This window comes from Anguilla rostrata, chromosome 12, assembly GCF_018555375.3.
Source record: "Anguilla rostrata isolate EN2019 chromosome 12, ASM1855537v3, whole genome shotgun sequence".
Lineage (NCBI taxonomy): Eukaryota > Metazoa > Chordata > Actinopteri > Anguilliformes > Anguillidae > Anguilla > Anguilla rostrata.
The window spans coordinates 38347529-38419617 of record NC_057944.1 but is presented as its reverse complement, the minus strand read 5'-3'; the positions used below and the strand labels follow the sequence as shown (position 1 = coordinate 38419617).

Here is a 72089-nt window from a genome sequence, read left to right as displayed (position 1 = left end):
ATGATATTTTTGTTATGTTTTGCTCATTCAGTTGAAATGTACCGTGCGCTTTGCCTGTCCAACTGAACATATGGGGATGCAATTAAGCAACAATTAATTCGATAAAAGGCCAGTCAGTCGTAACGAGTTCAGGTGTCATCAAATAGAGTCTTACCTGAGCCACATAGACTGAACTACAGAGTTCAGATAACTTAATAATGTACAAGCCCTTGTGTTCTACCTGGTTCATTCACCTCACATGCCGTATTTCTAAACCGTCTGTTCTCTGATGTGTTCACAGTCAAACTCAAAATCTGGCACGCGCCCCACGTTCTGCTGAGTGGGTGAGAGCCGCGCCCAGCCGTGCGCCTGCTCGTGAGGGGTCAGCCGTTCGAAAAACAGACGCCGGCGATTTACTGTTCACCCCCCCGCAGCACGCCCCACCGCACCGCTGGAGGACGACCAAAACACCACCCCTGCTAGCGGCCTGATTGATTTTGGCTAATGTGAAATCTGAGCTCATGTCCTGCTCTGTGGTTCGGTGATGTGGACGTATGTTTGCCAAGGTAAAAACGCTCATGCGTTGGCTTTATGCAAGGCGTTTTCAATCTGACCTTCCGCTGATTTCAATGTCTTTTGTGAGGTAGAGTACACATATACAATTATGCATTTTATGTGCATTATACATGGTGTTCAGTCAAACATTCAAATGACTAAACTCAACTCTGTCTCTAATATATGCATAGTCAGAACGTGCAATAATGAGTTAATCTATGGGAGCAGGGGGTTTGGGAATACTGCCCCCTTCTGTTTGCCATTCTTAGAGGTCTTTATTCTGCTGTGTGACCAGCGGTATGACGCTGGCTTTTTGTGTGCTTATAGCCCATGCATCTACTGCCACATTATTGATGGCATATTGCCAAGCTGCAGTTAATCTTTGTCCCCTGTAGTGGGCGCTCATACTCATTATTATTATTATTATTATTATTATTATTATTCATGTTTTCCTGTTTGGGCCTCTATACTGCCTCCTCGATGCTTTATTTTTCAGCTGTTGAACCACACTGCACTTTTCAGAAACTGCGTCCCGGTGCCATTTTTTTAGAAGCAGACAGTTCAGCAATTAGACAAGAAAGAGAGACATATCAGTCAGACATGGACGCCCGGAGTCAGAGTGGACTATCTTTGATAGCTGTGTTGTGTCTTCGATAGCTGTGTTGTGGATCTTTGTATCATTCAAAAATTCACTCCTTTTACGACCATATATAAGGAAGGCAGCGACAGAAGGTCATGTTCTGATAGATGACATCATTTTTATTTATTTTATTATTTCACAGTTAGAAGTCCAATACGTCGGGGGCCCATGTATAAATGATGGTTATGCTGCAGTATACGATATTGAATTTCGGGGGACCAGAAGAGATAGAAGACTAGTTTCCTTATCGGTTTTTGGGCTGTGGAAAGTCTTTTCTAACATTGACCATCTATTCAGATGACAGATAACTGGAGATTCAGGAGTGTAAACCCCAGGAAATATTACAAAAACAGTTGGATTCATTCTAAAATCAATAGATAGGAAAAGGGTAACTAAACAGTTCCTGTTATTTAACACGTCCGATCATTGTAATGAGTCACTGGCAAAACATCAATGATTTCCCAGGGAACATGTAAATGTAAATTTGAATTTAATTTGAAACTTGAATGGAGTCTCACAAAGTGCACTGGGACAAGCAGTAATATTAAACACAGTGACTCACAGTGCATTATGAAAATCTTTAAACCTCAGTTTCACTTATGAGGTATGTGTTGCATCATGCAAAATGACTGTTAAGAAGAAAGAAGAAGTAAAAAATAATGAAACTGAAGTTCAGCATTTGCAGTGTCCTACATTAACAAACATTGTTAAAGAGTAATTTCACTCATATTAAAAAAAAAAAGATATACTCACAATGAAAACATATTTATTTTAGACATTTTGTTGACTTAATGTTGCAGAGGTCATCCCTAAAAGCATTCTTAGAGGTTCTCCAAGTGATCGAAGGGGACATCCTACACACAGCATGTTCCCAAAGGCCATTATCTGACGGAAGCAGGTGAACATACTCTAGGACGGAGTGTAGCACAGTGGGTAAGGAACTGGGCTTGTAACCGAAAGGTAGCAGGTTCGATTCCCGGGTAAGGACACTGTTGTACCCTTGAGCAAGGTACTTAATCGAAATTGCTTCAGTATATATCCAGCTGTATAAATGGATACAATGTAAAATGCTATGTAAAAAAAGTTGTGTAAATCGCTCTGGATAAGAGCGTCTGCTAAATGCCTGTAATGTAATGTAGTTATTCTGTCTCCAAAGCATGAGAAGGCATCTAGACCGCACACAGGAAGTGTTAAGATGCAGTGGCTGGCCTATGGCTCAGGAACGTTCATGATTCATCTGCTCTCGAAAGTCCGATCGTAAACAGTACAGATGTCATTAGTTTTGTCGCCCTGACGACTGTCACTCACAATGTCATTTCCACACTTTTCTGGTATTGTTAATACTGGTATTGTTGACTCACAATTAAACATAGGTCTTTTACTTATTTATTTATTTATTGTGGTAAAATAGTATTGTGACTTGGTTATAAAGTACAGACAGAAAAACCTGTCTGTCGGAAGGGCATTTACCATGATAATCCAATTTCTTGCTAACAAGAGAGCAATTAGAAGTACAGTACAATCTAACACACCAAAATCATTTGATTTGGTTTGTTACCATGGAGACCCTGTAGCCATTTTTAACCGATTACAAACCAACATTTTTGCCCACTTGCACTCGCGCACGCACACGCTAACGGTCTGCTCCTCCCTTTAGATTTAAACGCCATTAGTTTATGAATCCCCCGTGAAAATCGGAATCATATAATCCCTCTGATCTACGTTCTGCCGCCATCGTGCTCGGCTGTCTGTCGTTCGTTTTCTCTGACGGATCCACAGATCGGTTCCCCCGGTTACCACGTTCTCTCGCTGCCCTCCAGCGAGCTCCAGGGCCCTTCCCAGAATTCCCTTTCCTCATCAAAGCTTCTCCTGTTCCTTTCACTTCAGCAAGCAAGCCCACAGATCAGACGCCGTAACACAGACCAAGGCTTTTTTCCCCTCCTCCCCTAACGCAATTATTTCCCAGCATTAGGAATAGCTGCCAGTACCGTAACACGGTGTAATGCTAGCTAAATGCTAGCTAAATGCAATGTCACCATTGTTACGTGGACATCGATGTCCTGCATTAGCAGCAGCTTATCTCCACTCTAATAACATGGATGAGCGTCAGCATCAGTTCATGGGCGCCGTGTCTTTACAGTTATAGGGTCCTATCTGCACATTCATTTTGAATGCAAGTCCCGTATGACATTTCTTTGTATTACCACTATAGTTTTATTGCTTTAAAAAGTCATTGGAGGTGTTGCTCCTATTGCAGACAAAAAAATAACATACTGTAACTTATGAGAGATCATTGTGTAAATGACAGACATAATCATCCAAGTTTTAGGTGTTAATCTACATGTATTCCCCTTTGAGCTGAAATAATGTGACTACTTCATTTGGAACAGAAAGGCGGAATTTTTCTAACGCAATGAGCCTCGACAGCCAGATGTGAGTTCAAGACCTGAGCGAAAAGAAAAATGTTCACAAATGATTCTGTCAATGGACTTCAAGCATAGTTCCCTGCAACACAACTAAGGAATACAATAGCCTCTCCTGTCATATCAGTCACACAGTGTGGTTACCAGGCCAGCGAAAGCCTGTCAAAAGGAAGAATAAACTCTCCATTTTCTATTTATTTATTTATTTTTATACATAAATGTCACGCAGCTAAATGGACGGCAGGATCAGTACACTGTGTTACAGAAGTCCCTTCTCCTCATCTCCCATTTCAGCACCACGGCTCTTACTCTTTTAATAGGGTGACTGTGAGAACACAGCTCTTCTGCACTGGCACTGATGCTGTTAGCTGGGCTCCAGGCGAAAGCTAATTACAATCCAGTTTTCTCTCCGACGGGACCTCTCGAGTGTGTGTGTTACTACACGGTATAAAATGTCCAGTTTTAATTCAACTCTAACAGAGTACATGTGAGTCCACTATGGACCACATGTACTCTGGAAGAGTTGAATTAGCACCGAACATTTAACTGTGTATATTACTCTACCATTTATACACCTGGGTACTTTACCTTTGTGTATAACTGTACTGCTATATCTGGCATTTAAAGCTGTAGCCTTCGTAATTTGCCTTATAAGTGTATTTATTTTGGCCTCTACACAGTACAATGTAAACAATATAATATACAGTATATTGTACTCTGTTAGAGTTGAATTAACACATTTTGCTGTGTATACATACTAGTCTTTCTATCCGTTCTGTGTTACTGGCCACATGCATGTGTGTCTGTCCTGTTTCAGCTGTGTGTGCGTGTGTGTGTCCACTGCATGTCTGCATGTGTGTGTTGCATTCGCCAGTATATTCTGTTTATAAAATCTGTCCCTTTTAGTCGTTTGTCTGCCCGTCCTCTTTGCTCATCTCTCTGCTGTATGTCTGCCACATCTGTCTGTCAGTCCAGTATGTACGTTTGTCCATCTTATTTGACTGCCTGTCCGTCTGTCCTTGACCTTTCAGATGTGTCTGTACTGACTGCATTCTGGATTGCGTTGTGAATAGATAAATGTGTTTGAGCAGTCTGCGTTTTGGTCTACGCCGTGGCGGCTTTCTAGCAGTCTGCGTTTTGGTCTCTGCCATGGCTGATTTTTAGCAGTCTGCGTTTTGGTCTCTGCCATGGCTGCTTTCTAGCAGTCTGCGTTTTGGTCTCCGCCCTGGCTGATTTTTAGCAGTCTGCGTTTTGGTCTCTGCCATGGCTGCTTTTTAGCAGTCTGCGTTTTGGTCTATGCCATGGCTGCTTTCTAGCAGTCTGCGTTTTGGTCTATGCCATGGCTGCTTTTTAGCAGTCTGCGTTTTGGTCTCTGCCATGGCTGCTTTTTAGCAGTCTGCGTTTTGGTCTCTGCCATGGCTGCTTTTTAGCAGTCTGCGTTTTGGTCTATGCCATGGCTGCTTTTTAGAAGTCTGCGTTTTGGTCTACGCTGTGGCTGCTTTTTAGCAGGCTGCGTTTTGGTCTACGCTGTGGCTGTTTTTTAGCAGTCTGCGTTTTGGTCTATGCCATGGCTGCTTTTTAGCAGTCTGCGTTTTGGTCTATGCCGTGGCTGCTTTTTAGCAGGCTGCGTTTCGGTCTACGCCTCGGCGAGAATTAGCGCTGTCAGTGTGGGCTGCAGTAGTGTCTCATATAAAGAGGATTATTCATTTCTGGGGCCCTCGGGGGTCCCTGGAGGTGGGATGCTGCACATCGTTCCTCAGTTATGATGTGGTTTTATCAGCCCCAGCTTGTGTGTATCAGCGGATTTCCTTCACACGTCTGCACTCTTACGGTTATCACAGAGCCAATGTGACCTTTCGCCTTTGCAGAGGGCACTGCAAACAGAACAATGTACAGTTATTGCACACTTTTTATATGTCATGCAATTCGCTGGGCAAATAAGACAGACACAGAAAATAACATAAGACCCGCCACATACATTACAGAATGTTCTGGGAGAGTACACACCGTGTATTCTACTGGCTTCATATAAACTGAGTTGAATTAACACCGAACCTGTTAGTGGGTAAAAATACATCATATAGCCAATGACTTGTTTGTCTTCTACCCGGTCCCTAAAACTGCACTTAGCTGGCATCCCGCATTGATCTGCTGTTGCCATGCCGATGCGACCATGTCCAGCACGCTGGACCTCGGGATGAGGTCAGGGGAGGTCATTATGACTGTACTGCTCGCATCAGGGATCACAAACTCAAATCCTGGAAGGGCAGTTGCGTCTGTTGGCTTTTGATGCGTTCCTGCACGCCACCGCTTAGTCACTGATTGGCTAAAGAGTCGGCACACCTTGTGCCCGATTGGCTGCAGACTGAAAGGAAATCAGAAAGACCAGCAGAGACTGCGGCCCTTACAGGACTGGAGGTACGGATCCCTGGTTTCCACGCTGATCTGTGTACTTCACAAATGGTTCCATGCTAACCATGTTCAGGTTACACGGTCTCCTCAGTCAGCTGGTGCAGTTTGTACGGTTTCGTTATGATAGGGTGAAATTCCTCCATGGTCAAAAATAAGCGGTTCACTGTTACAACGTATGCTGCGTTCATGTCCATGAATCGGTTTGGTAACAACAAATCTGGTTAATTAACAGTTTATACCTGCTTTATGACAATGTTATTACATATAGTATAGTTATAAGCTGTAAAACACCGTAATGGCTGGATACGACAGGTCGTATGTCAGGCTTATGGTTGCATTGCGTTAGCTTAATGACATTTGGTTGCAAAGTATTTTTGCAAACTTAAAAAGACCCAAAAGCATTTCTTGTTCCTGGAAACATTCTTATTCTGTGGCATGTGGGTTCTTTGATTTGTTTCTCCTTCCCCCGTGAGAACCATGAGAACTTCCACTTCGTTCCTCTTTGACCCGTTTTAATTAAACCTGGAGACCGTGAAAAGCTGATTCTGTACTTTTGAAAATCAAGGGCAGACACAAAATCTTTTTGGTTTCTCTTCTGAAATGTGTGCTTGGCCATTTGAGCCTTGGGGTTTTTTTATTTATTTATTTTTTTTGCTCTAGAGGAAAAATATAGTTCATTGCCTTGGTAAATGCTTCCTTTTTGGGATATTTTTTAAAGCTTTTTAAGATTTTTGGGAATTAGTGTAATCAAGCAGACTTGGTATTCTGTGGTTCGGTCTTCTGTGGAAAAATAATTGTGCGTGGGCCACCACTATTCTACCCTTCACTGAAGCTGGTGTTCAGCCCTTGATCCACATCGCCGGTCATGTCACACAAACTCAGGAGCACGGAAACGTAAGGGACTGAGAATGATTTAGTGGACACAGAAAGTCAATAAATAATAAAACTAACAAAAAAGAAAGGAAGACAGAAAGAAACCAGGCCCCAGTAGAATGGTGCCTTTACAGTGCCCAATAGTTATATATAACACTGTATGACCAAAAGTATCTGGAAACCCCCGGGTCTCGGGCTGTTTTTCATGGTTTGGGCTAGGCCCATTAGTTCCAGTTAAGGCTAATCTTAATGCTACAGCATACAATCACATTTTAGACGATTCTGTGCTTCCCCAACAGTTTTGGGAAGGCCACCTCCTGTTTCAGCATGACAATGCCCCCAGGCACACAGTGAGGTCTATATAGAAATGGTTTTGTTGAGAATGATGTGGAAGAACTTGACTGGCCTGCACAGAGCCCTGACCTCAACCCCATCCATCACCTTTGGGATCAATTGGAAAGCCAACTGCAAGCCTGGCCTAATCACCCAATCAGTGCCTGGGTTTAGTGGAACTCTTGTGATAGAGTCAGCACTGTGGGAAAACACCATTTTCACTTTGTGATTTATACTCAGCACAGTGAGCCTGCGGTCTGCGTGGAGATCATCGATGCGGACGCATTTTTCAAAGCCAGGAGACGCGGCTTGTGATCAACTCAAAGTGCGTCCGAGAGATCCTCCCACACACACACACATTTACAAACTTGCACGGCTACACTAGAGACACACTGGACAGACAAAACCGCACCATGCAAACACTATGCAACAGTGACTTTCAAATCTCACTTGTTCAAAATAACAGTCAACGTATAATTTCCCAGCTACGTTTGCTACTTACAGTATGTTTTTAGTTGCTTAGTTCTATTGTCCTTATGCTGTTAAAAATTTTTTCTCTGTTTTCATACTCACTTGATTTTTATGATGTGCTCTATTGTTTTCTTTGCTTTGCTATGTGTCTTTATTTTCTTTCAGCACTTGAAAAAGCACATAAATAAAATGTATTATTATTTTTTAATTTTTTTTGCATTACTGTCACACGCAGAACGCCCGGACCTCTCATTCAGACCCGTTTCAGTCTTTGTTTGGAACTCGCCCACAAGCATCTTTGGCCAGATTTACTTTTCATAATTCTTTGATATCATTTTCCTTTCAGTGTCCATCTAACAAATGTTCTGTAAGGACAAAAAAAAAAAAAAAAAAAAAAAAAGTAACATGCCTCCCTCCCAGCTTGCCTCCGTTCATTAGATGAAGGATGTTCAAAATGTTTATTTTGGTTTATTGATTTCTTTTTTGGCCAAGGGCACCGATCCCACACGATGCATTAGCACGAACCTCATCTGCAACCGAAGCGGACAGTCCAATCTCAGGCTGATGGTGTAATGGACTAAACAGGTTCATTTCCCCGCGCCAGAATTCTAATTCGGACAAAGGCAGGGCAGCTCTCCAAAATATTTATCAGTCGCACTTTCACCTTTCAAAAGTGAAACCCGGATTTTATTTTTCGGTGGAAGTGATATATTAATATGTCGCTCTCTCCATGGGCTGGAATGTGCGCCAGACAAATTACTTTTAAAGATGTGCAATTCAAATGCAGCTTTGGAGTCCTTCTCTGGTCTCGGGAGTGTGTAACTGATTACATAACTGTCAATAACGGGTAGACACACCTGCAGGTTCTCCAGGATAAAAAAATAAAAAAATCATCTCAAGGCTCCGCAGTCATCATTATGCAACTCGGTGCAATTTGAAGTGTTTTCTTCCATCGGCTCAGAATTTGTTGCTTGTTTGCCGGCACTTCAAAGAAGTACCGTAAGCAAACAGAACAGGAGTAGCACGACACAATTTTACCAAATTTTTACACACTGCAGGCCCACAGTACTACAGAAGAACTAGCGTCGGTTAGAAGAGAGATGCTTCTCTTTCAGCCAACTGATAGCAGCCAGTTGATACGGAAGACAGACGATGAACAAGTGGTGTCAGTCCGACACTCATTTTAAATACTTATTTTTTTCAATTTAAGTGCTTTTCATCAGGATATTTATCATTATTTTTATTAAGAGGTTAATTATATCCTATAGTACCATATCTTTGTATTTTATTAGCAGCCAAAATTACAGAGTGGGACTGTATCCCATTTAGGTGTAAGATCAGAAATAAGTGATTTGAATGAAAAAAATTATTTTTTTACGTCAGTCAGTTAACGGGGGACATTACTCATTTGGATGGCTTGAACGCTGCCATGACCGGACATGAATAAAGAGCATCTCTCTCCACAATCAGACTTTTTAATGGGTTAAAATGGAGGCTGCTTCCTCTAAGCCAGTATCACTTACAGCATTGGCACGTTTCCCCCATTAATTCCCCCCCATTTGCACAAATAATATGTTGGTTAAAACCTCTCTTAGAATGTGGACCCATATTTTGGTCTTAAAACATACTTAGCCTTAGCCCCATTAGCTTCTAATCATGTTTCTCCTCCATCTCGACTGACTGTGTGCACTTAACACATGGTCCGACATCAGTATTAAAACTTTTAAGGACCTGCGTATTGATAATACTTTTTGTATCCTTCCAGCAATTAGCTGGGAAAAAAATCACCCTGCCTCAACATCAGTTCTTCAGGAATCTTCAGATTTGCAGCTGTGTTAATTACAGGTTCTCCCCGTTCCCTAGTCCACCCATTGGCTCACCACTGCACACATTCCTCACACCAGTACCTGTCCTGGAGGGAATACTATCATACATCCAAGAGCAAATCCCATCCTTTCTGTCTCACATCCCTAGAGCCCACGGAAGCTCTCTGGGAGGCGAAGCAGGGAGAGAAGATCCCCAGGGAATTCTGGGAAGGGAGCGCTGGATGGAGTACACGCATCGTCCATCGGCGCGAAACACGGACCGATCGAGGGCAGAATCACACACCGCACCCGTCTCACACGCGTCAGGCTCGCTGAATTCTGGGAAGGCCTGGAGGTCAGGTGTCACTGAGCACCTGTGGCTGTGGGCCATGCACCACGTACATGGCTATAATCAGTGAATATGGCTTGACGAATCGTAGCATAAGTTGCGCTGCGTCGAATATTCAGTCACTCCACTGACATGAATAAGGGGCAACTACACAACATGGCCTCTAACTCTTGGCTGACATAATTTCGTTCAGCTAACTTGGACAGCAGGCTAGCTAGCAAACTGTCAAAACAAGATCTTAGTAAGTGTAATCTGGCAATGTCAAAGACATTACTTAGCTAACTATCGCACGTTTTGATCACTAGCTAGCTTCCAAGTGATGTTCCTGAAAAAACGTGAATCCTCGCATTGAACTGTGAGAGGTATCCAGGGGCTTATCCCTCTTTTATGTAACATTAAGATGTCCCAAACATTATGGTGCCTTCATATGCGATGGAGGGGGCCATGTATAAAAAGCACTGGAATTTATACATGGTGAAACCAAAGTGTATAAAAATACCCTTGAAAAAAAAAAAAAAAAAGCTGAGAACGTGCACTTTAAACACACATGAATTGTGAAGTAGGCTACTGAGCGAAATCAAGAAATAATATGTCTTTGTCCCAAACATTATGGAGCTCACTGTAGATCTTAATAAAAAAAATACATACATACATAAATACATGCATACATATACATACTGTGCATACATACATAAATACACACTGTACATACATACATGCATACATACATACTGTGCATACATACATACAAACTGTGCATACATACATGCATACGTACATACTGTGCATACGTACATGCATACTGTGCATACATACATGCATACGTACATAAATACATGCTGTACATGCTCACAAAGGCTGTGATGTGCTGCTTTGAAACTCACCCCCTTTCGCTGGTTAGGTAGTATGTAATCACAGCGGACCAAGATTAGCAGGTGGTGTTTCACATTCTCTGAATACAAATGCAGAGGGTAGCAGTCAACTTCTGTGCCTCAGGAGCAGTGCAGTGTGTGAAGCACATTACAAAAGCCAGGCTGTGACCCAGATTTAATTGGCTGTCTTAATCATGATTGGAATCTCTCCAGAGTCGATACTGCAGGACCTCGCAGCTGAGCAGCTCATGCGCGGATATGGACAGAACGTGTGAAATGAATCGGCCAATTTTCCTGACCAATACAGATGACAGAGGCAATGCCAGCATAGATCAGATGAGAACAAGACGGCAAATAAGCCACAACCATGTCTGTCAATCAAACTGCAGAGAAATGCATAAGTGTAGATTCTGCAAGAAGTAAAAGAAAATTCATTTCTTTTTTTGTGGATATAATTCAGTGATGTTTAGACCTTTATTTAAAGCCCTGAATCTAGTGCATGGGTCTTGAATCTAGATTATCCAATACTGTAAGGTAAATAAATAGCATTAAATAAATAAATAAATAAATAAATAAATAAAATAAAACTGGCTTTGAAAACTTGGTTGAAGTTCAGTTCAAAAAGCATAAATCCCCTCTCCAGAAGTTTGCCTGTGGAAATGCGCACTTCCATAACGGAAAAGATTATCGCACCGGTGCATCCCTGCCTCCCTGCACTGATAAGAACTGCAGGTCTGTGCGCTTGATGACGTTTGTGTGTCTGTGTGTGTGTGTGTGTTAGCCCGCTATCTCTTTCACAACACATAAACAAATTAGTAAGACGCCCCCCCCCCTCCCCCACCACCTTGTCACAAAAAAAAAACTTATCGTTCATGCAGCAATCAAATGAATTACAATGGAAATCCTCGATAAAGGCTGCAGAGTTAAAATGGTAATTTCCCTGGTCATATTTCTGAAAAATATCTTTTTTTTTGTTCTTTTTTGGTCTGTGGCATCTTTTAATATGGTCTGGAAAATATCAGCAGGCACCCTTCTGCTGCAGCAAGACGATCATTTCTGAGGAGAGATTACCGCCAATCTGGCATCCTTTCCTTGGGTTATTTTATTTTTTTATTTTTTTTGACCCTCTATTTGGCCCTTTATATCTCGCCCGTGCCTTCATAAGTACGCCCATATAAAACAGAAATGCTTCCTTACGGAGATGACAGCGGCACGTTTGGAGGGTTATCACCAGCAGGCCGCGAGAAACATGAAAGCATCACAAAATTTGGTGTTTTTCCTCCCTCCTGCTTAGATGCACACGCACAGTGATATTCCTGAACTCATCCTGAGTCACTCGTTTATTTGCCTAAGGTATCTCACTTAAGCACCTGGTTTGATTGGAGGGGTTACATTTTGGATTAGCAGCGTGGAGCGTTTAAGTACGGGGTGTGTTAAAGTTTGGTTTGACAGCTGTGAAAGCTCGTTTTGAACCGCAAGAAAAAGAGAAAGAAAAATTGGAGGGTAAGTGGACTTCCCAAGGCGTTCGCGGATTTTCACAGAAAAATAAAACTGTAGGTCTAGTTCCCCCTGGATATTCCCTGGCGTGGAACTGTCAGTTCCTTTTCATTGAGAGAGATGACAGCCAGGTGATGCAATATACACACACTGCTTAAGACTGCACAACCCACGAACACATGATCCTCTGTGCTGATGTTTAGGACTGCACAACCCACAAACACATGAACCTCTGTGCTGATGTTTAAAACTGCACAACCCACAAACACATGAACCTCTGTGCTGATGTTTAAAACTGCACAACCCACAAACACATGATCCTCTGTGCTGATGTTTAAGACTGCACAACCCACAAACACATGATCCTCTGTGCTGATGTTTAAGACTACACAACCCACAAACACATGATCCTCTGTGCTGATGTTTAAGACTACACAACCCACAAACACATGATCCTCTGTGCTGATGTTTAAGACTACACAACCCACAAACACATGATCCTCTGTGCTGATGTTTAAGACTGCACAACCCACAAACACATGATCCTCTGTGCTGATGTTTAAGACTGCACAACCCACAAACACATGATCCTCTGTGCTGATGTTTAAGACTACACAACCCACAAACACATGATCCTCTGTGCTGATGTTTAAGACTGCACAACCCACAAACACATGATCCTCTGTGCTGATGTTTAAGACTGCACAACCCACAAACACATGATCCTCTGTGCTGATGTTTAAGACTGCACAACCCACAAACACATGATCCTCTGTGCTGATGTTTAAGACTACACAACCCACAAACGCATGATCCCCTGTGCTAATGTTTAAGACTACACAACCCACAAACACATGATCCCCTGTGCTAATGTTTAAGACTGCACAACCTACAAACACATGATCCTCTGTGCTGATGTTTAAGACTGCACAACCTACAAACACATGATCCTCTGTGCTGATGTTTAGGACTGCACAACCCACAAACACATGATCCTCTGTGCTGATGTTTAAGACTGCACAACCCACAAACACATGATCCTCTGTGCTGATGTTTAAGACTACACAACCCACAAACACATGATCCTCTGTGGTAATGCTTTCCCTCTCTACATCTCCAGTGCATTAATCACAATGATGTACCCAGCATCCATTCTGTATTCATTCCAGGTTAATAAGGCCCATGCATAGAAATGAGAAGTGATAAATGCAGAATTCCAGGTTTAGGTAACAGCCTGTGTGTGCTGGATGTACTTCATCATTCTTTCTAGGAATTACATGCGCAGTAGCATGCGGTAGCGTCTGTGGAATACACTGTAGTCACATGGGGGGAGAGAGAGAGAGTGAGACAGAGAGAGATAGAGGGGGGAGAGAGAGAGCCAGAGAGAGATAGAGGGGGGAGAGAGAGACAGAGAGGGAGAGGGGAGAGAGAGAGAGAGAGAGACAGAGAGAAAGCAATAAGGTAATTAATTAAAAGCTATACAAAAGCTATAGAATAATTACATAAACAAAGCAGGCTAATGCTTTTCAGCAAGTTAAACTGGTGGGGTTCCACCTCCGGCTCTCTCTCTCCCCATCGTCTGAGTCAAAAGCCTCAAACACCACCGGAGACAAGAAGCACAAATTAAAAAGCGTGGGCAGATTAGGTAATGCCACCCAGGTGCGTGTGCCCTCAGACAGTAGGTGTGGTACCCCAGGTGCGTGTGCCCTCAGACAGTAGGTGTGGTACCCCAGGTGCGTGTGTCCTCAGACAGCAGGTGTGGTACCCCAGGTGCGTGTGCCCTCAGACAGCAGGTGTGGTACCCCAGGTGCGTGTGCCCTCAGACAGCAGGTGTGGTACCCCAGGTGCGTGTGCCCTCAGACAGTAGGTGTGGTACCCCAGGTGCGTGTGCCCTCAGACAGTAGGTGTGGTACCCCAGGTGCGTGTGCCCTCAGACAGCAGGTGTGGTACCCCAGGTGCGTGTGTCCTCAGACAGCAGGTGTGGTACCCCAGGTGCGTGTGTCCTCAGACAGTAGGTGTGGTACTCCAGGTGCCTGTGCCCTCAGACAGCAGGTGTGGTACCCCAGGTGCCTGTGCCCTCAGACAGCAGGTGTGGTACCCCAGGTGCGTGTGCCCTCAGACAGCAGGTGTGGTACCCCAGGTGCGTGTGCCCTCAGACAGTAGGTGTGGTACCCCAGGTGCGTGTGCCCTCAGACAGTAGGTGTGGTACCCCAGGGGCGTGTGCCCTCAGACAGTAGGTGTGGTACCCCAGGTGCGTGTACCCTCAGACAGTAGGTGTGGTACCCCAGGTGCGTGTGCCCTCAGACAGCAGGTGTGGTACCCCAGGTGCGTGTGCCCTCAGACAGTAGGTGTGGTACCCCAGGTGCGTGTGCCCTCAGACAGTAGGTGTGGTACCCCAGGTGCGTGTACCGTCAGACAGTAGGTGTGGTACCCCAGGTGCGTGTGCCCTCAGACAGTAGGTGTGGTACCCCAGGTGCGTGTGCCCTCAGACAGTAGGTGTGGTACCCCAGGTGCGTGTGCCCTCAGACAGCAGGTGTGGTACCCCAGGTGCGTGTGCCCTCAGACAGCAGGTGTGGTACCCCAGGTGCGTGTGCCCTCAGACAGCAGGTGTGGTACCCCAGGTGCGTGTGCCCTCAGACAGTAGGTGCGGTATCCCAGGTGCGTGTGCCCTCAGACAGCAGGTGCGGTACCCCAGGTGCGTGTACCCTCAGACAGTAGGTGCGGTACCCCAGGTGCGTGTACCCTCAGACAGTAGGTGCGGTACCCCAGGTGCGTGTGCCCTCAGACAGCAGGTGCGGTACCCCAGGTGCGTGTGCCCTCAGACAGTAGGTGTGGTACCCCAGGTGCGTGTACCCTCAGACAGTAGGTGTGGTACCCCAGGTGCGTGTGCCCTCAGACAGTAGGTGTGGTACCCCAGGTGCGTGTGCCCTCAGACAGTAGGTGTGGTACCCCAGGTGCGTGTGCCCTCAGACAGTAGGTGTGGTACCCCAGGGGCGTGTGCCCTCAGACAGTAGGTGTGGTACCCCAGGTGCGTGTGCCCTCAGACAGTAGGTGTGGTACCCCAGGTGCGTGTGCCCTCAGACAGTAGGTGTGGTACCCCAGGTGCGTGTGCCCTCAGACAGTAGGTGTGGTACCCCAGGTGCGTGTGCCCTCAGACAGCAGGTGTGGTACCCCAGGTGCGTGTGCCCTCAGACAGTAGGTGTGGTACCCCAGGTGCGTGTGCCCTCAGACAGTAGGTGTGGTACCCCAGGTGCGTGTGCCCTCAGACAGTAGGTGTGGTACCCCAGGTGCGTGTGCCCTCAGACAGTAGGTGTGGTACCCCAGGTGCGTGTGCCCTCAGACAGTAGGTGTGGTACCCCAGGTGCGTGTGCCCTCAGACAGTAGGTGTGGTACCAGACTACCCTCGACTGAGCCTCGACTCAAAACACAATACTGGCACTACCTTGGGCAAACAACTTCTGGCAGGAGGGTTCGTGGAAACAAACCACAGACACAAACACACAGAAACCCAGGATGCCCAGCCCAGTTCCTGGAGATCCGCTGTCCTGCAGGCACACCCGACTCTACTAATTAGCAGCTCAACGAGATCTCAAGGTGTCGAATGGGGTGTGGCTTTGCTAGGGGTTGTAGAGAAAACCTACAGGATGGTAAATTTCCAGGAACAGGGCTTGGGCAACCCTGACCTAAACTGTGCAACAAAAAAAAAAGAGGGCTGTATCCAATCAAACCAGCCATGACAGCTCCCTTATGGATTCAGTGACTGGGTATTGACCTGTCAGTAATTAAAAGTTTGACATCCCAACAGACCTGCCACTTCCATCCATCCGACAAGAGGTCGGCGATGGGGTCGGCCCGCCCGCACCCCTCCCAGCTGCCTCCCCGCTTACTGCTAAAAGTGCAGTTAATGCGATGATGGATTGCGTTTCTGCATATTGTTTCTCCGCGCAGCCATATGGCGCCCTATTAAATATTTAAAAAACGGCCCCCGTTTTTGAATTCGCCACAGTGGGCCGAGGGGGGGGGGCCGTGCCAATTAGCAGGGGTGCAGGGGGCGGGTGAAAAACAGAGAGAGAGAGAGAGAGAGAGAGAGAGAGAGAGAGAGCGAGCGTGGTCGCCCTGCTGTTCCTGCCGGGGCCTGAGACCCACCCGGCTGCCTGGCGGATCTCCTGCTGCGTCTGTGCCTGCAGTTCCTCTCACGGACTCCAGGGGGTGCTGCAGGCACAGCGAGCACGACTCCGCCGTGCACTTTTCTGAAGAGGCGAGACCAAAGGGCACCACACAGAATCGCATTACAAGATTTAGCACTTATTTAAAAAAAAATACATATTGTATGAATGATACAATATTAATAATTTGTAATAAATAATTTATTGTGTATTACACATTTATGGATGCCAGACCTGGAGGGCGGCAAGGTCTCGTGAGTTTCGAGGCCTTTCAGTGTAATTTAAGTCATTGATTGATTGGCTAAAGACTCCACACACCTGGTTTTCCAAAAGTCGAGCTGGCTGCAGATTCTAAAGAGGCCAATAAAACCAGGAGACACGGCGGCCCCTCCAGGACACGAGTTTATTGCTCAGAAAGAGGAAAAAACAACAGACAGGGGACATTAAAGTTCTGAACAAAGAACCACTGACACCATCGGATGCCATTTCCAATATCACCCTAAAGTTGTTTCTCTTTCCTGTAGGAGACATGAGTCTCTGGGTCTCAGACTCGAGAACTATATTTTCTACTGTGCTGAAACCCACAGCACCAGGGACATTCAATAAAAAAAAGAAATAAAATAAACAATGTTTTTGAGAATATTTTCAGTGCAACACGTTTCTGTTAGCCACGACAGTTGTATTTTGTCCAAAAATTAAAATCAGAACAGAATGTGATATCTAGGGTTTGTTATTGGTACAGCTTTAAAAGCTAGTTTTTACTACTGGGCTAGGTGAGCATATAGCCAGCATTTTATACTGCATTTAATGTTGCAAGCCTGGTTATGCACCTTCACAGCATCTGTAAAATTCCCGGATACGCTGTCAGTTGTGATAAGACGTCCTCATGGAAAAAGCACAGCGAGCATCTCGTACAAAACCATAATTTGCACAATAAAATTAATTAAAAAACGGAGGTAAATTCACTGCGGCATCTATAAGACACACTCAGCGTGTGGTTTAAAACGGATGCTGAAATGGAAACAAAGTCAGATAAATATGAGGATTAATTATCACTTTCCACGGCTGAGGTGCTCGGGGTTCAGAGTAGCTTCACAGTGCAGACCTGTGCTGAAACAAACGTGGCGTATCATTTGCTAATTAGTCAGGATTGAAGCTTTTATTGACAGTAATAACAGAGCAAACGCTGTCGGTGGCTGCAGTACGTGGGATAATGTGCATTGTCTGGGGCAGGAGAGAACTCCGGGCCCATAAACGTGAAATTACTGTTGGTTAATAAGAAACGGGCCCTTTCATATTTCATGCAACAATAATTCTATTATTGTGTTAACTTGGAGGCACTTAAAGCGGAGAATAATTATTGACTTTATGGGTAATTGTATAATTTTATGAGGAAAATGGAGCAGGTTTCAGTTCTCCCCAACCAGACAATGCCCTCCCCCCCCCCCCTCTGTATTTTGATGATTTTGATACATCACAGCTCCTCTGGTGTTTCTTCTCCAAGACAAATGGCTGCTCTGAGTATAATTGTGAAAATGGGAGATTAACCGACTGTGAGAAACACAATGCAAGAGCCGTAGCTGTGCTTTACGGCTGGAATTCGACATGAGAAATGGAGCACTGTGAATTTCGGATGACCATGCGGATGATGGGAATTCTCTCAGTTTTCTCAGCTCCCATCGGGAAAATGAGAGCGAACGGGAATACTCATATCCTGGGGTGGGAGATTCCGGTCCCAAGTGTAGACAGCAAGGCTGCCCAACCCTGTCCCTGGAGATCTACCACCCTGCAGGGTTTCATTTCAACCCTAATAAAGCACACCTGATTCTGCTACTGAGCAGCTCAACAAAGATCTCTGTTGAATGAGGTGTGGCTTTGTTAGGGTTGGAGTGTAAACCTACAGTCCGGTAGATCTCCAGGAACAGGGTTGGGCAGCCCTGCTCTAGCTGTTGAATGAGGTGTGGCTTTGTTAGGTTTGGAGTGAAAACCTACAGGACGGTAGATCTCCAGGAACAGGGTTGGACAGCCCTGCTCTAGCTGAATGAGGTGTGGCTTTGTTAGGGTTGGAGTGTAGACCTACAGTCCGGTAGATCTCTATGAACAGGGTTGGGCAGCTCAGGTATACAGATTTTTGTTTCCACTAATTACGAGCCAATTGGCTGCATACACCAACACTGGTTCACTTGTAGATTGTATCACAGTAAAATGTTTCATATAGGGACCCAAGAACAGTCTTCTGATGCGATTCATGTGTACACAACGTAGCTAAAAACGCAAGGGGGTGTGAATGTCAGGGCAAATGAAATCATTAAGACCAGAAGTTAGCATGGAGTCCAGAAACAGACACAGGCCTCCTTGCCCACCTCTGCTTAAAACGGCGAATCCTCAAAACCGCAAAATGAGAATGGATTTCCGTGTCGCGGCTCTTTAACGCGTTCAGGCAACTGAAAATTATTCCAGATGTAATTGCGCGCGCTCGGCCATTCATCAAAGTCAGCCTTCCGAAAGCACGCTAACGGTTTTTGGGCCTGTAATTATGCAGGTTATACCCCGTCGTTCTGCAGCGTGTTGGCCTAACAAATTAGTTCTGCTTTACTTTGCTCACTCAGATCAGATAAAGATGCAAAGTCCGGGATGTAATGCGAGCGCAAATTAGGCTGACCTCACACAGGCGTTTTTATTAACTCACAAATGTCAGTTTGGAAATGTCGGCAGGACAAAGCGAAGGCACGGAGTGTGGCACAGTGGGTAAGGAACTGCGCTTGTAACCGAAAGGTCGCCGGTTCGATTCCCGGGTAAGGACACTGCCGTTGTACCCTTGAGCAAGGTACTTAACCGAAATTGCTTCAGTATATATCCAGCTGTATAAATGGATACTATGTAAAAATGCTATGTAAGTCGCTCTGGATAAGAGCGTCTGCTAAATGCCTGTAATGTAATGTAATGCACCGAGACCGTAGGCATAGTCAACGGGAGCAGTTAAACAGGGATCATCATCATCATCCTCATCATCATCAACCCTGGTTCTGAGGAGCTGTGTAATCTGCTGGAATTCATGCCATTTACAAGCATACCAGCGAGAGGAAAAGAAGGATTTAGGAATAGGACGGTCAGAAGAGATATATTTATATATCAATACAGTTTATATATCTCTTTTTTTTCTATATAGTGTTTACTGCCTGTCTTGTTATGTATGTGTAGGCACTGACACTATTTGACGAGTGAATTTCCTGACGGAAAAAAAGAAGTTATTTGAATAGAATTGAAAATGATATTTGACCACTGATACACTGTATGATTTGCGTGTCAGCAAGAAGGAAATGGGTGACAGTTCCATTCACACCCCCCCCCCCCCCAGACATGTTTGCGCGTCCTTCCCTTCCCCAGTCTGTCGCCTGGAATTCCCCCATCCAATCGCAACGTCTTTCTAGTCAGAATCGACCGTGACAGTAACCACGCCCCCCCCAGACCCCTCCTCCAATTGAAATGCAGGATCTGCACAGGAGACCCTGCACACTAACCGCTGCTCTCCACCCTTAGCCTGCAGTATGCCTGTGACAAACCGCAGGGGGAACATCTGCTGACAACAGCATTCGCCATGGTGACAGGTACCCCCCACCCCCAACCCCGCCCCCCTACCGAAATGTCAGTTCTGAGGCTGCAGAACACCCTGCACAGCAGAGCCCCTGGAGACCCCAAATACAACACAGGGTAGAGCATGGTCTGTCTCCAGCCATTTTGGGAACATCCACACACGATGGGTTGGTGTGTGTGCATGTGTTTGTGTGTGTGTACGTATGTGTGTTTATGTGCATGTATGTGCGTGTGTGTGTGTGTGTTTGTGCATGTTTGCGTGCATGCACGTGTGTGTGTGTAGCATGTACCTTAGGGCATCTTAAAACCCTATATGTAATTCTAATGGGGAGCCCACCAGGCCTGAATAATGCAGACCCCCCCCCACCCCCCCACCGTCTCTGTGAGATCACAGTTCAGCTGCACTGTTCAGGAAGGTTCCTCTGCCTAAGATAACACACATGCCCCTGGAGGCTCCCCAGGAGCAGGAGACCCCGTGCGCTGATAAGACAGCCAATGACACGAGCCGTGTGAGATTTACTCCTGTCTCCCACAGCTCACAGTGGTTTAGTGATGTATCAGTGTGTGTGCGGGTTCAGGTAAGTGTGTAAAAGGGTGTATGGAAGTAAGTGTGTGTGTGTGTGTGTGTTTGTGTTGGGGGGACAGTCTTAAAACAATCTCCTATTAGCTAAGCGTTGGCCTTGCTGAGAAATATTGGGAAGCACTGGTACAGGTGCACTCAAACACGCAGAGCACATCTGAAGGGATAAAAGTAAAAAATAAAAAGGCATACAGTACATGTTGGGCACAGGCTGTCAATCTCAATTAGAAATTTACATTAACATTCAAATGAGGGAATTGGATGAATCAGTAGGTCACTTATGAGAGAGCTTATGATGATGATGACGATGAAGAGATGATGAAGACTATGACGATGATGATGATGATGATGATGATGATGCCAAGGGGAAAAGCACACAGTTAGGCATGTCAATCACACAGAAAAAAAAAGAAAAAACAAAAATCAGTCATTTCTTGACTAATACCCAGATATGGCCGGGGAGAAATTAAGTTGGAATACATTCTCCGCTGCAATTAGATAATATTTGTCTAAAACCTTGTCACCAGCCTGTTCGAACACGGGGCAATTTCATGCCCGTGAGCAGCCATAATGCTATCAGCCGCGATGTCATCACTGGCACGGGAAGGCAAGCGAGAACCCCGTCCCTCCATCAGCGGCGTCTCATTAGCATCTTCACAGCGGAGCGGTCGCTCCTCTCTGCAGACGATCGAGCTCGGCTGCGCAGGGCTGGGCCGAGGCAGACTGCACCGCCAGCTGCGTCGAACTGCGCAGTGAAAATGTCCCAGTGTTACATGAACTCTTACAGAGTGCATGTGGTCCCACACTGGGCCCTATTGGACGCATAGTATGTACTCTGCAAGAGCTGAATTAACACTGGACACGTTTCTATGCAGGAAATGGAGGAGTCTTGATATTAAAACTTTTAATTTAATTTAATTTAATTTAATTTAATTTAATTTAATTTAAAAAAAAAAAAAAACTTTTTTTTTTTGTTTTGTTGGCTTTCAAAATGACACATCTTTGCCTCCTTGGTGTGCATTAAAATCATACAACCGTGCACCTTGTTGTAGATTATCTTTTACTTGTACAATAAATCAATACGAATAATATAGTGGCATTTGCAAACAGCTCGATATTGATCAATGTTTTTCTTGCGCATATTTTACATCCCTGTTAAGTTTGATTTAAAGCAGATTTCGAGCGGTTTACTGAAAGCTTGCAGGAAGCTGAACTCCCCGCCCCCCAGTGATGGACAGCCCGTGCAGGACCGGGACGGAAGTGCAGCACCGTGCGGGAGAGACGAAGGAAGGACCCCGCCAGCGAGCCCCCAAATTTAGACACGCTCCCCTTACTTCAGGGGTTCTTGCGCTCGGCCGTCCCCACACATCCTGGCACGGTCTGCTGAAGCAGGGCCACCCTTTCAGTTTTATATGTACGGTCGTTACTGTCTGCGTGTGGCTGCTCCACGTCCCACTAAAGCTCCAAAGTGCCACAATATATCTCCCGGATGAGCAAGAGAGAGAGAGAGAGAGGGAGAGAGAGAGAGAGAGAGAGAATGAGAGAGAGAGAAGGAGAGAGAAGAGAGAGAACGGAGAGAGAAAGAGAGAGAGACGGAGAGAGCGAGAGAGAGAAACGGAGAGAGCGAGAGAGAGAAACGGAGAGAGAGAGAGAGAGAAACGGAGAGAGCGAGAGAGAGAGAGAAAGAGAAACGCAGACAGAGCGAGAGAGAGGAGAGATGGATGGAGGCGATTCTGCTGGAATTTGGCTTTTTCCAGGCGAGCACACAGCGAAGGACGCGCAGAGGCAGATTAAATGTGACACGCTGTGGACAGCGCAGGCTGCCTGTAGCCATGGAGGACAGGGAATCGCTCTCCGTCTCCCTCCCTCATCCCTCCCTCATCCCTCCCTCACTCTCTCTCTCTCCCTCCCTCATCCTTCCCTCACTCTCTCTCCCTCATCCCTCCCTCACTCTCTCTCTCTCCCTCCCTCCCTCATCCCTCCCTCACTCTCTCTCTCCCTCCCTCATCCCTCCCTCACTCTCTCTCCCTCATCCCTCCCTCACTCACTCTCTCTCTCACTCTCTCCCTCCCCTCCCTCTTTCTGTCTCTCTTTCTTGCTTACTTCCTCTGTCTCTCATCCCCTCTCTCTCTCCGTCTCTCTTTTCCTTGCTCTCTGTCTCCATCTTATTTCTTTCCCTCTTCTTCTCTCTCCCTCCCCCTCCCTCTTTCTCTGTCTTTCTTTCTTGCTTACTTCCTCGCTCTCCCCCCTCTCTCTCTCTTCGTCTCTCTCTTCCTCTGTCTCTCTCTCCCTTGCTCTGTCTCCATCTTTTTATCTATTTCCCTCTTCATCTCCCTCTCTCTGTCTCCCTCTCTTTCTCTCTCCCTCCAGTGTTCAGCTCTGTCTGCTTTCTAACACCCATGAGTCAATAAAAAATAATAATACGTCCACCCGTCCACTCAGTTTAGCAAGTTATATTTTAGTGAGCGTTAAACACTCCTAACGGTCTAGTGTGTCACTCCAAAAACACAATGTCAGCGTGTGAAACGGGCACCGTCCAATGAAAAGCAAGCCAGTCCCTGATGATGCAATGATGCAGCTCAAATTTGGCATGGTTAATCGAGGAGCTGTGTCAATCTGGCCGGGAATTCTCCAGAATTAACAATGCTAATTAACACCAGAGCAAAAAGAGAAAAAAAAAGAAGCTTTCTTTGTAAGAACACATCACTATCGCTCATTAAAAAGTGTTGCAACTGCTATCAGAACCTTTGTTGAAAAGCTTGCAGTGAATAAATAAAAATAACAGAATCTTGCTGTGCAGGTAACTCCACCCTGCTCGCTGCTAACCGGAAGCAGCCCAGGAATCCAGAGCACAGATCAGCGCATCCTGGCACCGGAGGGCCGTGCTCTAAATAAATGCCCTCTGTAAAGCCAGTGGATTGTGTTACTTTGATCCCTCCCCACAGGCCCCCCCCCCCCGCCCCGCTCTCCCCGGCCTGAGCCGAGATGACACGTTCATCTCTAATCACCGGAGCCCGAGTGCGCTCGGCTAAGTCACAGTGACATTGCTGCGAGCGCTCCGGCTTCCCAGCGCCCTCCACACAGACAAATTAACTCGGCCAATCTCGCCAGTTTGCAGTCTTGGATTGGGAAGGGGGGGGGGAGGGTGGGAAAGGGGGGGGGTGTTGCTATGTTATGTAGAGAAAGGTGTAAAATGTTCACCGACGGTAAACATGTGTTATAGAGTGTGTAAATAATGATGTAGATCTTCGGTTGCGTCCCCAGCTTGCCACACCGTGCACAAGCACACATTCGTCTATCGCAGTGACGAGACGGGCTTTGAGGGAACATACTCATCAGGGTCTGCATGTGATGTGAATGAAAGAATGATAAGCCTTATGAAGGAGTCTGAACCGAAAGACCAATTCAAACAGTCTAACGGAGGTTCAACACTAGCCTAAAAATGCTGTAATTGATTTTTTTTTTTTTCAGTTTTTTTTAATAGATTTTTTTTTCTTAATTCACTTCAGACTTGATATGTGGCTCTTCCCCTTGACTCCCTTCGCCAGCTGAAGGTGCTTTTTTGCATTGCAATCAGTTTCACGGGTCAGCGTCCAAAATCAATTCCACAGGGGGACAGTCTGGCAGGGCTGGCTTTCAGAGCGGAGAACCCAGCCGCGCCCGAGCTCCGGTGAAGCCCGCGTGAGGCGTCCCGGGTTTCTACACGTCAGCACAGCCGGCAGCCCACCGGCGTCCCTCCCAGTTACACTCAGACGCCGTCGTCATCTCCTTATCTTGTACAACATCCGGAGAATCCGCCCCTTCCTCACCACCTACGCAACCCAGCTCCTGGTTCAAGCGATGGTCCTGTCCCGCTTGGACTACTGCAACTCGCTACTGGCTGGTCTGCCAGCATCCGCCATCAGACCCCTGCAGCTCATCCAGAATGCTGCAGCGCGTCTGGTCTACAACCTCCCCAGACATTCCCATGTCACCCCCCTGCTCACTGACCTCCACTGGCTGCCTGTTATGGCTCGCATCAAATTTAAGTCCTTGGTGCTTGCATACCAGGCAGCTAAGGGGTCAGCACCAGGGTACATTCAGAGGATCATCAGACCCTACACACCAGCCAGACCTCTCCGTTCTGCCACCTCTGGACGCTTGGCACCTCCCCCTCTTCGCGTCTGCACTTCCCGCTCCCGTCTGCTGTCTGTCCTGGCCCCTCGCTGGTGGAATGACCTCCCCGTGATGGTCAGAACAGCAGAGAATCTCACCACTTTCAAACGCAGACTGAAGACTCATCTCTTCAGGTTGCACCTCTCCCCACCCCTCCCTAGCCTATAGTTCAGCTCATTGTACCTAGCTAGGATAATTTGACTATGTTAGTGTATCTGGTAGGATTGTTTTTGTATGATTAGGTGTGATTCCAGGGCTAGTTTGTACTTTGTACTTGGTAGGATTCTTGCTGCTGAACAAGCTTACTCTACAGGGTTGGAGTCCTGATCGATGTGGTCACTTCTGGCACTACGATCCTTACTTCACTCTAGTGTTTCTTTTGCGCCTCTACATCTTGAAACCTATGCACTTGTTGTACGTCGCTCTGGATAAGAGCGTCTGCTAAATGCCTGTAATGTAATGTAATGTAATGTGTGTCTGATCGTCCGCGTGCGCCCGTCCCTCCCCCCCTCCTTATGAAGCCGCTCGCCTGAAGTCATTCGCCCGTCCTTCCAAGAACAAGAATTCCCGCTTTTCCGCATTGAGGCGCTCGGCCTATTCCGATTCTCCCCTCCTTACTGTTCCTTTTACTGTATTACATTTTCTCTGTGGAATAACTGCAGTAACAGACACACTGTTTCATTTCTGACCGTAGGGTTACACAAACTATTTAAATGGACCTTGATTAATTTACACAAATTTGAGATTACATGGGACTAAAACCATATTTTTAACTCTAATTTTACTTTCATTGACACAACTCGGGTCCTCATGATGACAAATGCTGCTAACAGTCTACAAAGGCAATCAAACGCCTTGAATCAATCCTAGATACTGAAAGCTCTCTTGTACCTGCACTCACTAATTGAACACACCTGACTAATGTACAAAATACTCTTCAATAAAAGCTGAGAATCTGCACTTTAACCACATGCAAATTGTTTGATTACAAATCAAAAATTGTGGAGTGCAGAGCCAAATCAAGAAGAAAAAAAAAATGTCTTTGTCCCAAACATTATGGATTAACTGTATGTATACCAGCAATATACAAGCAGCTCTTGGCTGAGCCTGATCAGTGCAGGCTGAGTATGTAGCCGTTTTGATGATAATCTGAAGGAAAAAAAAACTAAACTAAACTGAGCAATATTTAGAAAGAGAATGGTTTACACACGGTAGGTTGAACAGGCACCGAACACTCACATCTGCAGCGCGTAATTAAACGAGGAGGCGCGTTTGGACGGGAGGGGGGAGTGCGTTTGAGCAGCCCGCGAGCGCGTGGTTATTAACGCCCGTTTGTGAAGCCGCTTAACGAGGAGGGCCGAACGCAGTAAATCACTGATAAATCTGCTCCTCAGCTCACGTCCCAACGACTCGAACCGCGGCACACTCACCACCATCAGCGGCTCTGCTCTGAGAGACGCAGAACAAAATACACTCCCCCGGATATCTGACCGTGTTCTTCACTATCTGCAGACATGCCCTCCCCCTTTATTAGAGAGCGCTCCTTACAGGCAGACGCATTGGGCCTCATTCACAAAACTTTTCGTATTTTATTCTTACTCATGTTCTTAAAAATGTTCCTACGAAAAAAGAGATTCATGACACTTGCAGACCTTTGTTTTTGTGCTTATCCCAGGTGTATGAGATGATGAATGCTAACCGTTTGTAAATTTTATGTGCATTCCTGTTCATGTTATTTGCATAAGGAAACATCCATGAACAAATACAGATAAGAAAAAAATGATGAATGGCAAAATGTTCTTGGAAACATTCTTACATGCCGCTTAAGATCAAATGTGATCGTACGCATGTTTCGTGAATGAGCCCCATTACTCCCATTAAATATGAATATGAGTTTGTGTGCAGCAGCATTCACGATCATGTCTCCTTGTAATATTTTCACAATTTCAAAATGAATCATCTACATGCAGGCTGTTATGCACTGAAACGTAACATATGGATCAGATGACTACGATTTCTTTCCCCTTAAGGGATCAAGTTTTCAAATTTGGCATCGTTAATACAGCGCAGTTCATTATGGGAAGCCGAGCATAGAAACACTCGAAAGATGAATGAGAAATGAATGTGTCCGTATTTGATAAAGAGTCATGGATCCAAAGGACGTTACTTTGGACGCCAAGGCTGTGAAACGGAAAGCTTTCACGTCCATTATCAAGTTTTCCCAGCCCGCTTCGGCTGGACCGAGGACTATCTTGGCAAAGCACTCCAGGATTTTCCCACAAAACGCTTTTGTGCGGCAGATAATGTGGATTGAGCTGTCAATCATCCCTGTGTCCACAGAATTAAAAAATGTGAAATTGCCATAATTACACAGGTAGAGGGGAAAAAAAGAGGGCTCTATCAAAGTGTGCACTTTGAGGGAGTCATACTAGATTCAATGTGAAAAGATAATGATTTGGAGATGGGTGGGGGGCAAAATACTGCATTCTTTTACAGTTGGCGGGTTTTTTCAGGTAAGCATGTGACAAAAACAGCAGATAATTGAGTAATTACCACTGGTAAATACAAAAAGGTACATACTGAGAAACTAAAATTGAAATACTTGGAAACACCTCTTATAAGGTAGCAAAGGTTCAGATTAGTTATATAGAGTGTAATTGTGTAATTCCCAGAAGATTATACAATAATCACATTCTAATAGAGGTGTTTTCATGAAAGTATGTGCATTTCTAGGAAGTGCACAATTAAACTATATAACCATATATAGGCTATAACCAACCTAAGCATTTGATAACTACAAAGGGAGTCACTTGAATTGATAGGTACAGTAATAGAGGTAATAAAATAAATTAATAATAGGAAATAGGTAATAAAGTATTTCCGTTTTAGATTCTAAGTATTTATCTATTTATTATTATTATTATTATTATTATTATTATTAACACCGGTAATTACCCAATAATGTGCTTTTTAACCTCATATTTACCTGGTAAATACCTAGTACTCCGGGGCCTATAAAAGAAAGTGTTACATATTCTGTTGGTTTCTCGTCAGAGGAGCAAGACCTGTACCTGCCCCACATATAAGCCATGACAAAGGCAATGTCCTCTGAAATAATCCTCCATATGGTGGAGAGAGAGAGAGAAAAGAAGTTTTAGTTTTTTAAAAAGTTTTCTACTTTTTTTTCTGAAAGCAGTCCAGTTGCTGGAACTTGCTTCATCAATTCAGTCAGGGGAACCATATATTAGTCTGTGTGCCCAGCATACAGGTAACTGCCTAAATAAAGGAAAGCCCAATCATCACAACCTTTTCTGCACAGCTCTCGATGAAAGGCTTCTGACGAAACCGCTCGTTCACCACAAACTCAACACGTGGACATCACGGTCGAGTGGTACAGGCTTTCAAACGCGTGGACATCACGGTCGAGCGGTACAGGCTTTCAAACGCGTGGACATCACGGTCGAGCGGTACGGGCTTTCAAACGCGTGGACATCACGGTCGAGCGGTACGGGCTTCCAAACGCGTGGACATCACGATGAAGTGGTACGGGCTTCCAAACGCGTGGACATCACGGTCGAGCGGTACGGGCTTCCAAACGCGTGGACATCACGGACGAGCGGTACGGGCTTCCAAACGCGTGGACATCACGGTCGAGCGGTACGGGCTTTCAAACGCGTGGACATCACGGTCGAGCGGTACAGACTTCCAAACGTGTGGACATCACGGCCGAGCGGTACGGGCTTCCAAACGCGTGGACATCACGATGAAGTGGTACGGGCTTTCAATCACGGCTAACTTCTGCTGATAATGAGCTTCCCCTCAGCCTTCAATACCGACAGCACTTCAGTGACCGTGACTCACGGACTACATATCCATCCCCACGAAACCTGGATGTCAACTCGACAGAGTGTAAAGGGTCACAGAGGATCATGACCAAACAGAGACTCGTCTGCACTGACCTACTCCCTGCTGCAACTTCGCTCCGTCTGCGGCTGTCCTGGCCTGCTGTGGAAGACTCCGACGGTCAGAACAGCGAGAATCTCACACTTTCAAACGCAGACTGAAGACTCATCTCTTCAGGCTGCACCTCCACCTCCGCCTATAGTTCAGTCACTGTACCTAGTAGAATTGATTATGTTGGTATCTCAGGATTGTTGTCTGATAGGTGTGATTAGAGGGATTTTGCAGTTTGTACTGGTAGACTTCTGCTGAACAAGCTTACTCACGGGTTGAGTCCTGATCGATGGTCACTCGGCACACGACCTACTTCACTCTAGTGTTTCTTGCGTACATCATGAAACTAGCACTTGCATCGCCTGATAGAGCGTGCAAAGCCTTAATGAAATGTAACTCGACAGTGCTTTCTTTTCACGGCGCAGTTGAGGTCAAACGGGAAATAAACACATAAATAAATACATAAATAAATGAAACGCTCAGTTTTAGTAAGCAGATTGTGGGAGGCTGATTTGAGGACAATGTTTTGTTTTTCACTTGATGAGCCTGGACTAGTTTCTTTTTTGCTCCAGTGCTGATTTAAAAGCCTAGTTGCTGTTGTAAAGCAGTGGTGTGATCGTATTTCTCTGTAATGGTGGGGAGAGTAGCTGAAGAAGAGCGGGTCCCCAGGCCCACTGCTAACTGAATTAGCCGAGCGGCTTGATTGCCGGCCTGTTGTTTTTAAACACAGCGATGGTGATTTCGAACCAACGGGCCTTCCTGCTGTCCTGCCGCGAGTCGAGCCGTCAGACAGGTGGTGGGTTTGGCAGCAGGCGTCACAGACTCAGAGCCTCCAAGATCCGCGGCCAAGGTTGAGGGTGAGGGAAATTAACCACACTAAACACATCAAGGCCCCCCTTCCATCGCTCTGATGGGACTGATCTTTTAAATCTGGTCAAAGAAAAAACAAAAATGGCCGCCACTCACCTGGGACCGGTTTAGAGTAGCGACGGCCACGTGCGGCAGGAACTGGCAGTAACGCTGGCTGCCAGCAGGACCGTTCCACTACTGACCACCGCTCTGAATCATCAGCTTGTTGCTAACGAGCACACAGCGACACGCTGTCGAGGAGATAAACATATGCTCGTAAAACTGCAGTTGGCCACATTTTATATTGCTCTGAATTAGTGAATTATTAAATTATGGTTGGGTGCTCCGTTCCGTTTGTGGACGCACGCACGTTGGGCCAGAGAGAGAAAAATAATATTAATTGAAGTGGAATGAGGTATTCCACCTTGTTGTGTGAAAGAAAAAGACACGCACGCGATGCATGCGAGGACAGAGAGAGTTAACTACCTAAATAACGATAACTCAAAATGTAGAAAGTAGTTGAACTACCAGCAAACTGCTGCAAGATGTCATTAAAAAATACTAGTTTAACCACTAGTATTTGGTAAACTACTCCCAAACACTCTACTAGAATGGTATAGTAAACTGAAGGGCTAGCCTTAAGCAAGCTAATCTGAGGCTAAAGAAATCCTTGAAAAGCAACGTAGCGAAAGCATGTGATTCACCTTGAAAAATTAGCAGCTAAAAAACTACCCCCAATGCTGAGAGTGTCTTTTGCGTGAGTTTGGACTGACGTATTCCTGATGAAAAAACTGCCTGGGGGGGGGAGTCAAAAATCTGCATAAACATGCTAAATATTAGCATAAACGAGGGCATGTTCGATGCGCAGGTCATTCTGTTTCACTTCAAAGGTTCTGTCCATTAAGCATGAAGTCCACTCTGAACGTTTGCTACGTTTTGCATCGCTCCTCTGGATTCGTTTCATGGACGTGTCATTGAGAAGCATATTAACATACCGGGGTAACATATCGCAAGCATGTGATCGGCCACAGTAAAATGGCCGACTAATAGTTTCAGTCCATCTCCCCCTCAGTCCTCATACCTGCCACTTTCAGCGGGTAGAAATGTATTCATTCAGCAAGTTAACTATAAGTTCACAAGTTCGTTAATGCCGTGTTTTTCTGCTGGATAACCCCCTTAGCCAGGCTCATGGCAGTGCAAGATAAGTGAGGCTTGGGGTCGGAATATGATAGCGGCCCCGTACATTCCCAGCCACCTTTCACAGGGGAGAAAACATTAACATGGTATCCCCTTCCTGCATTACTGAAAACACTGAGCACAATCGTGGCCGCAATAGGAAGCCGAGACCAAAAGCACTGCCAGGAGGGTACTTACATTCTGCATATACCAGCATAATGCAATAGTAATGAAAGCTCGCTAAGCGGCAGTTAGCATGTGAATAAACCATACGGCTACGCATAAAAGTCAGGTGTTTGACACCTCAATCGCGCGTTTCCGTGCCGAGGATCCTCCTGTGCATAGCACCCCGCCGTCCAGTTCTTATTCAGATAACCGTGACGCCAATTGTCTTCACAAGGTGGGAAATCGAGTGGTCCCACCTCCGTTTTCGAGAATTCTGGGGTTTGCCAAAGACGGATCGGTAGATCGGTGACACGGAAAAGCTAAGCGGCGGGCGGTGCCGTCCGATCGATGGCTCAGCAGCGCCGGTGTGGTAAAAAAGCAGGGTGACGACACGTTTCCCTTTCTTTACAACACAGAACCAGCCAGGCTGATTTCGGATCAGGCTCCTCCCCCTTTCTGCACAGCGGCTCGATTTGCTTTTATTTTTTTATTTAAATTTTCGCCTCCTGCAACGACAGCAGACTGATGAGTTTGTAAACAAAGCGCCGCTCTCTGCCTCACACCCCGCTGCTCTGATGCAAACCCCGAGTGATGCCATCGGGACTGACAACGCTCAGCCATAAAATGGAGTGCGGGGAGCGAGGGGGGAGGGGGGCAGCGGGGTGTTTGTGCACTCGGAATAAATCAGAGAGACAGGCTTCCCCCCCTCAGTCATCTGCTCTGGGACGCTAATACGTCTCCCCGCGTACAGCCGGCTGTCCCGGGCCCCCGCTGCCCAGCCAGGGGAACAGAGTGACATTACGGCTGCCAAATGAATCACACATGTGGGGGTTCGCTAAAGCACAGCCCTGCTGCTGCTCTGCTGCCGAGACATGCATGCACTCATACAGGCACACAGCCATAAATACAGCCATGCGCACAGCCATACATGCATTTATACATGCACTCGTACATACACACAGTCATACGTATATATACATACATACATACAGGCACACAGCCATACATACATGCATTTATACATGCACTCATACATACACACAGTCCTGCATGCATGCATGCATACATACATACAGACACAGTTGCACACATATACATACAGCCATACATGCATTCATACATGCACTCGTACATACACACAGCCATGCATGCATTCATACATGCACTCGTACATACACACAGCCATACATACAGCCATACATGCATACATACATACACACAGGCACACAGCAAGAATACTTGCACACATGCATCCATACATACACACCTGTATACATGCATACACACATACAGAAATTCATACATACTGGCACACATACATGCTTGCATACATACATACTGTACCTGCATACATGCATACTGTACATACATACACACGACTGCACGCATACATCCATACAAACAAACATACATAAATGTATACTTGCATGCATACATACATGCATACAAACATTAACAAACATACATGCACTCATACATTCATACATGCATATAAACATACACACACACACACACATCTTTTAGAGACAGAAAGAACAGCGGGAGAACAAGAAGGGAGGGATAGCGAGTGAGTAAAAGAGAGAAAGAAAGAGGCACGTATAAGGAAGGAGGGAAGGGGGAGAAATAAGGCTTAAGGTGGGAGGGGGAGAGATGAGCGAGTCTTTTCACGGCTGAACACTAGGCTCTCTGTCTGAGGCTGTTAATGGATGGAAGCAGTGGGGTGAGCTGGTGAAGCTGTTTACACCAGACCGCCTCATTCCTGCTTTATCTGCAGGGCTATACCTGGCAAATCAGACAACTGACTCGCTACTGAATTATTCAGTTTGCCGTTTCTCTTTTACTATGAGCAATAGAGAACATTACTTCATAATTCGGTATCTTGGACACACACTGACATCCTATCATATCACAATGTTCTCACATAATTTTTAATAAGAGATACGTTTGGTTTCAGAAGCAGATTCACCAGTTTGCGGGAATGATATGAACATTTTGAAAAACGCATTAAAAGAATTTCACAGGCACAGCGGGAGAGGGTTTGTGTGTCTAATCTCTCTGCTGACAACAGAGTAGCGAGTTTCAGCACCATCTCCCCCCCGCAGCACAGAGCACAGCCGCCACAGAGGCAGCCGCTGAGTGAACTGGAAAACGCAGAGATGAAGTCTCTGAGGAGAAGCCACCCCCCTCACCCCCATGTCCACACCCGCCCCTACCCAGGATAACCCCCCCTCGCCCCCACATCCCCCCCCCCCTCGCCGCCCCCACCAAACCCATCCCCAACACCCCCCAGGGGTCAGTGTACTGTCACAAAGTACATCTCAGCAGCTTCCAAACAACACAGTACAGTCGAATGGATATCCACCTTTTTAATTTTTATTGTGTTTAATAATGCCAATGATTGGGAACACAATAACATTCTTCTTTTAAGTAAAACTGTGCATTTCAGGATTTCAGCAGTCACTTGTATCCAGAGAATTTTACAAAGATTACATTTGATAGATTTATACAGCTGGATATTTTACTGAAGCACTTCAGGTTGAGAAACCTTTCTCAGGGTACAACAGTAGTGCGCTACCTGGATATCAAACCCTCAATACAAGGGCAAGTACTTAACTACTTTATGACACAGCACATCTCCAGTATGTGTATCCATTTTAATTTCCAGCATGTTTGTACATGAATCGTTCATATCATGGTTGCATTGTGGTCGATAGTCTGCTTGTATTTTACATTTGAATGGAAAGCATTACACATTGCCAGGCTGATATAAACGCACCCTAGATAAAAATACATAATAAAAAAAAAAAATCATTGGGCCTTTTTGAAGAAATTCAAATACATTTCCTGTAATGAAGCAATTATCCATATTTTCACCAACCCATTTAAATTCCAAAATATTATGAGTGTACGGCATTATTTATTCAAAGATGGTTCTAAAGTATTTATGATGTCAAACACATGGCTGAACTCACACTATTCTTGGGATTCATATTTTATGTCGACAGCTGCGTTTAAAAAAAAATAAATAGAGCATGAACAGCCTGGCTGTGGAACGCTGTGCTTTAAGATACAATAAGAAGAAGCCTTTCCCTTCTCCTTATAAACAAACAAAAGGGCGTGGCTTGTCCTTACCCAGCGAAGGATGTGTCAGCGTTGAGTAAAGGGGAGCCTTATTTTCTCATTCACTTCATTCACACAGATAATGGCGCTGTCCTTTTACGAACCAACAAACTGACTAGCCGGTCCAGTTCAGTGCCTACGGTCATTTCAGCGCAGCGTAGATCAGACATAATTTACCACCGGGAATTATTGGAGCAGACAACAGACAGCACCTCGGCACCTGAGGGTTAGAGCGTTATAGTCATAGTAACTCTCCTCCCACACACTCTGGCATAGATTATACTGAAGAGTTCTCAGGCAGGGGGGGGAGCTAGAAAGTCGACAAATCGACCGACATTTTACAGCACAGAGCGGAGAGGAGTCGCCTCCGTGCAGCAAGGCATTCTGGGATTGCTGAGCCTTTCCCTCTTTGACACACGCTCGCTCCGCAGCGCCGGAGCGCGGTGAAGTGTCAAGCGCGCCGTGTGATTTCATTCCCACGGATTCTTAACGCGTCTCTCAGTCAGAGCTGCTGAGCTTTCGCTTCCATGGAAATCCGCAGTGGAACCTGCCGTTAGCTTGTAAAAAAATAAATAAAAAATAAAAAACAGCATCATTACGGAGGATGAAGCGGTCCGAAAGTCATCCCCGGGATTCGCTTTATCGGGGGATTGAGTCTGGTCTAAAGAGCGCAGCACAGCGGGGTTTTAGCACTGAGAGCACGAGCGCTCATGCACTCCCGCTGAGACTCTGACAGCTTCCTGTCTCCTAAGATACACCACACGGCCAAAAGTATGCGTACGCCCGACACCCAAGTTCTCATCCGACATTATGGCCGTTGAATATTTAATATGGAGCTGGTCCACCCTCTGCTGCCGTAACAACCTCCACTCTTCTGGGAAGGCTTTATGCGAGATGGCTTCATACCAGATTTATACTACAGCATTGCTGCGTGGATTAGCTTCTATTCAGTCAAAAGAGCATTAGAGAGTTTGGGCACTGATTGGGTGATTAGGTCTGGTTCACAGTTGGCTTTCCAATTGATCCCAAAGGTGTTGGATGGGGTTGAGGTCAGGGCTCCGTGCAGGCCAGTCAAGTTCTTCCACACCGTTCTCAACAAAACCATTTCTATATGGACCTCGCTGTGTGCCCAGGGGCATTGTCATGCTGGAACAGGAACGGGCCTTCCCCCAAACTGTCGGGGAAGCACAGAATTGTCTAGAATGTGATTGTATGCTGTAGCATTTATATTTGCCTTCACTGGAACTAAGGGGCCTAGCCCAAACCATGAAAAACAGCCCCAGGCCAAGAGGTGTCCAGATACCTTTGGTCATATAGTGTACATCTAACATTACCGGACATTCTCTGTCTGGTTTTTTATATGTGAAGAAATGTATATGTCCGTACAGTATAGATGTATATGCGTGCACGCACACACACACTGACACACACACACACTCTCACACACAGACACACTCATGCTCACACACACACACACACACACACACACAGACACAGACACAGACACAGACACAGACACAGACACCCGCCCGCCCACACATGCTCTCACACACACACACACACCCGCCCGCCCACACACGCACACACTCACACACACATGCACGCACGCACGCACAAACACGCACACGCTCACACACAGACACGCACGCACATGCACACACACACACACTCTCTCACACACAGACACACTCATGCTCACACACACACACACACACACACACACACACACACACTCTCTCACACACAGACACACTCATGCTCACACACACACACACACACACACACACACACTCTCTCACACACAGACACACTCATGCTCACACACACACAGACAGACACAGACACACACACCAGCCCGCCCACACATGCTCACACACACACACACACACACACACACACACACACACACACAACACACACACACACACACACACACACACACACACACCCGCCCACACACGCACACACTCACACACACATGCACGCATGCACGCACGCACAAACACACGCACGCTCACACACAGACACGCACGCACATGCACGCACACACTGTGCTAGCTCCTTTGAGCACCACTCTTGCCCGGGTGGTTTCTGTTGCATCGCGCAAACTCGGCACATTTTAACGAGCCGCAAGATCTCGCTTCTCCGAGAAACGTCTGCTCCGGGAGAAAGCAGAAGGAGAGCCGATCGAGTCGAGTCCAGGAAAAAAAGCAAACAGAGGAAGAAAAACCGTCGCTTAGTCGTAGCCCAATGCAAAGTGCAAATTAAAAGTGTAATGTCTGACAGAGTGCAAACATTAGGCTCCAGGAAAAGGGGGTGCTTCCCAGGAGAAAGAGGAAAAAAAGCAGAAAACGGGCCCGCAGCCAGCCGTTTGATGTGAAACATACGAGACGAAGCGGATTCTCAGGCATCTCTGCCCACCTGCCTGTGACATCCCCCGAAGGGCTCAGATAATGATTTTTTCTCCCAAGTCCTCAGCGAGCCAGAAGAATCATTTCTTGCTGACGCCTCAGCTCACAGCTCACAGCTCACAGCTCACAGCTCACAGCTCACAGCTCTCAGCTCTCAGCTCACAGCTCACAGCTCTCAGCTCACAGCTCACAGCTCACAGCTCACAGCTCACGGCTCACGGCTCACAGCTCACAGCTCACAGCTCACAGCTCACAGCTCTCAGCTCACAGCTCTCAGCTCAGACAGCTCAGGCTCTCGCCACAGCCTCCGGCATCCCAAGGCTCACGTAGCTCACGGCTCACGGCTCACGGCTCACAGCTCACAGCTCACGGCTCACGGCCTGATCCTTTTATTCTGTACGACTTTATTGTTCACAGTTTGAGTGATGTCAGGCGATAGATAGCCTACTGCTACTGCGTCCACACCATGTTGGATCAAACCCTCACCGGTGATGTCAGGCGATAGATAGCCTACTGCTACTGCGTCCACACCGCGTTGGATCAGACCCTCGCCAGTGATGTCAGGAGATAGATAGCCTACTGCTACTGCGTCCACACCGCGTTGAATCAAACCCTCGCCGGTGATGTCAGGAGATAGATAGCCCACTGCTACTGCGTCCACACCGCGTTGGATCAGACCCTCACCGGTGATGTCAGGAGATAGATAGCCCACTGCTACTGCGTCCACACCGCGTTGGATAAACCCTCGCCAGTGATGTCAGGAGATAGATAGCCTACTGCTACTGCGTCCACACCGCGTTGGATCAAACCCGCGCCCGTGATGTCAGGAGATAGATAGCCTACTGCTACTGCGTCCACACCGCGTTGGATCAAACCCTCGCCGGTGATGTCAGGAGATAGATAGCCTACTGCTACTGCGTCCACACCGCGTTGGATCAAACCCTCGCCGGTGATGTCAGGAGATAGATAGCCTACTGCTACTGCGTCCACACCGCGTTTGATCAAACCCTCGCCGGTGATGTCAGGAGATAGATAGCCCACTGCTACTGCGTCCACACCGCGTTGGATCAGACCCTCGCCAGTGATGTCAGGAGATAGATAGCCTACTGCTACTGCGTCCACGCCGCGTTGGATCAAACCCTCGCCGGTGATGTCGGGAGATAGATAGCCTACTGCTACTGCGTCCACACCGCGTTGGATCAAACCCTCACCGGTGATGTCAGGGGATAGATAGCCTACTGCTACTGCGTCCACACCGCGTTGGATCAAACCCTCACCGGTGATGTCAGGGGATAGATAGCCTACTGCTACTGCGTCCACACCGCGTTGGATCAAACCCTCGCCGGTGATGTCAGGAGATAGCCTACTGCTACTGCGTCCACACCGCGTTGGATCAAACCCTCACCGGTGATGTCAGGGGATAGATAGCCTACTGCTACTGCGTCCACACCGCGTTGGATCAAACCCTCGCCGGTGATGTCAGGAGATAGATAGCCCACTGCTACTGCGTCCACACCGCGTCGGATCAAACCCTCGCCGGTGATGTCAGGCGATAGATAGCCTACTGCTACTGCGTCCACACCGCGTTGGATCAAACCCTCGCCGGTGATGATCGATAACGTATTATGGAAGCTCAGCACTTTTAGATGCATGTTAGACCAGGCAAGCCTTAGTGTTTTAAGTTTATTTCTCTCGCAGAAAGACAGGACTGATCTGAAAGGCCTCCAACACCTCTCGTACGTCTGCCCTTGTTATCTTGTCATCATATTCATCAGTGCCTTCTGGGAAATTTCTCTGTGGCTCTTTCACTCCCGTTCATTAAAATGCTATTTTTATTCTGATGCTAAAGGTCAAGCCACTTGTAAAGATCAAAAGCACTTCACATAAGGCACAGCCGACGCCGACAGTACTTTGTTCAGTCCACTCGGTTGTTTAATAAAATAACATTTTGGAAAATTAAAAAGCAAAGCTATGGTCTTAACCTCTGAGCGCATGTGTAGGTTTGTGGTACTAAAGTGTTAGCAGGAAGATATGCATGTCATACAGTATGTACAGATAGTGGCCAAAAAGTGAGATATAAACAGTATTTCAGTAGTGACGGTGTTTTCATAACGGTGTGAGTGCATTTTCCTGACATGGTTTGGATGCACTCATACCATTATAAGGCAAGGTTTATGTCAGTCATTACTGATTGCTACTGAGTCACCATCTGAATCTACATGTTAAACCATTCCTTTCCTGTACAGAAGAGCATCTTTCAAGATGAAAAATCTCATCCACAGAGCAGGAGTAGTCTGGCAATGGTAAGAGGAGAACAACACTGACCTTATCCATCCCACAAACAAGCAACGCAGGTCAACACCCTCACCAATTAACTCAGTCTTTTTCATTTTAATATGCAAGAACCTTTTATCTCCCCTTAGACTTACTGCGCTTGAAGAGATTGCAGATCTTAAGATTTCACTTATGACTTACATTTTATACCAGGAACCAAATTAGTTCCTCTTCCTTAAACATTTTCCAGAGCCTCCCTTGTAGTACAGCACCCAGAACTGCACACTGTATTCAGGCAAAGGTGGTGTGACCAGGGCACTGCCGTTGTAGAACATAAACATACAGTGAATGCCTCTGATTCATACTCAGTATTGTTCGTTACAGCCTAGTCCCTACCAGAGGCTGCAGGTAATGGCGAAACACTCTCTGTTAAAGTGACAAACAGGGCATTTCCTCTCTTAAAAATAGTATGAAATTAACAGGTTCCCCCACCCCCCCCCTTCTTGTTCCTGCTGTTCTTCTCGTCACATTTACACACCTGTGGGGGCCGCTGGCAGTGTACCCCCAGCCCGCCATTTTGCACAAATGTTGCACCTTTCCACACCTCACTCTCTCCTGTCCTCAGAGTAGAGGGAGGGTGGGAGAGAGGGATGGAGGGAGGAAGAGAGGGAGAGAGGGATGGAGGGAGGAGTCACATCCTTTCATGTCCGACACATTTTTAGTTTGTTTCATCCACCGGCAAATGTGAATTACCATAACAAACCAAACAAACAAAAACTAAAAAGAGAACAAACAAAAACTGAAGTGTTCGTTCTGGCGTCTGAAAACGAAGCGCAGAACGCATTTGCGGTTCGATTAGCGGAGACGTCCGCTCAGCCAGCGCGGGCCGGATTATTAGATTTTTCTTCTCAGCCGAGTTTAAAATGAGCCAATTTGGACACGGTAATGAGACGCTTTGTTCTGCCTCGTGCGAGGGCAGCGTGATAAATAACGGTGCCCGGGACGAGGCTGCACGCGATGCGAGGAGCCACTTCCTGTTTCAGCCCCCGGTGGCTTCCTGCATGCTGCATGCGGTTAATTTCGGGGAAAATCACAATCGGCACCCCTCCAAACGTCTCAACGCGGAATGAGAACTCTGCGGCATTCTGCCCACTGCATGTCTACACAGAGTACTTAACAATCAAAGTCATTTCACACCAAAAAAAATAATCATTTTTTTAACAACCATCCTCTGAAAGAGTTTTTATTTTAATTTAACCTTTATATATACAGGCTTGGTTGACCGAGCACACATGCTCCTTTACAGCAACGCCCTGGTAATTCCCCCACCCCCCACCCCACTCCCACCCCCTCTGTGTGAAATCCACACAGATTCAAATCTTGGCCATTCTTGTGGTGAGGCGACAGTGCTATCCGACTGCACCACAGTGCCGCCTCAAGAAACAGCGCTTAAATACAGATCGCACCGCGGCTCGTATATCACACGCACAAACGCACGGTCCCGAACAGCGGGAAGCAACATTAGGCAGAAGCGACCTGCTGAGAAAAAAATGACAACAATTTGCCTGCCTATAGTGCAGAGATGAATCATAATTAAGTCGATAACGTAAGAGTGTTGAACTACATACAGCATAGATAACTGCCAACATAAACAGAAACACCAACCATAGGGTCAACTCTGCAAGGTTCTCGATGGGCTGCTCTCGACAAAAATGCCGGCTTCCGCCCTAGATCAGGGCAGCCCAACCCTGTTCCTGGAGATCTACAGTCCTGCAGGTTTTCATTTCAACCCTAATCTGGCACACCTGCTTCTCCTAATTAGCAGCTCAATGCAGATCTCTGGCTGTTGAATGAGGTGTGGCTTTGTAAGGTTTGGAGCGAAAACCTACAGGACAGGAGATCTCCATGAACACGGTTGGGTAGTTGAGCCATTTTCCCTCGCATTTCAAACCAATGTATGGACATCATGGTCAAGGGGTAAAGAGTTTCAACCACACTTGCCCCTAGTTTCTGATGTCTTTACCTTGGACATCACCTTAGCCACTGTTCCCCATCAAACAGAAAGTTCAGCAGTCTTATGCACAAAAGCCCCTGGCAAATATGCCCCAACGACCACCCCTCTTTCAAAACCATGGAGATCTCGCCATAGTAACCAAAATAATGCGTAACTAGGCCAGCCCTGTGGTTTTACACACAGCTGTGAGTGTGCTGGGATGCTAACTGCTTAAATAACTCCAGTAGCCACACCTGTGTGGAAGCACCTGCTTTCAATATACTTCGTATCCCATATTTAATCCAGTTTTTTTCTTTACTTTGGTAGTTACCTATACGCAGGAATAAAATACAAAATGCGCATATGGGTTCACTTTAACATTGTTTGTTACAATATTGCACAGTATGCGACACATTATGTGAAGTATGATAGATGGAGTGAAAGGACTGTTTAGTGCAGTGTGTGCTTTTTGCCCTTACAAATTCAAAAGCAAATATGAAAATGTCCAATTTTACTGAAGTGCTACCTACCACCACTGGAAAATAAACGCTGGGGTGATTTCATACTTACACACGCACACACGCATGCACACACACACACACACACATACCCCCACACACACACACCCCCACACACACACACTCACGCACACGCGCACACACATGCGCTGCACACCTCAACGAAACACCCCACACACGCTCCGCACACACACCGCGCGCACACACACACACACGCGCGCACACATAATTTCCCAAAAGGACCGTGGTTGTGATTTTTAAGCGAGGGGAGCCTGTAAATGGCCTATTTTCGCTCCCCAGACCAGAGTTTACGAACGCTAACCGAACGAGGCTTAGGCTGAGCCCTCGCTCACGTCCAATGAACACAGAGCTGTGTGATATAGGCCTTTCCCAACACATGCCACTGTCATATCCTCTGCTTTGTATGTTTTAAAGCACGCCATCTAGCTGAATCAATTTTTCATAGAATACGATCATAATTATTAATAAAAAATGTACCTCATAGGCATTCGAGTAATTAAATGAAATATAGCACAAAAGATAAAATGTTTGCAGTAGACTGTATAGTTTTGATTATGAGTATGAGAGTGAATGGTGTATGAATGGTGTGTGTGCCCTGCGATAGATTGGTGGCTTGTCCAGGGTGCATTCCTGCCTCTCGCCCAATGCATGCTGGGATAGGCTCCAGCACCCCCGTTACGCTGCCCGGGATAAGCGGGTATGGATAATGGATGGATGGATGAATGGGTGGTTGTACACTATTTGTGGTGAATTATAATTATTGTTATTATTTATTTATCCAGGGCAGCCGGTGTACATTTTACATATTAAAGCAAAGGGGGGGGCTTGGGGGAATGCAGAAGCAGCTGGGGTCAAGCACCTGTCACTCAAAGGAACTACAGCGCCAGCCCACCTGGGAATCGGAGTCCGGAACGTTCCTTCTGCACGCGCCCAGTCCGCACGCACAGCGATGCCCACTCTGCATTCATTATGGGTCTCAGGGGGAACGGCGGCGGCGCCTCAGACCGCTACGTCTGCTCCGTTAGCCAGCCGCGGCGTCCTGCGCGAGTCTGACTATCCAGCGGAGCGATAGAGCGACATCAGAAAGGGGGGGAGAGGGAGGGAGGGGGGGAGGGGGAGAGGGAGAGATAGAAATGGGGAGAGAGGGATAGAGAGAGAGAGAGAGAGGGAGAGAGCATATTCTGTCAGCAAAAAGTAAAAAGCAAAATGGCTGTAAAGAAAATTATAATGAGTGAAGGTTCGATATCAAAACGATTTTTTAGTGCAAATTCTCATTGGTGTGCGTGCATGCGTGCCTTTATAACTGTGGCAGAAAATTCCCTTTCGAAGTCCTACTGTTTGGAGTAATGCAGTTTTCACAGGCGCATATTGTAAATGGGATTTACTGCAAATTGATTGTACCATAAATGGTCGCCATTGACACGTTAATTTGGTTGAGGAGAAGCATGAAGTTCTGCATGGCTGCAGTTGAAGGGTAAACCGTGTTCTGGAACTTCGGTGTGTAATAATGAATCACACCTTCATACCACCCTGCCTTTAATTTCAAATGCACAACTTACACCGCTTCCACCAACGCTGAAAATTAAGATCCAGATTTACTGTGATTTACTATTAATCGACAAAAGCGGCATTTAAATTAAAAAAGGAGTACGAAGTAGTCACTGATACATCAATTACCAGTAGTCAATTACCAGCAGTGAGTGTTACATCAGCATTAGAATGTTCAGTTAAGAACATTCTCATCACATTTTGGTAACACCTTGAACGGTTAAACCCGTTTCAGGGCTAAAGTGAAAGCATTATGTTAAACAGTCTATTCTGATTCCAGTCCACTAGTGCGGCACTATGCCCCAACTAGCCTAATTATTGATAAAAAGATAACAAATGTAGACATAGAAAAAGATTATTTTATCACAGTGCCTCAAAATGAAGAAAAATTAATGTTTTTAGGAGCATAATGGAATAGGTTTGGTACTATCCTCCCAAGGCCCAGTAATTCATTTCAGTCACCTGTAGGGGACCATGAGCCCCTGGACCTAATCTCACAAACCAAGCACTCTACTATGCTGACAGTTACACACCAAGGGCCATTCAATAAAAATAAAATGCATAATATATATAAAAACATTTTCACAGCGACATTCAAGGCCCTTGTATTACGTCACAAACACTAAAACACTAGGACCCAGGAGGGTATAGGCATACTGCATATCCAGGCATACTGCATAGACAGGCATACTGTATAGACAAGCGTACTGCATAGATAAGCATACTGTATACATATGCATACTGCATAGACAGGCATACTGCATAGCCAGGCATACTGCATAGCCAGGCATACTGCATAGCCAGGCATACTGCATAGCCAGGCATACTGCATAGACAGGCATACTGCATAGACAGGCATACTGCATAGACAGGCCTACTGTATAGACAAGCGTACTGCATAGACAAGTGTACTGCATAGACAGACATAGGCTACTGTATAGACAGGCATACTGTATAGACAGGCATACTGCATAGACAGGCATACTGCATAGACAGGCATACTGCATAGACAGGCATACTGCATAGACAAGCGTACTGCATAGACAAGTGTACTGCATAGACAGGCATACTGCATAGACAGGCATACTGCATAGACAAGTGTACTGTATACATATGCATACTGTATAGACAAGCGTACTGTATAGACAGGCGTACTGTATAGACAAGCATACTGCATAGACAAGCATACTGCATAGACAAGTGTACTGTATAGACAAGAATACTGCATAGACAAGCGTACTGCATAGACAGGCGTACTCCATAAACAAGCGTACTGCATAGACAAGTGTACTGTATAGACAAGCATACTGCATAGACAAGCGTACTGCATAGACAAGCGTACTGCATAGACAAGCGTACTGCATAGACAAGCGTACTGTATAGACAGGCGTACTGTATAGACAAGCGTACTCCATAAACAAGCGTACTGTATAGACAAGCATACTGTATAGACAGGCGTACTCCATAAACAAGCATACTGTATAGACAGGCGTACTGTATGGACAAGTGTACTCCATAAACAAGCGTACTGTATAGACAAGCATACTGTATAGACAAGCGTACTCCATAAACAAGCGTACTGTATAGACAGGCGTACTGTATAGACAGGCGTACTGTATAGACAAGCATACTGCATAGACAGGCGTACTGTATAGACAAGCATACTGCATAGACAGGCGTACTGTATAGACAAGCATACTGCATAGACAGGCGTACTGCATAAACAAGCATACTGTATAGACAGGCGTACTGTATAGACAAGCATACTGTATAGACATGGACCCCGTGGTTTAAAATATGAAGCAACACAACAAGCCGTTATCCAATCTAGTTTTATGGCCCGAGAGTAAACAGGAGCATCTGGCCGTCTTCAGATATGAATTTACAGCCTCTTCAGAACCGGCAGCTCCGGGGGGTGGGGGGGGGGGTGGGGGTGAGGCACCGGGATTCCGCACATCACCGTTCGGTCAAAGCCAGCTGACGCATCACCCATAAAAAAAAAAAAGAGTAACCGAACGAATTCTCCAGGTGCTAATTTGCAGCGTGACAGCAAGTGATCTGTACAAGGCCAGTGCTGCCCCAAACATAAATCAAGCCGGTCTCACAGAAGAGGAATGTGAACAAGAAGAAAATAATATTAAATGTATGAAAAAATACACCGGTATACAAATACATAGTGTGGCACAGATCATTAGTCAGGCTTAGTACCTGAAAGGTTGCAGGTAAAAACCCAAGAACTAAGCTGTATAATAAATCTCCGTGTTTGGAAAAGAAATCGTAAGCAGTGTGTCACTCTGGATAATAGCATCTGCTAAGGAAATTCAATGAAAAAAGTAGGCTAGGTAAAGCTTGTGGAATGCATTAATAAATAAAAAGAACATAAACCATCCCACTTTCACTGTAAGTCAACTTCCTGAATTTACTCACGACAAGCAGCAATGATTAAATATCAAATCGTACACAATGATAAATATTATTAGGGAATGTGTCTTTTGTTCTCCAATGAACCATGGGATAGGTCAGCCTCCAACAGAAAATGAAGGGGATAGCAGGCTTTCAGGGTCTAGGGCATTGAATTCTGGGTAATCTAGAACCACACTTCTACAGTCCATGTGTTTAATTAACTGGGAGCTCTCAAATGGAACAGATGAAAAATAAAGGGAAGGGAAGAACAAAGAAAAAAAACAGTTTCTGTGAATACGGTATAGGATATGGTAGAAAGGCAATTTACGCTGTATTGATTTATAGATAAAAAGGTAATGACGCTATTGCCTGGGAATGGTCAACAAGGCCTAGCCCACCATTCGATAAAGAACACAGAGGTAGTCATTCACAGGTAATAAAATGCAAAGAAGCATGAAAATGCGATCCGTGTAATCACCGAACCTGTGTTCATCTCCCAGCCTGTGCTACGCCATATCTTCTGCCAGCGATGCCCAAATCTCAATTCATAACATAGTGATAACACTGCTGTTCCACTGAAGGGAAAAGCGTTAGCTACATACCCTGGGACATGCATGAAGGAAATGCTAACAGAAACAACAGATAACCAAATTCCCTGAAAATAAAAGACAAATAATGTTATTATTTTTAAATCATGGTGGTCAACGCATTAAGCCCAATGGAAGAGCCAGTTCCATTTCCAATGGAATTACGAGCCAATAACCATGTTAACTCTTTCACATGCCTTTAGTGGACATTTTTAACCCAAGATGTTGCTTTTCCAACAGTAGGCGATTAGGAGCTTGGGAAACAGAAGATATCCATGGAGATGTAAAGAGAATCGGGGAATATCGCCATTTTGTGCTATATGTGGATGACACAGCACACATCTTGTCCCCATAGCTAAGAAGAAGGATGGAAGGAATGAATGAAGAAAGGAAAGAAGGAAGAATAGTTTTAATAGTGTGTTGGACCAGGAGTACACTGAATGGCCCATATACGCTGTGGCCTGGCTACCACATCATATACGGAACACACAGATTCTGCAGGATGACTACGAACTAGAGCCACTGTTCTATAAGTAAGTCAGTCAAATCAATCTTGGGGAAGTGGAAGATGCTGTCTAGTTATCAGCGTCATTGCTGAACGTCCCACAAAGGCTCAGTTGGGTTCATATTTGGTGAATGATAAAGCGAGAAGACACTGAAAATGTCCGTAGGATGGAACTCTTATCTTTGGATGTCTAGTCATGCACTATGGACAAGGGGCATCATTTTTAACTACATCCTTACTGTAAAAAATAAAATAAATTTTGATGAGGGCTGAGGATATTCACTGATATTCACAGCAACTGACTTCAAACTTCCCTTCAAGGGGTGTAACAAAGAGAATACCGCGCCGTTCCCACTAGGACAGGATTTCTTCAACTAACTGATTTTAGCTGTACAATCTGCTCAGGGTAACGGTTGTTTGGTGCGAGTACGCCGCTTTATGTTTGCCGGTTTGTTATCAGCTACCGCAACTATCAACTGTTTACCGTCGGTAATGTACTGCAAATAACTTACACGTATCATGCTGGTTTATAACACTGAATATATTTATTGTAATTATGTAATTATCACTCAACGAAGTGCGAGAGTTTCTACTGACCGTAACGTTTGTTCCCGCTGTTCTGTGTTCAAACTTGAATGAGGTACCTGAACCTAAACCGATTGTCGCGATTCTGTGCAACTGTGGAAGCGCTGGACAAGGACAATTTGTAATTGCAGAAGGGGGGAGACCGTCATGGGTATTTGGTAATATTTGCTAGTATTTAATTAGTTAAGTGATAATTAGAAATATTGTTGCAACTGGTAATACATGTATGATAATTTAATAGTCTAAAGATGTATTTTAATTTCTTCTGTGAGATAATTAGATTTTTTGTGTGTGTGGAAATGGTACAGTCTGACTAGTGTCCATCAGCACAACCTATTTAAGCAGATCATTTACCATCATCACTAAGTGGCTGGCAGTAGGTGAGCTCGAATGAGATGTGAATGATTTTATTGTTTCGTGTATATATGTTTGTTAATAAGCTGTGAAGCACTCTGTAAATTAAACACCCTACTTGGGTTTCACTCTCCATTTTCACTGTAAAATCCGTGCCCTCGACTGTCCTTGTAACAAAGAGTATGAATGCGCCCACACGATAGAAGGAAATGTGTTCTTTCACTCTTCACCGGTACAACACCCTTATTATCTCTTTCTTTCTTCTGTTCACTAAGTGCATGTGTATCAGTTGCAGCGATTAATCAGTCACTAATTTCCAATTGAAGTCACAAAGTTCTGGATTATTATGGGTATAATTATGGGAATAAGGGTAAGGAACTGGTCTTGTAACCTAAAGGTTGCAGGTTCGTTTTCTGGGTAGGACACTGCCATTGTACCCTTGAGCAAGGTAGCTACTTAACATGCATTGCTTCAGTATATATTCAGCTGTATAAATGGATGGCGTGTAAATGCTATGTAAAAGTTGTGTAAGTCACTCTGGAAAAGAGCGTCTGCTAAATGCCTGTAATGTAACGTAGGCTAATGTAAAGAGCCACTGGAAATAACGTATATATCAGCAGTTTAAATTAAGGCTATCCTAAGTGTTGCTTTCTTTCATCTTGTGTACGTTACCTCTGCCTGCATTTCCCACATATGCAATTACGTCCTTCTGCAGTCAGTCTCATTCTGTGAAAACGAGCTCCACCAGGAGGATAATCAACAGAGACCTTCAATTAACACATCACAGAGCTGTGTCTTAAAGCCTTCGTTTTGCGCCGAACAGTTCCTCTGAGCTCTGGGTCAAAGGTCACGGCACGCGGATGCAAACGATAAGGTAAGCAATGCTATCCGAACGCTTGTAGCTACATTTAAAGCAATTACGGTATGCGATTGCTGGCATCGCTGTTCCGCGAGTGGGTGGGGGAATCGGTTACAGTACATTTGAGGATTACCCAGCTTCTCCTTTAATTTTGTTTCACGGTCCCTCAGTATATGAGGTGATGTAAAATGGGGGGGGCGAAAAGCACACTCAGCTTGTGGCGCCACCAAGACCTCTGACAAAATGTTCTTTTAAAAAAAATTTTATTGAGTACAATATTGCTGAATCGATAGCAATGGAGTATTTTAGCGGCTAAGCCAACTCTTAATGCTGTGTAAGCAAGAAAGAAAGAAAAAAAAAAATCAAGAACAAGAGCGAAGTAAAGGTGAATTGCTTTTTTTAATGAATATTGAAAACGTATCACTTTTAGATCCTGGACTGGCTGTTAGGCCATTATAACCTGCTGTCTTTAAGCAGTCGGCTATTTAGTGCTTGGAATCACTTTATTCTCGGCTTGTAGTGTGGTTTTATTAAAGTATTTTGTCCTCAGGAAGTTCATTTCTTTTCTTGTCATTGACTGACTGTTACATGAAATATTAGTCTACATTTTTACATTAGGCATTTATTAGAGCACTGGGTCCAGGGCAACTCACAGAGCTAATATTTTTTTACACGCAATCGGTTTATACTTATTTACTGAATCAATTCAGGTTACGTACCTCGTTCAAAGGCACAACCGCAGTGCCTCAGCTGGGAATTAAACCTGCAAACCTAGATGAAAGGCTATTTCCGTAGCCGTTATGCTGTACTGCCACCCATTATGAAAGTCTGTATAAGACACAATTGATAATGCCAAATATAAGCTGACTTGCTTATTTGAGTAGTTCATTAAAAAAAAAAAAGTAAATGTCTACAGGTTTGACGTCTGTTGAACAATTATATCGACATTAAACGCGCTATACGTGGAAAAAGAGATTCACAGCATCATCCAGCTTTGCTTCAGAGTCGGGAGAACGATCGGCAGATTTCCTGTGTTCGGGAAGCAGAGGAACCACAGATAATAAATGCCAGCACCGAGCGAGCTTATCAGCCCAAGCAGATGCCTTCCTAATATCCAAATGCGTTTATTTCTTCCTCGTTCTTTCCCAAAAATGTCAGATTCTGTGTGACATTATAAGGCTGTTTTTCGCTCGCATGCGGGCGCTGATAACCTCCTGCTGTGCGCCTAAGCTATCGTCCCGTCCCATGCTAAGGCACGCCCCATTAAAAGGCAGGGATCTCGGGGATATCGCCCCCTTCAAGAGGGGCCCGGGACAGGCACGGGGGTGGGGAGCCACGCGATGCCGCCGCCATTTTTTTGCGTGGGTGTTCCGCCAGTCCATTAACGCTTGAGTGTTGACTCAGGTTTATTTCCTCTTAACCCCCTCCCCACCCCCCCCAGAACCTGTCAGATTTCCACCAGGATGCTCCGTTTCCTGCTATCTGCGTGTCACCTTATCTGCGAGAACAGATGGGCGGTCGTCAGGTAAAGATCCGCGGGCGCGTGCGGCGACTTCTCCGTTCCGTACGCGCCACATCGCACGCGTGCCGGCTACACGTGGCCGCCGCACAGATTCTACAAACCCACCAGATGTGCAACTCCTGCGTTCTGCGTCACTCCACCTCTCTCAGCTATGGGAGGCCGTGGCTGGCACTGCGGCAGGAGCTTCCGGTGCTATATTACAGTAGAACCCGCAGTGATTGTTACATCAGCATTGGAACGTTCAGCCATGAACATTCTTATCGCACGCTGTATTTGCGATCTTGCACCTTAAAGGGTTAAAAGGGATCAGGCTCTGTGGGGGTGGGGGTGGGGGTGGGGGGCGGGCGGCGGGGGGTGAATAACTCTGGTCTGTGGAATCCGGCTGCTTCGACGCCAGAGGGCTGGGGTTGGGGGAGAGATTTGATTAAATGCCACAGGAGTTTCCCCACACATTGCCTAATCTGTGTGTGTAAGCACTAATGTAGATCCAGATTGACTATATGCTGATTCTGTATCTTTGGGGGGTGAATAGTTTCGCCCCGCCGTGCCGGGAGGGTATTGAGCGGCTGTAGGTCACGTAAGCGCCGACTCTCGGTTAAAAGTGAGCGATTGGCGGCTCGATGGGTCCCGCTATATGTTCTCTGGAAACTGCGCCGATGGGGACGGAGGTGCTGGCGAGGTGGGGGGGGGCCAGAATGAATGCGCGAAAAACTCGTTCCCAATTTACATGAGCGACGCGTTCCGCGGATCAGCTGCCCCTCCAGAGGCAAGGAATTGAGTTATTGACCCAGGTAGAAAAAAAATAAATTCATAAACGCGGTGACATGCAGGTACAGCTCGCTTTATGGAAAGAGAAAAAATAAAAAATCCCAGCCTGGTGAACAACGACCTTAAAATGTGCCCTATTCTTACCGATTTCTATGTTTAAAAATATAAGAAGCCCAGTTCTAAATGGGAATTTCATCAGACAAAGGGTGGGAGTTTCTCCTCGTCACCGTGGGCTGTAAATAGATCTTATGATGGTTACTGTGCCACTGCCGCCTCCTGATAAGCATACACCCCCCCCCCCCCCCCCCCCGGGACAATTACTAGCTTGCTCACTTTCTCACCGTGGCCTTTTCAAGCAAATCTTTCGAACGGAAGTTGTGGTGACACCAACCCTCCCTCCCTCGCACCACTTCTGTGGGCCCGTGCGCATTTCTCTGTTTGTCTGTGATATTTATCTTCAGAGGCTGAGCTAAGGAGAAGGCTCTGACCCCCCCCCACCCCCCCCCCCCCCAAAAAAAGGGACGAAAATTACAGGAAGCTGAGGGCGGGACAAAATTCTAGAAAACCGTAACAATAGGGGGACAGTGTCTGACATTTTCTACCTTTCGGCCAGTTTAAGTGAACACTTTCCCCAATTCAAACCTTTTAAGTTTTGGTTCAGCGCAGATGCATCCATTATCTATACCCGCTTATCCTGAGCAGGGTCACGGCGGGTGCTGGAGCCTATCCCAGGGTGCATTGTGCGAGAGGCAGGAATACACCCTGGACAGGTCTCCAATCCATCGCAGGACACACACACCATTCACTCACACACTCGTACCTATGGGCAATTTAGAGTCTCCAGTTAGCCTAACCTGCATGTCTTTGGGCTGTGGGAGGAAACTGAGGCGACAGTGCTACCCACTGCACCATCGTGCCACCCTGCACAGGTATAGTGCTGTGAAAAAAGTATTTTCCCCCCTTCCTGATTTCCTCTATTGCATTTTGGCACAAATGATATGGGTGTTTGATAACCTGTTTCATTAAATAAAATAAATGAAATAATAATTTAAAAAATGGGTTTCCTCAGGTTTCTCTCCGTCTAATATTACATTTTGTTGAAAGATATGAAACCACCGAGTGTGACAAATATGCAATAATGGAAGAAATCAGGAAGGGGGCAAATACTTTTTCATGGCACTGTAAGAGAGGGAGGGGGAGGGCATAGAGATAGGGGGGGATATCGTTTAATTTCAAGCGGGGAAGCAATGGCAGAAAGCAGAAAAATAAAGAAAAATGGGCTCTCAATCTTTCCGTGCCAGGACTGTGTCCCAGGGGAAGCGAGGTGATATAAGGTGTTCCCATTGCCCCAGGCAGGTATACCATTTCTCTACACCCCACCCCACCCCCCCCCCACCCCCCCAGGGGGAAAACGGTCCTCTGTGTGAATGATATAGCGTTAGGCTATTCTGTGAGTCATGGGTGTGGGGGGGGTGAGGGGGTGTGTGGGAGACAAGCCAGGAGAGCAGCAAGGATATATCAAAACAGAGCTAGCCAGGTAATCACTTAATGCCAATGGGCTTTTTTTAATGTTTTTATGTTTTTAGCTACTATTAATTTAAATGTTATTTCAGCCAGAAAAGTCAGCAACAAACCAAAGTTCCTCTTCTAAATTTGTCAAGTGAGCCTTAGGAAACAAAGCTCCAATACTGTGTTGTGACAAAGCTAACTAATGATTTGTACACCCAAGATATTTTTTAAAGAACCTCTAAAATAAGTTATTTATCACATAAAAACTAAAAATTTGGCTGCACAAGGCCAACTTCTGTCCTGCATCCAAGTGAAGTTCCCAAACCTTCCTCTCATCTTATTTTATCAGTGCTAATTAAATTACCACCTGGTGTGTGATTGGCTGTTTTGGGTAGAAATGGTAATGTGCTGTCTGATATGTAACTGTTTTGAAATTGCTGAAATTTAGGTACCCGCGACATGTTTAAAGTTCAGTTCGAGTACAAACAAATTCATTAAAGTGAAATTCACGCTGGTTAAAATATGGCGCCTCTCCTCGCATTACAGTTTATGAATATAAGGCCTTGGGTTTCAACCTGGTGGGGGGGGGTCATTGAAGGTATTAATTGGAATGGGTCCTTCACCAGGCACTTTGATCCACCCGCCCTCCGGGCCATCGCAATCCCAAGCTATGCCTCCCTCACTTCCCTGATCAGAAAAGGTTTAAAACCCCCTACATAATAATGGATTATGTAGCCAGTATAATGAGGGAGGGTCACGGGGTCTGCAGGTTTAACTCCAGTCCTGAAGAGCTGCAGTGTCTGTTCACTTTTTTGTGGTTTCATGTAAAGCCTTGGGAATGAGGTGTGTGGAGTCCTTAGCCAGTGTAAAACTTCAGTGAATCACTCTTGCCATAACAGACCCAAAGCCAGCAGACACAGCGGCCCTTCAGGCCTGGAGTTTGACACCCCTGTAATCTAAGCAATTTCAACTCCAGTATTGGAAATACATTTATCAAGCCCACCATTTGAATTATTTGTTCGGTCCTAGTATGAAAAGTAATGCTGCAAGGATCCATGTTTAACCATTTCAGTTTCTAGGTCTGTGAAATTACACATCACAGTGTGCTAAAGTGTCGCACGGACTGCAAAATGGTTGAATAATCGTACAATAATCCAATTGTGATAATTGTATGATAGCTCATAGTATAATCTGTTTTGTCATGTCAAAGCTTTGGCAGGTAAATACTGGGTTGAGATTAAACCCGTATATCAGACTCTGACATTTGCTTGCTGATTCAGAGTGAAATGGACGTGTGCATGCATTCCATTCTCCTTAAAATCTTTCTCAGTTCAGGGATTTAATGTCCATGTGGCATGGAACGTTAAAGGATTAATTGGTCATGGGGAAAAATGATAAATCAGAAACACTACTACTCACCACCATACATTTAAACTGGACAGTACAGACATACATACAGTCCTTTAGACACATTGTAGTGGGATTGGTATGCTGTATCACTGTTTACTATTATTTAACTCTTCAATGAAAAACCAAGAATGAAGGACTAAGAGTACGTTTGTGACATCACCATAGTACGGTCAATGTTCACTTTTCGGATAGAAACGACACACAAGCTCCACCAATCACAACATACATTGCTAACAACAAATAGAATACCGCCAATGGTGATTGGTCCTTATTTCCAAGGCCCATGAACTGTAAGGTGACAACACCTCTCTTATCCCTAGTATCTGAATGTGAGGGAACTTTCCAATGACATTAGTGATTGGATAGAAACTCATTTATGAATTTACTCATAACAGAAATATGCCACTGTGATGTCACAAAGGGGCACAGGTGGGGAAAAGGAGAAGGTACAGGTCTCAACAATCAATATGAACTTCAACTAATGCGTGTGTGCGTGCATGCATGCATTTTCTGTGCCTATATTTTAGCATTGTTCCATTTGAATGATGTAACTACATGGATCCTTTTGCCCCTATGCACAATTTTTTATTTTTTTTCCTGACTTCAATTCGAGGGTCTCCGACAAACTGATTAGCAGTTAAAATATTCGTTCATCTGATATTCCAAATAATATAATTAAATATGTAATTAGTTATTATATCAGCAGAATAAGACTGAACAAACTATTATCCCGGAAAAATCTTTTGCCTTATCGCTTATTCCCCCACCCCGCTGCCCCCCGGTTCTCTACGGGGAACCTCCAGGGTCCCGTTTGCTCTTTGTGCTCCTCAGGTGTTCTCCGGGGCCCTTAGGCAGAGTGGTGCCGTTTTAGGGAAGCTCTTATTAGCGCCGATAAAGAAACGCAGGCACAGACGGAGCACATTTGCGCCGGGTCGTGCTGCGCGCCCACTCCCACAGAGTCCCATTTCCACCGGGCCGTCTCCTATTGGTGCAGCCTGGGTTCTGCAGTCGGAATGCCAGAGGCAGTCAGCTACAACAATAACACAGAACGCCGGCCAATCGGTCGCCCCCCCCCGCCCCCGCACACCTGTAAAGGTTCTTAATGTGTTTACCTGCTTTTCTCAATAAAGCTGGGCGCTCTCGCCCGGAAGCCGCGGGGCTCCGGTGCCCGCGTCGCCGCCGCCGAGCCGAACACGGACGCGGACGCGCGGTAAAGAGGCGGCGCGTTGCGGTGATTCATCTCTGTCGGGGTACTTTTCCGTTAATTTCATAAGAAACCCGCTTTCTGGTTTTTGAGTGCGTGCTGAATGGGAGCCCAAAATGTTTTCAGGAGAGGCCCGTAGTCTGCAGGATGTAATTTCATTACAATATTAATAATCGGTGCAGTTCGTTTTCCGAAAGTAACACAAAGGCATGGAGAATGTGCTGTTTCTGCAACAGTGTACTAAATAAAGGAAATACAATTTTTCAAACGTTTAATTGAAATCAGGATTTTTATCAAAAAGATTCATTTTTAAATTATTTTCTGTTTCAGACCAGGTTTAGCTTTCATTTTCAAACGCATTTGGGTTGCTTAGCATTCCCCTGCAAAGCAGTTTGACTGGTTGAGCTTAAAATGCTTTTGCTTCTGTACTTTAAAAAAAAAAAAAAAAAAAAAGGAAAGTTTGACCAACATTACTCATTAGCCAGTTCATTTCCATAATGCCACAGACCGGCCTCCTGTAGCGCTCTTGGTTCAGTTGTCTTAATTTGCACAAAAGTGTGATTAGCATCACAGCTGGGGGCCGTACATCGATGTCCCAACGAGCTGAACGGTAATCAGATGAGCTGTGTTTGAAGGCGCCCTCGTTCTCCATCTCTCCTTAATGGGGCACCTATGGAACGCTCGCCCGAAAGGCGTACCTGTTTTCTGAACCGGGCAATCGGTCAAAGATCAGAATTTTCACCCCCCTAGTCCTGCTTTGAGCTATTATAGGAGAAAAGACAAAACTAATAATCTCTCCTGACGTACCTGAGCATAGTCCCCTTACAACAATCTCACAGTTCTGTCTCGTCATGATTCAGAAGAAGAAGAAGCGGCTCGATAAGTGGCCATATTAATTTGATCATATCTTTAGCATGTGTGTCTAACAAAATGATGCACTTCACTTTTCTCTCTCTTTTTTCTTCTTTTTTTCTATCAGCCTTGACCAGTATTCAATGCATCATCAACTCTGCATTCCGCAGAATCAACTCAACAAAGAAACAGAAATAAGGATCTTACATCTGAAAATAAAAGCAGTTACTGCAGCTAAGCATAAAAGGCTTGGCTCCATCTTTTTGGGGTATTCATTTTCTCTCTGCTCCAGTCAGTGTCATCAATTGAAAAAAGTTACGCCTCTGACAATCACTGTAGATCACTGCAGAAGCCAAGAGCCACTCTTCGTCTCTTCAGAGTGATAATGGGCTGTCTCCTTGCTTTTAATTCCTCCCTTTTAATAATTTACAAGGGGGGGTGAAGGGGTGGGGGTGATTTATTGCACTGCTTTTAAAACGACCTTTCTCTGCTTGGCCGGGCTTCCGGAAGGATCACCTGTCTGTCGGCTTTCCTCTCCTGAGCCGCCGCTGCCGCCGCCGCCCCCCCTCAGGGTCACCTGACCCCCGCTGCCGCCAGGGTCACCTGACCCGGGTCTGTCCTCCTTCCTTATTGCGCGTCAGCCAGTAAGCGCTAATGTGGCTTTGTTTATTCACAGGAATAATGGGCCCCGGGCTCCAGGCGCTCGCTGACCGCTGTTATCCAGAGAGGTGTTAGCGTGTGGCCCTGTGTAATGAGCACGGCGGAGCCCTTAGGACATGAAGAACCAGCGTGCGGTCGGAAATGATCTTCACGCTGGGCAAAATGTACCACCAAACCCCCCTGAATTAACGCAAATTAAGGGCATGGTTTTGCTTTTGTGTTTTAAAAACAAGGCAGAATCATATCATTATTTTTCTGTAGAGGAGAATGGTTTTTCAATTTGTGTGGTACAGAATTTGTTAGATATAGAGCACAATTCTTCCAAGGATAAAATAGCTAGACCAATACGTCTCCCCCTTGAGCCTGGTCCCCCCCCCCCCCTCCCTTGAGTCTGTTTCCTTCAGAGGTTTCTTCCCATCTGCCACGGAGTTTTTTTCCTTGCCACTGTTGCTTTAGGTTTGCTCCTGTGGGGGTTTAGGCCACGGTTGTCTGTGAAGCGTATTGTGACAATTGCTGTGAAATATGCTATATAAATAAAATTTGATTTGATATGTTAGTCAGTCACACCAGTCAGCTAACCATTGAAAAAAAATAAAAGCAATGGCTACTCAATTGTATCCTGTGGCCACCATTTCGAACCGGCTAGCAAGCCTCTCCGCTGTTAGCTGCTGGTTCCTCTCCATACTGCCACACAAAATGGCTGGTCTCCGACTGCACCAACGTGGGAAAATTACAACTGGAACTACAGATTAGAACATGTATAACGTTCAAATAAATAACCGAGAACCAACATAAAACCTGTGTCTTATTATTTACATGGAACTTTTAATTTTTTTTGTCGTGCAGTAATATGGGGATTCTAGCACAGCATTAAGTGGACAGCTAAACGATTGAGCTAAAAGGCTCATCAGACGAGGCAGTAATTCAAGTAAACCAGAGAACAGACGGGAGGGGAAATGAGCGCTTCGAGGGAATTTCAGATCCGTAAATCTGATTAAATTCATTTCTGTACAGATGAACGCTGATATAAATAAAAGACAGACTTTTATCAGTTTCAGTTTCTGCACAAATTAATGTTTTCTCTAACTGTGTCATGATTTAAATGAGCTAATTTAAATAAGCTTTCACATTTATGGTATCTTTAAGCAGTTACTTGACAGTAGGTCAATCAGCTTGCTCTTACTTGCAATAAATAAATGTATGCATATATATGTACGAACATATGTCCACACACAAGTGTCAAATATCAAATATTGTAATCATGCCTTATATTATTAATGATAAAGATTTTGCATATACTATATACTGAAAAGTGAATCGCGTGGGTGTTTGATTGGAAGGGTCAAGGGTCATTGACTATGGCCTGATTTGCTTGAATGCACAAGGCAAGCAGGAGTTTTAATTATGGAGCGTCACACGATATCATTGGAGCCCTGCGATAGATGGGTGGCCTGTCCAGGGTGTATTCCTGCCTCACCCAATGCATGCTGGGATAGGCTCCGGCACCCCCGCGACCCTGGCCAGGAATAAACAGGTCAGGTAACGGATGGACGGACAGGTGTCATAGAACATTTGAGCTTGTTGTACTCCACAGACGCCCAGCAAATAAATACTTGTAGAAGCCGCCAGCATTCAGTGTGCTGCTGTAGCTGTGTTCCCCATCTTATGACACACAAATGTTTGTTTCATTATTTCACGGAGGGAAAAATATTCTACATACCGCACATCCAAAATATTAGAGACGCACGTGGGGAAACGACTACGTTATTCAACTGCTTCTCCCTCAAAATATGGCATGAATCAAGTATAATGATATTCCTCAATTCACTCCACATAACATTACTTTTAACATCTTCCTTTCATTATGTCATGCTTTTGAATAAAATTGTATTAAAACGGTGGAGGTTGTAATGTTGGAGACTGGCAAACATACTTTGCAAAGAGTGACTTGAGCTGCTCTTTTGCTTCTTGCCTGGCATTTTCAGTCTTTAAGCATGTTTGTTTATAGGTTTGTTTGATGCACGAAAAGCCGAAGAGTGATTTGATTAAATTGCGTGTTTTTACTTATGTAAACTTGCTAAATGCGTCTGACTGTAAACTGCAGCAGATTGCATCAGTTTGTAAGAATGCTTTATTTCAGTATGGTTGTTTCTACCAAGCCTTAGCCAGCATTATGCTGTAGACTAAGAGGCTTGGCTCTTTCCCTCCACATGGAGGCACACCTACATGAGATAACAAACTCTTCAGACATACCAACTCACCACTGTTTTTTTTTTTTTAGAAGAGAACATCTCATCATCTCTTAGTCTCTGCTAAATGTCCTCTTACAGGACTTTTATGCAGAGCTATTTTTTTTTTTCCCCCAAAACTTATTTTGCATTTTAACATTGCATACATTTATACAGCTGGGTACATTCTGAAGCAAGCTAGGCTTGGTACTTCTCTCTGGGGTACAACAGCGGTGTCAAACCTGCAACCTTTGTTACAAGCCCTGTTCCTTAGCCATTATACTACACTGCACAGTATGTCCATCAGCAGACAAGCGAAGCTATTTTAGGTTTAATGCGATGCAACCTGGAGATCCTCTCACCACTCCTGATCTGTATATTAACTCAGATTTTCTATTTTACCAGCTGGTTTAATGCTCCAGGGTATAATCTTCCCAAGCGCTCTGCCCATTTAATCTGATAGAGTCCCCATTACCTGTCTGTTTCCATTCAGCTCCTGTTCAGCCATAGACCACAGCGGATGGGCTCCCCTTCTGTGTCCAGGTTCCTCCACAGAATAATTCCCACCAGGGAGTTCTGTCTCAGCAATTTCACTATTTTTTTCTTCCCGCTGGGGAGTTTTATTTACTTATTTTTTTAACCTCGCTCGCTGTATTTTTGGGGGAGTTCAGGCTCGGGCTTGCATAATTTATTTCGATTTCCTGTTTTTTTTTTTTAGCGTCTTTGTGACAGTGTCTCTGTATAATAAAAATAAGATTTGATTGAACCGGATGAAATCATGCAGGCTGTTCTGCATATTCTGGAAGCATCGCCGCTGGGAATGGTAATGCGATGCCCGTCTCTCGCTCCATATGATCATGCATATGATGTCGCAGTTCAAGCTGATGAGGTCAAAGACTTCCAGGAATACAACAGTATTTACCAGCCCACACTGAGACACGACGGAATCGCATTATTCCGTTTCACTCAGTACTACGGGCAATACTCGCGTAAGCATTCCGTTGGTAAATTTCAGAATCTGTTCTGAAATTAAGAAGAAAAAAAAAAGCAATATAAAAGTTGATGTGTGTTAACGTACACTAAAACGTGTCTAACAATTTCAAATTGCCAAACTGCAACCAATCAAGTGCAGTGTAGCAAAACCATTTTGTATCTGATTTAATTCATTTTTGGCTGAGAAAATCTGCTTTAGTCCATTTTAATGCCTATTGTTGAATGTTAGGGGTTAGGGTTGTCATCAGGGCTGTATACAAAATATTGATATGGAAATATATAAAACTTAACGATCCATGTATCCATACAATGATTGCCATATCAATCATTTTAAAAAATAAATTTGCATTAAATATGGACATTTTTATTGCCAATGAAGTGCTGTTTTCAGCGCAACTGTTTAACTGTGAAAACTATTGTACCTATTATGCCAATTGAAAACACCTTTTTGTTTTTCAAGTACAAAAAAAAGAATGTGCTAATTTGTATCTGGAATCAGACTCTTCTGGTGGCATAAACACTTGTGCAGTCATTTAGTGCCACCGCCTTCTAAATCACACCCACAACATTCAGGTTTAAGTACTGGGCTGTAATTTATGCTGCAGCACTTTGGGTCAGTTGCAATGTGCTTTGGTTTAAACATCTACACCACAGAACTGCGTCTCAACTAGAATGCCTACTTCCTGTTCCGCAGCATTGAACGGCCGCTCTAGCTGTTGTTCGGTTCCGTGGTGTGGAGGTTTAGACCTGAGGTTTTTAAACTCCAGCTATGTACACTGCAGCTGACCCTCTGCGGCCACAACAACGTTCTTGTTTAGGGCCATTGGAAACCCAAGGGCCAGCTCTGTCTGGAGAGCAAGTGATGTTAAACAAATCTGCCATTTAAGTGCTTGCCTTGAGAACATTTGTAGAATGTACTTGACAATGTTGTGTTAGTTGAGAATGTGGTCTAAATATTTACAATATGGTCCAAATATTATTTAGTCTTATTGAAATATTTTTTCATTTCAGAAGACAAACCGAGGAAAACATTTCAGAATATGTACAATATGTATTCAATCATGATCCATAACATTCGGTGTCTCTATACATATAACTGAATAATGTATTTATGCACATTTGTATATTCCATGCTACATATGAATCAATAACTTATTTTAAGATTTGATACGCTGGGTTGTTTTGCACCATGAAAAATGGTGCTATAATGCACCAGAATCTTTTTTTTCTCAGGTCAGGCATTGGCCATTCTATTCTTAACTTTGTAGCGGTCTAAAAAAAAAAAAAAAAACGCATATCCAATGGAAAAGCATGGAAAACATGTCTGCAGTGAGTGCCCTATTGTACGTCGCTCTGGATAAAAGCGCGTGCTAAATGAATGAATGTAATGTAATGCAGTGCTCCTGGATTATAAAACTCTGATCTTTATATTGATATCAGATTATCTACAGGAACCAACAAGACTGCTAACAAAGCCTGTTTCCCTTGGCAACGCGTTTGGTATGAATCATGCGTTCGGTTTGTTTATTTTTAAATGTCTGTTTATTTGCTCAAACTAGTTTGAACAATATCAGCAGACGGACGTTCTGTTGGTGGAAGCCCGGAAGGGCTAAAACTAGAGCTTCTCCAGAACTTGAAATTTATGTTTTATATTTACCACCCAAGTGACAATACCGATCCATAATCAGTTACAGTTAAATGAACAGGTGGGCAAAATCACTAGGCAAACTGTATCAGTCAGCTATCCTATGGTCCTATGGCCCAGCGCGTGTTTTAGTTTTTGGTTGATTTATATCATCTTTGTTTCGTAATCTCAAAATCGTAACTCACTAAATTCGACATTCCTTTGGCTCAGCACTTGATTACAGGGCTATGTGGATCAGCTGTTGATCCAGTGTCTTGGAGACTGGCGGTTAATTGATCATTGAGACCAGTGCATCGATTTAGACCAATAAAGGTGTGACGACACCCTTCCTGTTGAGATTAAAAGAGGCAGGAAATGGCGTCTCCGGGTTCATTTCATGATCCTACACTCTCTTACTCATGTTAGCAGCGTGATTGTAGGGAACTCGGCAGGTCTTTTAGGGCTTTCTAGCTGAGACTTTAACTGTGGTCATCAGACCTATGGGAGATTTGGGCTTTTTTCAAGGTGCACTGTTTAAAAACACACCTATGCTGGATCACCTATGCTTGGGTGACCATGGGATGGGATCTGGACCTAGCTAATTATTGCTTGTCTTTACACTCCTTACACTATTTGCCTAAATGATTATCTTGCCCTTCAGGCTTAACTGTTTCTTTTGTTAAATTTAAGCTCTCTGCCACCCTTCCCCCCACCCCCAATCCACACAATTCCTTTCTTATTTGCTGTTCAATAGAAAAGAAAGGATTGTGAATTATAAAGGCTACGGGAGAAAAAAAAACTCCTAATTGTTTTCTTTGAAACTAAACTGGCATTTGTTTACTGTATATTGAAGAGGCATTTGCTCATTGATGTGTACTGAAGAGGCATTTCTTTAATACATTGTAATTTTTTAATAAGGTTTTTCATTCTTTTCTTAATTGATCTGGTTGGAACTCAGAATCCTTCCAAGTCGGAAACATCTGCTAAATTATGTATTAAATTGCTGGTGAAAACCTTTTTTTTTTTTTGGACGGACCACTGGTCAATTGAACTGTTTTCAGTCACTAAAGTTAGGCTTGGCCACACCCAGACTGCAGGTAAGAGTCTAGAGGCATATTATGCAGGATTTTTAGCCTTGCTGTGGACCTGTGTTTACAATCAAAGAAGTCTCCACCTCCTTTTTAAACCCTGCCCACTCGCCACTCGCATTTTTATATTTCATATCCGTTCGTGTGCCATTTTGTTTTTGATTTGGGAGTTTGGGCACTCGTCCGACTCCGTTGTTCTGCTGTGTGAAACGGCGGCCCTGATCCCCACAGGCTGTGTTGCCACACACACAAAGGGCTGTCACACCCAGAAACGTCCCACACGCCTCTACAGAATAAATACAGGCAGCGGAGCGCATGTTGGGCAAATATGCTCACAGAGACGGAGACTGCCAGTGCGTCACAGATATGACTGGACGCGGTTTATCTTATAATATTTTCGGGGTAAAAATCCTGCGTAGTGCGCCTCTATGAAGGCACAGCCCGGCAGGCCAGCTGTGATCGGGCACGACGTACCTCAGGAGGTAAGAGCGGTTGTCTGACAGTCAGAGGGTTGCCGGTTCGAGCAAGACACCTAACCCTTAATTGCTCCCAACGAGCTGATTGGTACCTTGCATAGCAGCCTTTCACCGTTGGTGTGTGAGTGTGCGTGTGAATGGGTGAATGAGAGGCATCAATTGTAAAGCGCTTTGGATAAAAGCGCTATAGAAATGCAGTCCATTTACCATTTACCGTTTGATTGACAGCAGGGTGATAATTTGACTCCAGTGACACGTTGGAGGAAGTGATGGTGTGTCTCTGATCCTGTCACACGTTTGACCAATCGGTGGCCTGGCTACTCTGATCCTGTCACACGTTTGACCAATCGGTGGCCTGGCTACTCTGATCCTGTCACACGTTTGACCAATCGGTGGCCTGGCTACTCTGATCCTGTCACACGTTTGACCAATCGGTGGCCTGGCTACTCTGATCCTGTCACACGTTTGACCAATCGGTGGCCTGGCTATAATGCTTAAGGGTTTCTCTCCTTCGTTCAGTCAGTTCTTAAACGCTCAGCAGAAACTCAATAACAATTTTCTGCTGATTTCTGTCTCGTTTTATATTTGAGAAGCACATATTGAAATTAAACTCTAAATTCAATTATGCATTAAATATGAATTAATTTATTCCTCAGCATACTCAATGAAAATGTTTTTTTTTATTGGTTGTGGGAAGCTCATTTATAATATGAGAAGCATATAAATGAAATTAAACATAAATCCAATTACATATTAAATATGAATTCATTTATTCCTTAGCCTGTGCAATAGAAATGTTTTTTTATTGGTTGTGTGAAACTCAGCCTCCTGTCTTATTGCAAAATCTATGCAGCTACGCAACACCTGACTTAACCCAAAAGGATGACGCCCCAAGCATTGACCAGCTAGCTAGCCGTTCGTACAATTACTGACATTGTCATCCATTTATACGGCTGGATATTTTGACTAGTGCAGCTAGGATTCATTGTCTTGCTCAAGGGGGCAATGACAGTATGTCCTGCACTTTTTAAACTGTTCATTTTTTAAACTAAATTTCATGTTTTATAATACACGCCTGATTGCATTTGCAGGCCACACCCCACTGCAGTGAGCCCAGGTAAGCGTGCAGGTAAGACTGCTACCTGCAGTCCAGCAGGTTAGCGTGCAGGTAAGACTGCTACCTGCAGTCCAGCAGGTTAGCGTGCAGGTAAGACTGCTACCTGCAGTCCAGCAGGTTAGCGTGCAGGTAAGACTGCTACCTGCAGTCCAGCAGGTTAGCGTGCAGGTAAGACTGCTACCTGCAGTCCAGCAGGTAGGCGTGCAGGTAAGACTGCTACCTGCAGTCCAGCAGGTTAGCGTGCAGGTAAGACTGCTACCTGCAGTCCAGCAGGTTAGCGTGCAGGTAAGACTGCTACCTGCAGTCCAGCAGGTTAGCGTGCAGGTAAGACTGCTACCTGCAGTCCTGCAGGTTAGCGTGCAGGTAAGACTGCTACCTGCAGTCCTGCAGGTTAGCGTGCAGGTAAGACTGCTACCTGCAGTCCAGCAGGTTAGCATGCAGGTAAGACTGCTACCTGCAGTCCTGCAGGTTAGCGTGCAGGTAAGACTGCTACCTGCAGTCCAGCAGGTTAGCGTGCAGGTAAGACTGCTACCTGCAGTCCAGCAGGTTAGCGTGCAGGTAAGACTGCTACCTGCAGTCCTGCAGGTTAGCGTGCAGGTAAGACTGCTACCTGCAGTCCTGCAGGTTAGCGTGCAGGTAAGACTGCTACCTGCAGTCCAGCAGGTTAGCGTGCAGGTAAGACTGCTACCTGCAGTCCAGCAGGTTAGCGTGCAGGTAAGACTGCTACCTGCAGTCCTGCATGTTAGCGTGCAGGTAAGACTGCTACCTGCAGTCCTGCAGGTTAGCGTGCAGGTAAGACTGCTACCTGCAGTCCTGCAGGTTAGCGTGCAGGTAAGACTGCTACCTGCAGTCCAGCAGGTTAGCGTGCAGGTAAGACTGCTACCTGCAGTCCAGCAGGTTAGCGTGCAGGTAAGACTGCTACCTGCAGTCCAGCAGGTTAGCGTGCAGGTAAGACTGCTACCTGCAGTCCAGCAGGTAAGACTGCTACCTGCAGTCCAGCAGGTTAGCGTGCAGGTAAGACTGCTACCTGCAGTCCAGCAGGTAAGCATGCAGGTAAGACTGCTACCTGCAGTCCAGCAGGTAAGCGTGCAGGTAAGACTGCTACCTGCAGTCCAGCAGGTAGGCATGCAGGTACCTCTTCTTCAGAGCCACCAAAATCCTAGATCTCTGATACCCCTGTAAAAAGACACACACAATCCCCTGGCCAATCATGCGCAAGCCAGCAGGGCTGGTGGCCAATCACGTGCGAGCCTGCTGTCCAGTCACGCATCAGCTTTCTGGGCTGCTGGCCAATCACGCACCAGCCTGCTGGGCTGCTGTCCAATCACACGTCAGCCTTCTGGGCGGCCGGCCAATCATGCGCCAGCCTGTAGGGCTGCTGGCCAATCAGAACCAAAGCCGTCGCACCACGCTGCTATGCAGAAGCCTCGTGGAGCAACAGTTGGGAAGTATTTCTTGCACTTACAAAAGCACATCAAAAGCCCAGGCAGCAGTCCGTGATAAAAGAAACTGATAGGGTAATCGGGCAGGACACCCGTGAGGCTAATCCCTTTTTTGGGATTGTCCCGGAACATAAACATCCTGTTTACGTCTGATCTGTGGCCGAAAGTAAAATTTCGCTGCAACTCACAGATAGTCACCAGCTTCCAGGCATTAAAGTGTTACCAGAGAAACAGAGAAGCAGATAAACTGAATTACATGCACATGATATGACCCATAATCCCTCCTGTTCTGTTTGGAAACAGTATGTTTGTGAAAATCTTGTTTTCAGGGCAGGACTCCCTTTAAAAGGGATAAAGTTTCTGGTTGTTGAATCATGAAAGTAAACAAATAAGCAATCTCTCTCTCTCTCTCTCTCCCCCTCACACACACACACACACACACACACGCACTCGCATTCACACACAATTTAAAATACTGGGGAAATTGGAACACAAGCCTTTGAAAATCACTAAAGGACACTAGAGGTAGGGCACCATACAGAAATGTTGAGAATGTTGAATAAAGAGAAATAAAAAAAGAATATGCATATGTTCTGTATGTGAGCATGTGTATATAATGGCTTATATTATGGTCAAGTTATGGGGAACAAGAAGTTAATTAGAAAAAGGTGGAAAATATTCTGTAAAAATGCAAGGAAAAATATATTAGGCAACGTCAGTAGGCACAGTAGCTATTCTTATTATAAAACAAAATAACCGTAGGCATGTTTGGGTTACCCTAAATCAGGGGTCCTCAATCTTATCCAGAAAGGGCCGGTGTGGGTGCAGGCTTTTGTTCCAACCAAGCAGTTACACACCTGATTCTGCTAATCAAATACTAGAGTCTTCTTTGCAAAGGATCTTGATTAGTAGAATCAGGTGTGTAACTGCTTGGTTGGAACAAAAGCCTGCACCCACACCAGCCCTTTCTGGATAAGATTGAGGACCCCTGCCCTAAATGAATGCACAACGTCTGCTTTAGGAAACTTGGTCGATTTTGGTTTTTGGAAGGTTCACCCTGCAATAAAATTCAGCACTCAGAACTTTATAGACCATTTTATTCATTCTTAGAAAAGAAGACTGATGGTGTTGTTTCTGCTGGAATCATCTTTCTACGAGTTTTCATTTAATTTCCGTTCGCATTTTATCATGTGTTAATTCCTGCACTGTACCTAGCAGAACTGTAAATTAAGAGCGCCTACCAAGCAAACCATCACATTTATTGCCCAACACACCATGAACCTTCGACGGTAATAACCAAGACTGAAATGGAACATTCCATAATCAGTGAGTGAAAACGATTAGCCCCAGAATGCCTCATTGATTACAATGGCATAACATAAATAAATAAAACGCCAGACGAGTGGGGATCATTGGTGCTCGTTTCAGGAAAAATCTCTTATCATTCTATTAATGAAAAAAGACAAGGGAAAGCAATCAAAACAAAAATCAATTAGCAATTTATTGTCAGCATTTTGGCCCCTTTAAATGTATATCTGCTAATGGAACCTGGTTGGCATTTGGTGATTAGGTAATTAGAGAATGATTAGTGGTTTTATTGATTTCAAACCCGGGTTGTATTGAAACATGTAGAAAAAGCCCCACAGTTAATGAAACAACATTGACTGACACCTGTGTGTGTTCATGGAGTGCGTGTGTTCATACACTTCAGTGGTCACACATTTCCCAGCATGCACTTGCTCTGCCCCACTGCAGTCGCTGGACAGGAAGCGGCACAGAGCCCGTGTCCGTGGGCTTAGTCCAATAACACTGAATCAACTGCTCGGCCAAATCCAATCGACTGTCCCCTTCCTCCCCATCAGAAATGTTGATCCGGTATTGGCAAACAGCAGATGTGTCCGTGGCTCCTGAAAGCAGGACTAATCTATTGCACGCTCCGGATTCTCCAAATCAATCATAGAATATCTGTTTTTTTTATGGCACTTCAGAGCTCCGAGTCCCTGTTGGTTTGTGCAAGTGTATTAAATTACACGAGCGAGCCATTAAATCAATCACAACTTCAGCCGAGCCAGACTCCATAATGCACTCATTACTATTAATCCCATGAATTGTTTTTAAAAAGACTAGCTCGGCTTCTGGAGAGGGACGAAGCGTGGGGAGTTTGAGAGGGTGGAGTTTTTGGGGGAGTGCAGAACTAGCCGGCGTACTGTGGGTGTGGCGCACCCACATGAGCAGCCATGGGGAGGCGGGGGCGGGGGGTGGGGCGGCTGCTGCTGCTGTTGCTGAGTGCCCAAACATGGACACTAATTTCTGACACTAACCTAACTCATGAAAAAAAACTGTTAAATGAATGTTGACAAGTAACACCGTGTGCATCGTTTGTGTTACAAAAATACATTGACTTTTTTATATCTGACTTGACACTGAAATGTATCGTGTCTTTAAAATGGACTCCCTGTTCTTTTGTGTTGTTCTGAGTGTGACACTTTATTTCTCGTCCTGTCTCGTACCCGTATATGACAGGCTAGCTTCGCCCCTGAGCGAGTAGAATGTTGGCATGCATGTATAGATTGCGAGAAATAGTGTGTGGCATCACCTAATGCAACGGTAACAAACCCTGCTCCTGGAGATCTATAGTCCTGTAGGTTTTCACTCGAACCCTAACAAAGCAGACCACATTCAACGGCTAGAGATGTCATTGAACTGCTAATTAGTAGAGTCGGGTCACAGGTGTACCAAATTAGGGTTGAAATGAAAACCTTCAGGGTGATACTGTAGATCTCCAGGAACAGGGTTGGTCACCACTGATGAAGTGTCGCGCCGTCTGACGGTGGCCTGTGTGTGATCCAAATCCGTCCTTAACTTTGTCTTAAAAATAGTCCCAGGCCCGAGGCGTTTGTTCTCCAGAGCACAGATGTGCCATATCCGTTTCTGGATTTCATGTTGAGTCCTTCGATATGGATATATGATTACTGTGGTCTAATCTGCAGCTAAACCAGTGTCTGGTATATTCGGTTAATTAGCGAACTATTGGTGGCAACAGAAACGCACCGTGTACATACACACCGGCCCTCCCGAAATGCAAGAGCCCCCCCTTACACTTCCTCAAGAGCAGCAGTAGGCCACCCTGATTCTGAAGACCCAGAGATGTTCCTGGTTTTTGCTCACTCCAAACCTGTGACTGCATAACTGGATTATTAGGCTCAATGAAGGCAAGAGGCCATGTGCTGGAGGTATTCAGCTGTTTCACCATTCAAATCTCTGGATATTTTTCTTAGGCTTAAAAAAAAAATCAATAAAACTCTTGTGATAGAAGCTGGAGTGGCATGAAAACCAGAAACATCAACGGCACTCCAGGACCAAGGTTGCTACTCCCCTGCCGCAGAGCATCTGGACAGGGTGATTACAGTTTACGAGGTTATTTGCTTGTAATCTGAGATTCTGCTCAATACATTTTCACCAGAGTTTTAATGATTTGTCAGAAAAAAGTAAATGACCATTGACTTGTAAGCAATGAACATACCCAGTTTACTTGAAACACCAAAAACTGCCAACCTTCACTGTTATGATTCTTGGATCATAACGTTATGAGTCAGTCAGTGAGGCTAACGTAAAAATAAATGCAAGTGCTAGTTCAAGAAAAAAATAAGAAGTAATGTGAGGACAAACGTAGTTTGGCAAATTCCTTTCAGTTAGTGCAATCTTGCCCTTGCATCTATTTGTGAGCCAAGGTAAAGGACAGATTTTTGAACAAATCCAGGCAGGTTTTTTTATTTTTTACTATATTCCATCTCCTTTCCTCCTTGCCTGCCATCGCACCTCACCTTGCTGCAGAGGCGTGATCACAGGATGCCACTCAAGCCCGATTCTGACACCCTGCAGTCGTCGGGTTCGACAGAAACAGAACGACTGCTCTCCTGAGAGAAACTCGCATCAGGTTAGGGTTAGAGCCGGCGCTGTCCTTGGTTACAGCAATGCATTCTGGGATTTCTGCAGCCGGCCTATGCCGCCCAGTCTAGCTCTTAAATCAAAAGAAGGTGTCCTAAGGATGCAGAACACAACATGCAGGAGGAAAACCCGCATGGTGGTACTTATACTACAGCTGAGCCCACACTGTCTGAGGATGGCACAGGCACATGGTAAACATGGACCACATTGGAGGGTGCTGGTGTCAGTTTAGAAGTGTGTGGAGGGGGGAGGGGGGGTCAGGGGTCCAAATGAATAGACACATAGATTTGGTCAGACTGTTCATGCCGAAATATTAATATTATAAACATTTTATTTGCTCCCCATGTTTGCGTGGGTTCCCTCTGGGGACTCTAGGTTGCTCCCACAGTCTAAAGAAACGCAGGTTAGGCTAAATGGAGGGTCCACATTGTCCATAGGTATGAATGTGAGAGTGAATGGTGTGTGTGACCTGCAATGGACTGGCAACCTGTCCAGGGTGTACTCCTGCCTCTTGCCCAATGCATGCTGGGATACGCTCCAGCCCCATGTGACCCTAACCAGGAATAAGCGGGTTAGATAATGGATGGATAGATTGATAGATGGATGGATGGAGAAACATTTTATTTGTAACACTGTATTATCAGCATCAAACTGAGAGCCTTTCTGAAGTGACAGAAAACCCATGGTTAACCCCTCCACCCACACACACCCCACCCCCCACACACCCCGCCATCACGTACAGCGTGAGCCATTGCTCACACCAGCGATGAAGTTGTAAGAGGGAGAGGAAAAAAAAATAAAAGGAATCAATTATTTATGAGCAGCTTCAGTTGAAGTGATCAGGGTGACAGTGTGACAGTGAGGGGGGGTGGGGGGGTCACCCAGAGTTCAGTCTCTGCTGGCTCCAGGCTTCGCGTGGCGATGCATCGCAGCTTGACCTCGCGCTGACGCCCGGCGCGAGCGCGTGCAGTACGCTGTCATACGTTGCCATGGCGCTGCGCCCGCCGAACACGGCTTTGATCCCACGCTCCACGCAAAGGGGCTTCCCACGGTGTGAGGCGGTGTGTGCGGAGTGTCTGACATACACTTGAGTTTGACTTCTTTCACTCTGGAGGAGGGGGGGGTTACGCTTCTACCTCACCCACCAAAACCCTTATTTTTTGCATTAATTGATTTATTGATTGATTGATCGATCGATCGATATATTTCATAGCCCCCTGGGGGCTGTAAAACAAGGGAACAGGCAGCAATTAAGAGGTCATTGCGGTGTGGGGAAGAAAAAAAAACCTCTATGTACGGTGCAGTGTGCAGGCTTAAAATACAAACTAAGAATTTAAAAAAGGAAATTAACACAGGCTTCATTAAAATACCTTCTGAACTGTTCTGTATAGCACCTTGGTGATGTAACGAAACTGCTACAGTCGCCCCTCATGGTTCAGACCGACCCATGCCGAGGGTTGGAACTGCATGTTCTTTCCTTGTGTCTTCCACACACTTTTCCCAATGGCTCCAGCAGGTTTCAGTCTGTCATATGGCGAGGGGGGGGGGCTCAGATTTCAGACACCCCCCAAGTGGGCCCGTGTAGTAGCCGTTTGGCACATTCGGGGGGGGGGGGGGGTAGTTGAACGGCGTACTTTGCGGCCCTGCCGGTCCCCTGAGAGCCCTCGGCCGCATCGCGTCTTCGCTCTGCACACGTCGGAGGCAGACCTGGTCTGGGCTGAGGACTCATCGACCACAAGAGGGGGGTGTTATTCCTGCCTCTCGCGTTTCACATCCATTGACCTTCGGAACTTTTAATTCCTAAACTTTTGACTGCACAAGAAAAAAATCTAATTATTATTATTATTATTATTATTATAATAAAACAATATATTAATGATACTATTAATCATGCATCATTCTGAAGAATCTTATGCAGAATGACTCGGAAGATAATATAATATTTTATAGTTTACATAATTTTTGTCATACAAAATATTTTGCCACAGAGCAAATAGCTATGAGGGATCTATTCTGCTTTTAGTTTCTAACAGATAAATAATATTAACTTTCCCCAAAATGCATTTATATATTAGGGGTGTGCAACGACAACACTATCTGTGTCTGTTAAACCAACAGAATTATTTGTTTCTGCAGATATGTTTGAACAGGGAGAGTTATCTGTTTCTCTGTCACTGCTGTTTCATAAATGCACATATCTTCACCTCCTACTCACTTTTTCTGTTAATCTGTTTTTCCAAATACCTTCTCAATATCACTTCTGCATTTTCAAACGGGGGTCTGTGGAGCCCTGGGGGTCCTTGAAGGTACTGTAGGGGGTCCCGGGCCAGACTTGATATGTGATGACTACATATAGATTAGGGAAAATATTGAAAAATATAAAACCTTTTAAAAAAAAATATATATATAACCCTTTTTAAGTTATGATGGTGTGCCCTGGATGCATTTGATCCTGGGTGGTGTCGCCTAGATCAGAAAAGGTTAAGTACCCCTGGTTATGGATAGGATATTTTACTGCTTCTGTATACAAGGTTCCAAAAAGGTTTTTGATTATGAGGCTAAAAGCACCTTCTGACATTACCGAGGACACGGAATGAGCAGAACAGAACTCTGATCTGTGTCAAAGACGATACGTCGGGCTAGCAAGGAGGATTCACGGGCTCTGATTTATTCAGTAAATACTCTGATGGTTTTTTTTTTTGTTCTTACAGCCTCAGAAGAAAGGGTTTCACAGGGTCTGCACAGAGGAACCACGTCAAGTTCCCGGGTCCTTTGTCGGGCAAAAACGGTTCAATCTGGAAGCTTTTCACACTTTTCACACCTACCGTAGAGGGTAGGGTTCCCCAAAGAACTAAAAAAGCATTTCCTCTGTGGAAGACAAGACACAAAAGAGCCTGTTGTTTTTTTTTTTCCTGAGAGTGTTCCAGAATTTCATATATCAGTGGCCATTACTGTCCTGGTCACTACACACGGACGTTATCCATCTCAAGGCCCGTGTAAATTCACGAAACAATGCTGGCTTGATAATGAAATGCACTTGCTTTTGTTTGGATTCTTCAGAATTTAAGGTAAAAAATATAATAAAAAAAGGCCCCTAAGGGGATTATACTGTAGACTGAACACATTCACACCCACAGTTATAATCAGAATCTAACTTTAATGCACACATTTACTGACACCTGCATGTGCAAACCCTGAGTCAATCAGCACAGCAGGACCTCT

The 72089-nt window shown here is 45.3% G+C and overlaps 2 long non-coding RNA genes across 4 annotated transcripts; one reads left to right on the top strand and one right to left on the bottom strand.

The window, feature by feature from the left end:
• Positions 1–33199: 33199 nt before the first annotated feature.
• LOC135236546 (uncharacterized) lies at positions 33200–46926 on the bottom strand. Its single transcript, XR_010324607.1, has 3 exons — positions 46826–46926; positions 42078–42234; positions 33200–34525 (listed from the first exon to the last, which is right to left on the bottom strand). It is a non-coding gene; the product is annotated as an uncharacterized LOC135236546 (long non-coding RNA).
• A 273-nt stretch (positions 46927–47199) lies between these two features.
• On the top strand, positions 47200–53612 carry LOC135236535 (uncharacterized). 3 transcript variants are annotated; one of them, XR_010324604.1, is made up of 3 exons: positions 47200–47399; positions 47883–48041; positions 49468–53612. It is a non-coding gene; the product is annotated as an uncharacterized LOC135236535 (long non-coding RNA). The 3 variants fall into 3 exon arrangements; XR_010324605.1 differs by lacking the exon at positions 47200–47399 and adding an exon at positions 47546–47615; XR_010324603.1 differs by lacking the exon at positions 47200–47399 and having other exon boundaries at positions 47793–48041.
• The last annotated feature ends 18477 nt before the right edge of the window (positions 53613–72089 follow it).